Source organism: Dreissena polymorpha, chromosome 1, assembly GCF_020536995.1.
Source record: "Dreissena polymorpha isolate Duluth1 chromosome 1, UMN_Dpol_1.0, whole genome shotgun sequence".
Lineage (NCBI taxonomy): Eukaryota > Metazoa > Mollusca > Bivalvia > Myida > Dreissenidae > Dreissena > Dreissena polymorpha.
In genome coordinates, this window is record NC_068355.1 from 168,766,894 (window position 1) to 168,838,982 (window position 72,089).

A 72,089-nucleotide genomic window follows, 5' to 3' on the forward strand; every position below is an offset into this window, starting at 1 on the left:
TGTTCATCGACCTTTGGGAGATGTTAACAGAAGAACTAAGAGAACGGAACAAGCAATTCTTATGTGACTACGGGAAGTCTCACCCAAATGTAGTGGTTTCCACTGATGGATCAAGAACACTGATTAAAACACCCTCAGCCGGTAAAAAGACCCTGCCAACGAAAAAGAAAACGAGCAGAGCGGTCAAGAACGCCATCCGCAAAAAGAAAACTTGTAAAATTGATGTCAAGCTGTTGCCTTATTTGTAGACACATTATGCATGAAATGTATTTCTTTATGCTGTGCTTAAAATTCCCTTATTCTGGGATTCTTTATAGGCATTTGACTTTAAAGCTGTTGTCTTAATTGTCGTTGCGTCAGCACATGTTTAAACTTTAAAACACGGTCCAATTACGAACGTCATAATTATTATGCATCGTATTATGAAATGTTATTTATTTCCAGAATGTCTTTATGTAAAACATTTAATTTAATTTTGTCTACTCTACCAAAAATACCAATATTTAACATGTGTTTATTAATAAAATATATATTTTGATGATGTGTTCTTTTATATAACCATTGACTTAATTACAGGTACCGTCTTAAACATATTTGAAACTCGCTCAAATGCTTTCTAAAATTATCATATATTAAAATCATGATTTAATGGAAAAAGTACGATGTAAAGGTGGGAAATCTAACTGTTTTTGGTAAATTTACTGTTTTCGATATCATGTCCTCGTATTATAAAATGCTTCCATTTAAAACATTAATTACATGCTTATTGTACAAAAGAAATAATTAATATAAAGCATCATTTAAATGCGTACTGTTGTAAACATTAATTAAAATCATAGTTTAACGCCACTATCACGATGTAAAGGTGGGAAATCTAACTGTTTTCGGTACATTTTACTGTTTTCGATATCATGTCCTCGTATTATATAATGCTTTCATTTAAAACAGTAATAACACATGCTTGTCGTAAAAAAGTAATAATTAATATAAAGCATCATTTAAATGCCTACTGTTGTAAACATTAATCAAAATCATAGTTTAACGCCACTATCACGCTGTAAAGGTGGGAATTCTAACTGTTTTCGGTACATGTTACTGTTTTCGCGAAAACAGTACTGTACTGTTTTCGGTATTTAGTCATACGATGTAGGATTTTTTTTCACATCAGTAATTTGTGTCGATGACCGGTGTTAATGCCGACTGCGTATCAATTTTACAGGTCAAACACACGGCGATGTATTGAAGCACAGTCTAGAGCTGAAAGCGGTTAATAGCTGGGACGGCATGTCATGAAAAAAATCAATACCGATAATTCGCATTGTTCAATAATTAAGCAACGATTAATAACACTGATCCTTTAGGGATTTTCATGAAATAAAAACCATAATAAAGAAAATTGTATTCTCTTTAATCTGATATATAAATTATTATAATACACTTAGTGAAAACAATTAATTATGCTGTTAGAAGTTTTTCTATTATTTGACCTAGTGACCTAGTTTTTGACCCCAGATGACCCAAATACAATCCCAACCCAGATTTAATCAAGATAAACATTCTGAATAAATTTCATAAAGATTGGATGAAAACTGTGACCTCTATTGTCTACATAAGGTTTTTCTATTATTCGACCTAGTGACCTAGTTTTTGACCACAGAAACCCAAATACAATCCCATCCCAGATTTTATCAAGATACACATTCTGACCAAATTTCATAAAGAGTGGATGAAAACTGTGACCTCTACTGTCTACACAAACAAATTGTTAACGGACGCACGCACACACGCACGTACACACGCCGGACGCCGGACATCACACGGTCACATAAGCTCACCATGTCACTTCGTGACAGGTGAGCTAAAATGTTCACACCGTTACCTTAACATTTAAGAAAGTGACATGATTGTTGCACACGACATGTCTGAATGTGATGATTATTTTTGCTATAATGATGACAACATATGGGCCTAGCAAAAACATGTATTTAACTTTGATTTTCAGATTAGGTAAGTGAACATTTTAAGTGATGTATGTGACCTTGATATTGCAGCAAGCGACATGGTTGTATCGCATGACATGTTGCCTTAATATGATGATCAGATTTGCACATGTTTATGTCAAAATCCCATAATGAGTGACATTATTAGAGGTACAAGAAATACTCCCCCCCCCCAAACACACACAAACATGATTTACACTACATGCCATTCTGACATTTACATTGCCGGGGCATAAAATAGTTAATTGTCTTATTGTTAACATAATGCAGTATAGTTCTTACCTTCTTTGGACCTCATTCTTCCCAAGCCTAAGATATGGATCTCATAAAAATTTTTAGCTTTTTGTGCTATCCTTCTTGTATATTTGTTTTGGAAGTATGGTCTTGGAGCTTTTGTATTGGCGTCATCCACTGCTTTCAAAATATTAAAAACCATTTCTTCTTTACGATCCTTGGAGGCATTATTTTCAATGAACAACAGTTTGTCTTGACATCGTTTTCTTAGCACTTGAAATGCTTTTTGTCCTTTGTCTTCAGATTGTGTTGGTTCATCTTTTATGTAGTCTTTCATTTCTTCTTCATTTTCCATGTGAGTAAAAATAACAAATGCATATTCATCAACACCTTTACCAAAAAATTTTAAAAAGATTTCAACAGTTTGTACCAATTCTGCAGAAAACCGACCAGGTATTAGTACTAAGCAGATAGCATTAAAGCCAGGCGTCGTCATCTTTAAACAATGGTACATTGTATGAAACACAAATGTGTCCTTGAAGGGTGTATCAACAAATCCAGGAGTGTCCACAACTTCCAATTTTCTTCCAAATCTTGTTCTTTTCTGAAATATGTGTATTACTTTTTTATTAATGTTATACAACATGCAACAAAAAATCATATGCAACAACCGTGTTTTTGTCACAAATGGATACATAAATACATGTATTTAGTTTTCATATAGACAATCCCAGAATCGATAAATTGACCGCCGCCATATTGGCTATCACGTGACCCCGCCGCCATCTTGGTACTGAAGAATTTGACAAATAACAGCGTTCTGCATGGTTGATATGTAGAACTTATCTGTCAAATTCTTCACATAATCTTTAAGGCTGAATTTACTGTACTTTTTTAAAAAAGAATTCCTTTCAGTTATGCCTTTTGCTTAAAACACAATTATTTTTTTATTGAATTGTATTATTTGAAGATAATTATAAAGGTTATTTCCGCTTATAAAGTCGGAAGTACACTCTGTGATTTAAATGATTCCGGGGTGTTAATTAGCAAACTTTTTTAAGATTTATGACCAAGATGTACAATGTCTTTGAAAATCAGATATTTGCATTTGATTATACCATTTGATTATACCCATATAGGTAATGTAAAAGCTCTAGCCGAAATAAAACTTGTGATTTTAACTAAAATGAGTCCGGAAATAGTTATAAGCGAAACTCTGTAAGCTTTCATGTAGTGGCAAACTTTTCTTATTAAAAAGTATATGGTATAGTCTAAAACTAAACTTTGTTGTTTTTTATTCATATTTTTTTATTTAAAAATCGCTTTCAAACAAAAATCTCCCGTCGGAAAATATTTGTGCGACTTTAAATGTACTAGTCCAGCGGATATTAATTGGCAAAAATGAGTAAGATGTCAGAACATGGCAGGTGTTTTAATTGAAAAGTGAATATCAGATTATTCTGGTTTTTGCTTATAACTTTATTTATATTTTATTATTTAAATACCATTCTAATGTTAGAATCAAAGTATGTTGCCTGAACAAACTAAGTTTGTCTTCTTCTAAATATTTACTTATTTGTTTGCTTTCTTTACTTAATTTCTTAATACAATCTAAATTTACCATAAAAATGCTCATCATGACACATATGTAGCCAATTGTAACTTGAATATTCCCAATAATGTTCGATACATTCCGTCAACATAGTTCTTTCTTTCACTGTTCACTAGCACAGTGATGTTTTTCTTCGGTAATCAAGGATTGTCAATTTAATTGAATTAATTAATGGTAAAAGAAACATCATCTGTGACTGAGGAACGAAAGCATTCCATGAGTCGGAGACGATGTCCCAATGGTGGACTAAAAGTGTAATTGGTATGTCTGTGACACCATATATCTCCACTGTTATTAGATGCTGTTATTAAGATAAGATAACATGCGTCACCTTCTAATAACATGTCAACTTAGAATAAAGGCCTAATTCATGCTGAGTTTTATCAGAGTCGTAGATCTTCGTCTCTGGTTTTATGACTCTTAAACAATGCAGATGGACCTGATAACAATATTTATTTTAAAAATACGAAAAAACCCATACCTTCGTTGTTTAAAACACTCATTTACGGTTCTTCAGTCCCACTTATCCGCTAATCATAACACAGAACGTGTCAATGACATAAAATAATAAGGGACAGTTACTATCACCTGAAATAACAGACTTGTTAATTGGCATATGCCAAACAAGGCCCACCTCCTGCAAGTGACTACCATGTGTCACCCCTCTTTCCCCAGCACGATTTTTTCGCAACCGCGTATTACATGTATTACAAACATTACAAACAAATCGGACGCTTTTTTTTTTCAAAACCAGAAATGGACGAATTTAAGTGCTGACGAAATAGTCATTTTTTTAAAAAGGACAAAATTTCGTGCTGGCGAAAATAAATGGTTTCACAGTAAGTGTGTGTTTATAAAAAAAATAAAGTTATCTTCTGTATTATCTATTTTTAGCTCTGATGACCTTCATATACAATAAAGGGAAACTATTTATCCCTCCCCAAAGGCAGAGGGATATACCTGTAGTTTTGGCATTGTCCGTCAGTCCGCAGTCCGTATGTAATAAAAGTTTCAAGATAAAATAAATAATACAAGTTTTAACAGATATTGGTTATAATTTCCAATATAATTGAGTGACTGAGCTATGGGAATTGATGAAACTATCGGATGGAACGAAAAACTAAAATATTATTCATTTTACAATATTTTATGCCCTTATGTTGAGCCTTAAGGCGCATTTATAAGCATTTATTGACAGTGTTCCTCACCAAAATCAATGAAATATTACTTGTTATTCATTCGTGTAATTTTATACAATAATTTTGTGGTAGAATATTTGAGAAAAACAATAGAAATGAAAACTAGATTGTCAGCTGAAATTGTTCAATATGGTTACGGAAATTACCGATCGTCGGTTTCAGAAAAACAAGGTGTCGCGGTTTTACAGCAACATACGATGGTTGCGCTCAAAGGTATTCGTGTTTCTGACCATTACTGGTTGATAAATAAATTATTTTGATTCTCATTTGATAAATAGGTGATTTCAAGGCTGATAAACTTGAAATATGCAAGATATTCTGTCGTTTTGCATATGTCTGTCAATACATCTATCTGTACAATCGGTAATTTCCATAACAACTCGTTAAATTGCAGCAGACACATGTTTAAATCATTTTTCTTATGTTTTATGCAAATATTCGACCACTTTATTGCTCAATAATAATACAATACTGATTTAAAAGTAATATTGCATTGTTTTCAGCCAGGAACACTGTCTATGACCAGGGAAAAAAACATAACAAACGTTTTGGATTACGGTTTTTTCTTTCTAAATAGCTTGCATGCGGCATGGCATTGGATGATCTGCAATATAAATAAATCGACTTTATTTATTAGATGATTTCGGACTGTTTCAGCCAATCAGAAAAGAGCTTTTAAACGTAATTTTGACCCATTTTAAGCGAGATAATAAAGTACCACTTTGTACATTGCTAATTTGTGACATCACGAGTGGCCTCCCTTGTTGGTTCATGCTACTCATGAGCACTATACACTATTGTGAGCCTAAAAATTACTTTGATGAAAAATCATGGATGGCTCCATTGGGTTTGCAGAAGCATAGTCCATTCCTCAGTTAACCAGTCATTATTCTCGAATGAGATTTAGGCTTACATCTTCAATTACCACACGCAAAAAAGGATCTTGAGACAGTTGGTTTACTGTGTCTAATAGCTAGGAGTGTTTTAGAAAAAGTAATTAGGTGTGACCAGTCAATCCATCTCAGTTAAAAGCACAACTTTTCTTCATCTAAGTGATATGATTCACCCTTAAATGTTCTTTATGTTTAGCTCACCTGAGCACAACGTGCTCATGGTGAGTTTTTGTGATCGTCTTTTGTCCGTCGTGCGTTGTGCGTCCATCGTCAACATTTTCCTTGTGAACACTCTAGAGGCCACATTTATTGTCCGCACTTCATGAAACTTGGGCAGAACATTTGTCCCAATGATACCTTGACCGAGTTGGAAACTGGGTCATACTGGGTCAAAAACTAGGTCACTACGTCAAAAAAAAAACTTGTGAACACTGAAAGAGTCACATTTGCATTTTCTCTATATGTATATAGTGAAAACATGTTAACGCTGTAGAAGTCACATTTTGGCCCAATTTTCATGAAATTTGGTAAGAAAATTTGTTTCTTTGATATGAGAGTTGAGTTTGAAAAATGGTTCCGGTCAGTTGAATAACATGGCCGGCAGGGGGGGGGTAGTTTTCTTATATTTATATTAAAGCTTGTGAACACTCTAGAAGTCACATTTTTCGCCCAATTATCATGAAACTTGGTGAAAAGATTGGTTTTATATATATCACAAAATTAATGCCATAATTATTGCCCTTGGATTGTCCAAATTTTCATTATATTAAACAACATCCTTGTTAACACTCTAGAGGTCACAATTTTGTTTCAGATTGTATGGATCTTGGTCATAAAATTTAATTTTGTAAGCAAAGTTTGATGTTTGGTTAGGGGGGGTCAACTCAAAATATAGGCCACCATGTCTGTCAAATCTTACAAAAACAAAATCACTCGATATGCCAGAGTTTTGGTTCAATAATGATGAAACTTGACCAGGATGTTTGTCTGGACAATATCTAGGTCAAGTTTGATGTTTGGTAAAGATTGAATGAACTGACTCCTCTCAGGTAAGCGAACTAGGGCCATCTTGGCCCTCTTGTTTATTTTGTTGATTTGTCAAAGTAAGTGTTGACCTCATTCCAAGTTAAAGTCAATTCATTTCAAAATGAAAAATTTGCCCAGGTCTGATATGATCATATAATCATACTACTCCTGCTTGTGATGTTTTAAACTTTTTTTTACAGTAAATGTTATATAAACAATTATCATAAAATTGTTTTGACTGGCTTTGGGTATAAAATATTGTTTTGTGCCTGTATAAAACTTAAAACATTTAAACAACTACTTTTAAATTAAAAAAAATAATTTATTTGTAATCCTGAGGTCATCTCAGGTATGCAATTAAGGGCAATCCTGGCCATATTGTTTATAACATACCAGCCTCGCCATCTCCTTCGTAACAGGTTTTTTGCTCTTTGCCTCTTTGAATCCTTTTTTTTTTGTTGCCCCCAGAAGCGAGTTCCCAGTTGCACTTTTGCCATGGCCAGTATGACCAACAAGAAGTATTCTTAGATCTGGACAAAGTAAGATAAGGTTATGATATTATATGCTAATTTACTTGATTAAAATACGATTGTGAAATACAATTAGCTTTTCTGCATTAATTCAATATACAATTCTTTATAATAATATACACTGTAACTCCAATATTATGCGCTCTGTTGAAACGCTGTGTCCAATATAACGCGGGGTTACATGTATTTAGATCCCGTTTTTTTTCCAACCTTCCATTTCTGATTCAAATCCATGTTATGCAACTGAGTGTATTTTCAGCAAATTCAAAGATGACGGCAATTATATTAAGATCGCTTTATTCAACTGTCCGTATAACCGATTTTAATGGTTTCGGGTTCTCTCTGGGTCCGCTCGCCCTTTACTATCAGTTGCATATTGGGGTATAAACAGCAGGGTTGGCACCAATCTAGCGCCCCCAGTTTTAACTGGTGGTTTTAACCGGTTAAAACCGTCCCGGTCAATACTCCCAAAGTGGTCATTACTGGTCAATACTGGTCAATTGAACTTTACCCCCAATTTTGATTAATATTCCATGCTTAATTAAACAATATCGATAGTATAAATTAAACAGACATGTTGGCAATAATGTCTTAAGCTATTAAGACCCACTATTTTATACCTGTTCATGCAATTTGTAGGCAATCTCTCAAAATTTTGCAAATTATTCAAAGTTGGTCAATTGGATTTTTCTGGTTGATTGATTTTTTTTTCAATTCTCATTAATTATGAATGCTCAGAAAATTCTGTGCTAGATTCAACAAGAACCTGTCAATTACTTTGTATTAGTTGTTCCTCATGTCCCACAGTCTTCTCACAGTCTTCTCACCTATACAGGTAAGGGCAACCAAAAACTGATAATAGGGCCTTAAATGGCACCTTTTTGACACAACCCGTACTTGTATTCTTGCCTGGATTTCTTTAAGTACTTTTTGAACAAAATAGTGAAACAATTTTTTTTCCATTGATATCAAAATAAAAAAAACATAATAACACAGAATTATTAAAAGAAAGAAATAATTGAAAAGAAGAGTCTAGAGTAGACCCACAATTGGTAACATTATTTGTTGGCAAAATCAAGAACTTTGATTGCTTATTTATTTAAAGTCCAATTGAACTTTAAAATATGAAAACCCTCTTAATACAGAAAGGAGACAAGTTAGAAGTAAATAATAATAATAATAATAAAATCTTTATTTAAAGAAGATAGACTTGTTAAGAAATACATCAGATGGAATTACATAATATGCAAATTATATAATACATTTCTTATTTTCAACAAGGTCTTCTACCAAGATACAATTTACAACAAATACATCTTATTTCATCTTGAGCAATAAGAACAAAACATAAAGAATCATATATGCATGCACATATAATGATATATATTATAATTAAAAACAAATGACAGACATAAAACTACAATAACCATTTATGCAAGAACAGTTTTTAAACATTAAACTAATGTTATTTACTAAAACAACATGAAGCATGTTCAGTTTATTTCATAAAGTGTGGAAGAAAGATAAGCTTTTAATTTTTTCTTAAATGTAATTTAATTGTTTGTTTGACGTATAGATTGGGGTAACGAATTCCAAATTGTTTTGCTAGAAAATTAATACGATTGTTTGAAATAGTTTGTTTTGGGTATTCGCACTAGCTTTAAATCCCCCTTTTCGCAAGTTATAGTGATTATTTTGTGAAGGTGTCAAAAGGTCACGTATGTATGTTGGGGTTTGATTGTGAAATGCTTTTAATACAATAACTGACGTGAAATAGTGATTACGCTGTTCGAAAGTCAACCATTTTAGATTTTTAAATAGTGTTTTTGAATTAGTGTTGTACTTTTTATTTAAAATATGTGCACCACAACGCTTTTGTATTTTGACTATTCTATTAATTTCCGTTTTGGCCGCTGAACTCCAGGTAACGCATGCGTAGTCGGATATAGGTGAGATATAACCATTATAGAAAAGCTTACGCATTTCAAGGGTTAAATATGGTTTTATTTTTTGCAAAAGAAACATTCGTGATGACATTTTTGAACAAACGCTGTTAATGTGTAGTTTCCAAGATAGAGTATTGTCAATATAAAGGCCAAGAAGTTTTTGACAATTTACTGTTTTGATCGCCATATCTGAAATTTTAAGTTTTAGATCTGTTATGTTTTGAGCTTTCCGTTTTGACCCTAATACCATACAAGAAGTTTTTAGTGGATTAATAATCATGTTATTAGTTTGGCACCAATCATTAACAATTGAAAGATTTGTTTGTAGCTTATTTTGAAGTGTTTGAATATTTGTTCCCACAGTGTGCAATGTTGTATCATCAGCAGAATCACATGTAAGATCTAGCGAAAGATCATTAACGTAAATAAGAAATAGAAGAGGTCCTAAAATAGATCCTTGGGGAACACCAGCAATGATGCTTTTACAAGTAGAGGTAGTGTTTTCTGCTTTTATAAACTGAAATCGATTGCGGAGATATGAAGAAAATAGGTCGCATGACCTATCATTAAAATGATAAAGTTTTAATTTGTGTAAAAGAACCCTATTGTCCACAAGATCAAATGCTTTTTTTAAATCCAAGAAAATTGTACCTACCAGATTTCCATTATCAATTTGTTTAAGCCATGAATCAACTATATTAATCAATGCTGTTTGACAAGAATGATATTTGCGAAAACCCGACTGAGTTTTGTTTAATAGACCTGTAGATTCGAGATATATATGCAATTGTTTAGCTATATGCTTTTCAAATATTTTAGATATAGTAGGTAAAAGTGATATTGGTCTATAATTATTGGGATCTTCTAACGATCCACCCTTGTATAAAGGTATTACGTTTGCAATTTTAAGCATGTCGGGAAAGGTTCCATGTGGTATACAGTTATTTATAAGAGCAGTGATTGGTTGTATAATGAATTCTTTGCAAAGTTAAATAATGCTGGGCCCTATACCATCAGCCCCAGCAGATTTGTTTGAATGAAGTTGATTAATTAAAGTTCTAACTTCTGATGTAGTAATAAACTGAACAGAGAAATGCTTAGATTCTAGCTTAGCATCTAGATATGTTTTCAGTGAGTGGAAATCGTGTTCAGCAAATTTAGTGTTTTTAATAAGTTTCGAGATGTCAACAAAGTGGTCATTAAGTGCATTAGCTACATTTGTTTTACCAGATATTATCTGATCATCCTTCCTTATTACATTTGGCAAAATAGAGGATTCTGTGTGTTCATTTGATGCTAATTTAATAGTTTTCCATGGCGATTTCACACTTGTTTTGTTTTGTACCGCATTCGAAAAGTATTCTTTTTTAGCCATTTTGATTGCACTGTTACATTTATTACGCCACAACTTATATTGTGGCCAATTAGATTCACGTTTATATTTATCCCTTAAAGACCTTGCTTGTTTTACGTTTTCGTTGTACCAACCAGGTTGTTGTAATCTCTTCACTTTTTTATACTTGATAGGGGCATTCTTATTAAGGACTGAGTTTAATATGTTATAAAATACTTCAAATGCCTCATTAGCATCCTCTATTGTTTCAACCATATCAAAATTAGCATTTGCTAAGTCATTTTGAAAATTGATTTCATTAAATTTGTTAAAACATCTGTACTTAATAATTTTATGATCATCTGTTTTCACAATTTTACCTTTGACGCTTAATGTAAAAACTACTGGGTAATGGTCACTTATGCCTATTTTTTGTATGATTACCTCAGAAATGTTGTCATATTTTGAATACAAATGGTCTAATATTGATGATGAACGTTCCGTAACCCTTGTTGGAAAAGACACGTGTTGTTTTAAATTAAAATCAGTGATAAGTTTTTCCCATTTCTTATTGTTAAATATGTTTTGGCTTAAACAGTGAAAATTAAAATCCCCGGTTGAATACATATTACAATCTTCCATGTCTGCCTTATTTATCTGTAATTCAAATGAGTCAATCCAAGATTGAGGGCTATTTGGTGGGCGATAAACAAAGTTAATTAGATATGGTTTGTACTTTACAATGTTGATTTGTAGCAAAATAGATTCAATATTGTCACTTTCTAAATCATGTCTACGTACAAAAGAGATGCTATCTTTTATATAAACTATTATTCCGCCTCCAGCAGAAATAGCCCTATCACGTCTTACAATGCTGTAACCGGAAATGGATATTGTATTAATCTCCGCTTTATCATTTAAAAATGTTTCACAAAAGCCTACTATATCTAAAGAACTATTTTCGTGTAAGTTAACACGAATTTCATCCAATTTAGGCAATAAATGTTGGATATTCAAATGCATAATATGCAAACCTTTATATGTAAATGGAATATAATAATCATTATGTATGTTACATTTTAAAGTAGATTGTATGTGAGATTCCATAAGAACGTTACTATCCAGGGATGATATATCAGTGTCTAAATTATTTATTGTGCTACATACAACATTATTCAATCTTAAGCAATGTGGTTTTTGTTGATTTGTATCATCATTAGCAATAATTAAACTACACTTACATTTGTGCGAGTCACATTGGTTACATACCGACGAAAGAATGTCAAATTTATTTATGCTATATAACGATGTAGTACGTCTGTCATCAGTAACCTATTGTCTTTTGGGTTACGTCTGCAGTCACGTGTAACATGATTTTGACGTCCACAGTTCGTGCAGTGTCGACTGTTTTCATGATTGACGTGTCGACGAACGTACCGGAAGTCACGATTTTCATTATGACAATCCTGATATTCACTCCGGGTGTCCAGCTGTGCGTTCCTTAGATCATGCTGCCTGAAGAAGTTATGGTGCCCATTACGGAAGTCATGATGCCCTTTCCGGAAGTCATGATAACCGTTCCGGAAGTCACGATGCCCGTTCCTAAAGCCATGAAGCCCGTATTGGGAGTTCGGTTTAGTGCTCCGGTATTCACGATGCCCGTTTCTGAAGTCACCGTTAGAAGTACGCCTCCGCTGATTTTGATCAAGTTGACGATGTTGTTGTTGTTGCTGCTGCATTCTTTTCTTAGTTATATGAACTACTTCATTGATTGCTGCCACAAGTGAACTTGATCCATAACTACTTGGGTGAATTCCATCAGGTCTGAATAGTCGATTCGCCAATTGTCCGTTTCCGTACACAAAACAATTATAACAATCGATCAGCTTTACCGGAAGTTCGCTTGATACATCTTCTAGCATTGAGTTGAAATCGCGTACATCAACATCACGTCGAGGACTTATTTTACAAATAAATATTTCACAATTTGTTTGATATTGAATGCATTGCGAAGTCTGCAAGATTACATCTTTGATTATTGAAATTGGCTGGCCATTCGAGACATCATTCCCACCAGCAAATATTATTATTTTTGATAAGTCAGAGATATTCATTTTTCGCAGCTTTTCACAGATATCCAGCATTGTCTTCCCTGGCAAAGTGCATGTGTCCACAGATTCGCATAATCCTGGCTTATTTATGCCTCTCAAAATTGAATCTCCAATCAGTAACGTCTTCGACGTTTGTGGCGTAATGTTCGATCTCTGCTCGCCTTTATTGGTTTCATCTTCAAAATGCACAGTACTTTCTTGCATATTGGAGATCGCTTGTGGGCTAGGCTCAAGTGTCACTTGTTCGGTTTCTAGTAATGTGTCATTTTCAACGGGATCATTGGACATCCGTTTACTTGTTGCTTCTACAGAGCCATTCATATAACCTTTGGAAAGAACACTTGGTAGGGAGTTTGCCTTAAGTATATCTCCTAGCGATTGAAATTTTTTCTGTACAGATATATTTAATTGGTCGAGTGTTTGCTTCAGGTCTTGAACGTTTTCCTGTAAACAATCGCATTTGTCGTCCGTACCTCGGGAATTCGTTGTACTATTTAATTTTACACTATGGATAATGTCTTTCATCTCATTGAATCTGCTATTGGTGTTTAAGATGTGCTCACATACATCTTTGCGCATATCACTTACAGACTTTTGAATTGTTTGAATCAAACAAAAAAGTGTTTCAAAATCAAATTCAATCCCGATGCTCTCCGTTTGAGTACTTGCGTCAATTTTCATGTGTTGAACTTTTAACACCGATTCAAAATGTTCAGGTTGCTTGGTATTTACCATGAAATTGAAATCATTTATTTCAGGTCTCAAACAACATACATCTTTTTCTTCAGTTTGTTTATTTGTTAACACTAGCATGCATTCCTGAAGAATTTCTTGAAATTTTGCATTCACTTCATAGACGGTCAAGTTTTCTGATATTAATTTATTTGAAGTGAGTTGTATGATTTCTTATAAGTCACTTTCCGCAAACTGATTCACCATTTTCCCATTAACCAGACACGAACATTTTGTGTGATACAAGTTAATTGTATACACACCATTTCTTCCGGATGATAGCCTGTATTTAGTTTCCACTAAACAACCAATATTATCATACACTGGTGTTTTTTGACATTTAAAATTCAAAGTTTCAGACTGGTAAAACTCATCAGCACAGCTTTTGAAAAGTTCATACATACCAGTACTAAATTCGATTTTCAGCCCACCACCAGTCACCTTGACAATTGCGTGGTCCCTTGTGGTCGCATAGAGTTTCTTTTTCATTGCCTTTTCACTATTTAACTCGTAGTCTCTTGTTTCCATCGGTCCACTTGTTGTTTCAAGTCCGGATTTTTTTGTAGCGATCAACGCGCAATTCTGTATCCGTTCTGCCATGGTCAATTGGTATAAAAATGACCGCTGTCAAATACTCTATTATTTACATTAAATTTCACATTTATATCACTATTATTTTCTGTAAAATCTTAGATAAAGCGCATAATTTAACGGAGCTTTTTAAAACTTGTTGAATTAAATTAAAAGCAAGTTATCTCCTTTTGTGTGAGTGAAATGAAATAGCCGAATGCCAGACAAAACCCCTCCCGGATAAAAACCCTCCCGTCAGTTTTAAAGGGGCCGGACGAAAACCCTCCCATGAATAAACGGGGACGGACAAAAACCCTCCCATGAAAAAACGGGGGAGGACAAAAACCCTCCCATGAAAAAACGGGACCGGACAAAATCCCTCCCGTGAAATCCGAGCCACTAATTCAACTATCAACACTTATTTATGAATTTTTAATCCGAAATCGGTAATTTCCGAATGTCATTTCCGACATCTGTATTTTGTTGTCGGTTATCCGAGATATTTATTTTTTGTAATAGTGACTTCACTTCAGTAGGTAACATTACACTATATATTGACTAATTAAAATATTTCCGAATTAAAATGTTGTTATTTTACACCCATTTGACGTCAATTATATATGCTTGAACTAAGATTTGTATTATTACTTAGTACTACGATATTCATGATTACTTAGTATGAATAACAAGTAGGTTGTTTATATAAAATATATAAAATATCAAATTGTGCGCCGACCAGTGCATTAAGAACATCAAAGTCATGTTTCTTTTTTAGTCATCATCGCAAACATAACAGAGGCGGCCACAGGCTTCCCAAGACATTCTTTATTTCGTTTTATAACAAGTATTATGAAGTCTAGACAGTATAATGTTACATACATTGACAAATAAGCATAATCAATTGATAAACAAAAACCAACATTGTAGACACGTGTGTGCCTTTACACAAACAGATTGCTTTTTATATGCTGCCGATTCACAGTATGATATTTTGAACAAATGTTGTCAGCATTGAGTGATTTTTTCGGATTAATGAAAGCAACATTGTGTGAAGCAAATCCTTTTGTCGGCGTTTATTTGTTTTTAATTGATTCTGTGATTAAACTACTTAAAAACTAAAAGAAGTTGCAGATTCACAGTTTGCTATTTTGAGTAAATTTTGCGGATTATGAATGCAACAACTAGATGTGATACACTGAGATAAAGATATTGCCTAAGTTCTTTTGTATTTGAGGCCGTTTCCATAAATGATAAAGAAGTAATTTTTTAAAGCTTTACAGATTTTTTTACATTAAATAACTCATGAAAAGTTTATCAATTACAGAATAATTATTGATTTAATATAGAATAGCTTAAATTCTTCCTTGTCATGTTTAAATGCTTTAATTTTCAATCAACCAGTATTGACCAGTAATGACCAGTATTGACCGGTTTCATACATGCCATAAATATTCAGACCGATCCGGGACATTGTGCTAAATTTTCCGGGACATTTGCCGATATATGAAGTCATACATGTTTTTTTGGTACGCATTCATTTCGCGATATCCAATTAGTTAAATTACTTATGTATCTTACCTGGAATAAACAAATTTAACATCCATTTAAGATCAATGCACAAAAAAAACATTATTTCAACATGAAGAATAAATTATAATTAATACGTAAATTGCTTAAACAATTGACAAATTAAACATTTCTACATCCGTTTCTAGATACAAGCCACGTGTTTTGCGTGTTTGAAAAGAGCACATGTATATAAACATGAGATAGTTCAGTGTTGATTTAATTTTCAGTCACTGATTACACTTAAAACGTGGACTGCGTGTAACACGGGTGATGAATTCAGACGTTGTCATGGGTGGCGCGCGCGGTGCAAGCTATGACGTAAAACAGATACATTGTATGCGCTGAGCGTAAAGTGATGTTTGTCGCAATATGAGTGTGAATGAATCTGACACCGCGAAAATCCGGGTGAAACTGGATTTATTCATGAATGTGCATCGCGTAATCCATTAAAACTACACAGCCATCAAATTTGAGCAAGCCAATTCACAATGAATTAACCCCTTTTGTTTGACTGTGATTTCGAGACAATCGACAAGATAATAGGACCCCCCGTTAACTGATCGATTTTGACACGTAGTGTTTTTGCCTAATCGGATGGGAGGCGGAAAACGACAACGGGCGAGGCATGGTATGGTATTGCGTAAGGGGGGTTAGAGGGTTAGGGTTAGCGTTAGGGGTCGGGTTAGGGTTTAGGTTAGCCTAAACCCAACCCTTACCCTAACCCGACCCCTAACCCTTACCCTAACCCTTTTTTGGGGTTATCACCCCTGACCATGCCTCGCCTGTTGTAGTCTTCCGCCTCCCTAAGCGGACAGGCATTGCTTTGGAGATGAGGCAATATCAGTGGCAAGTACAGATTTGCATGCTAAGATATGGAACATACAGGTTTTACTGAAAACCGGGACATTTGACAAATTTCCGGGACTGCGGGACAGGGTATGCATTTCCGGGACTATCCCGGACGATCCGGGACGTATGGCATGTATGCCGGTTTTAACCGGGTATTGACCGCCGGCCCGGTCAATACTCAATTGACCAGTCAATATGCCAACCCTGATAAACAGTTGATTTTTCACACATGTAAGCAAGTGTGTACCGTAATTAACTTATATAAGAAGCACTTAGTGAAAATTACTGGCCTTTGTTACAAGCACGCTTACAATATAAAGAACGCCGTTTTTTATGTTTACTTATAATAAACTATTTGGAACTGTTAAGAATGTATATTATAAAGTTTAATGTACACAATATATAAAGTGCATCAATTATTATTTTATATACAAGCTGTATATATTTATAAATCTTTGTAAAATAATATGTGTATTATAATCATTTGGTGTACGGAAGAAACCCCCTCCGGAAGAAACTCCCTTCGCTAAAAACGGCAGGGCGGAAGAAACCCCCTTTCATAGTTTGCATACGCGGAAGAAACCCCCTCGCTAGTTTTGCATAGGCGGAAGAAACCTCCTCGCTAGTTTTGCATAGGCGGAAGAAACCCCCTTTCATAGCGGAACAAACCCCCTTCTAGACGATTTAGTTACATTCAAACGCACGGTAATTGTTAACAGAAATTCACTTTCATTTTCAGAAAGTTCCCGGGAAGCATGTTTTATTGCATGATTCAAATTTTTTTTAAAGACGAATGCTTCGGTTATCGTAGGAAAATATGTACGAAATATCTTCGTCACTATCGGCTCTGGGCGCTAGTTTTGTGTTTTTTTTATTTTTATCAATCTAGTACAAGTTAACGCATATAAAATGGTATAATCTCACTGAAAGGAGTGCAAGACAAATTCACACGAGCATCCCATCATTAACAACTTTTGAACATACGGCCGGTACACCTCTTTACTCAGCACATAACAGTTTGGAAATAGATTTTCGCACCTTCATTTAATTATATAAAAGGTCCTTTAATGTACTGGCTATTGTAGATAATGATGAGACGTTGTGTCATGATCGGCGCCTTTGCGGCTCGTGTGAAGTTATGTACCGTTTTTTTTAATTACATTTGCTCGATTAATTGGTATGCATATATATTGTACAGTTTTTTATATACATACCAATTAATCGAGCAAATGTAATTAAAAAAACTGTATATACACATCGTTGGTATCTCGAATATATCAATAATGGAGATCATCAAGAACAACAAGGGTGGGGGAAGTTGTGTTACCAGGGTACTGCTACACGAAGAAAGCAAAGTCAGCGGTTAGCCAGCGTTGGGAGTGTGACCAATGGGATTCACAGAAATGCCGTGCTATTGCTACCACTGATCTGGAGGTAAGTAATATTATACCATGCACTTATACTCAAAAATCAAAGAGTCTTTTTCTACAAAACCCATGTATTGCGATTATGTTTATATAATATTCATTTTGCATAAAATTCCAATTCGTCACATCTTAGTATCGCTATTTAAGGCCGAGATATAAGTGATATTAACATTTTTTTAAAGGCTCGGACAAATGATATTGATTTGATTTGTTACAAATAACATTTGCTTTTATTTTCAGAATGGTGATGTCTGACAACCGAATGAAGTTCCGGAGTACAGCGCCGAGATTCCAGCCTGCAGTGTGGAATGTACACGACAGTGCGATGGCCGGTCGGGAGAGGACGAACAACGTATGTGAAGGGTGGAACAACGGTTTCGGCAAGTTGGTTGGCCACAAAAACCTGTCAATCTGGACAGGTACGAAATATGTACATATTTGATTTTCATTATCGATATTTCATATATATTTACAGAAATCATAAATCGCTCATGTTTTGATAAGTTTACATTAATATGTTAAATATTTTTATATAATTTTTTCTCTCGTATAAGTCTCAAAAAATTATTTATCATGTTTATGTTCTTTTCTATTACAGCCATCAAGTGTATAGAAGGCGATGCGGCGATGGTGGAGGCTGATGTAATGCTACATGCGAGAGGTCAGCAGCCATCCAGACAGAAAAGGAAAATCAGGACGGCTCACCAGACAACGCTGTTGACTTTGTGTCAACAATACAGCACTGGTGAGAAGACCATCCGTGAGTTCCTGAAGGCCATCGTCTTTAGCATTCGGCTATAATTGTGTGGTTTTAGGGAATGATTTGATCTTTGTAAATAAATGTAAATATATGCCTGTGGATCGTTAATAAATGCGTGTCTTTTTTCAACAACAAAATGTTTATTGCTTTTTAATATATGCTTGTTTGAGATCTTTGTAAATCTTGATTAATTCTTCACAGCTTGTGAACAAACGGCCGGTACACTCCTTTAATCAGATTTTCGCACCTTCATTCAATTATCACGATAACGATGTTTGAGGTTTCATAGATTGAATATTCATTGTGTATCATTAACAACTTCATTAACAACTTGTGAACAAACGGCCGGTACATTTCTTTACTGTAAATCCCAAACACACTCCCGTAAGTTGGTGTTAACGCGTTTTTAATACGAAACACACTTCCGAATGTAAATGTTACCGCAACGTTGAAATATTTTTGCAGTGTAAATTCTATTTTGTGTTGACTCTTTTTCTCAATAAAAAGTTATGAAAAAAAAATGCAGCATAGAAAGCGTGGGTGTATTGAGCGTTGTAACAAGCACACAACTTCGGAGTGAATATTTCATCAAGTCTATAAATAGTCACTTATGCCGAAATTTATTTGATACAAGAGAAAAAAATGGCAATGTTTGTTTTAAAGAAATTATTGAGAGCTTTTATCGTTAATATTTACCAGAAAGTGCTGCAAAAATGTTATAAACGGGATTATCGGGAAATGAATATAAACTTGAAAAGTAACAAGCCTGCAGTAATAGAGTCGGGTTGAAACGGATGTATTGGGAAATCGTTCGAGTCGGGATTTTACTTCATCTGCGGGAAAGACTTAACACTTAGGAAGGGGGTTTATTCCGCCTGTCTGAAAACACAAAGGGGGTTTATTCCGCCTGTCTGAAAACTCGAAGGGGGTTTGTTCCGCCTATGCAAAACTAGCGAGGGGGTTTCTTCCGCGTATGCACAGTGTGAAAGGGGGTTTCTTCCGCTATGCCGTTTTTAGGGAAGGGGGTTTCTTCCGAAGGGGGTTTATTCCCGTAATCTAATTATTTAGCTTTCGTTAAATTTATTTTTTCAAATGTATTTAATACATACATCTACAATAAAATATGACTAATTAATTATTATTATTTTATCATTTTTACTAGCTATTAGCATTTATAATCAACTATTTGGAACGGGTTTGACTAGATACCGAAAACAGTATATACTGTTTTCGCAAAAACAGCATATAGTGTTTTCGCAAAAACAGCAAATTTACCGAAAACAGTTAGATTTCCCACCTTTACATCGTGATAGTTGCGTTAAACTACGATTTAATGAATGCTAACTTCAGTACGTATTTAAATGAAACATCGTATTAAATTTTTCTTGCACGCATTTTCATGACCAGATTAAAGTTATAAAACCTGGCAAGTTTATTAATTATTCCCCTTAGGGCAATCGCCATTACATTTGCATGATTGAGTTAAAAACCAGGTATGCCGGTATTTAACAATGGTTTCACACGTATGACAAATAATTTACACTCCAATAAACGTAGTGCAAACCTATATTATACAAACAATTGAAGGTGTTAGACAACGACAGACGAACAAACAAAGAATTCATAGGTAGCATATTTTGTTTATTTTAAAGTAACTTTCTGTAAAAATTAAATCATTTGAAATTATTTAAAAAAATGCAAATATCTATATAAAAATAAGAACTACGTTAATCAAATATTGCCGACTTTGGAAACTTATATATTAAAGCAATCAATTATGACACCCATTTAATTTGCTATGCTCTTTTCGGTATCTGTTTTCGGTAGTATTTATTTGTTTCATAGTTTGAATTAGGGTTCTTGAATTAATAGACTTCTATTAAAACTAATAAAATAGAATTGGTTATGTATTTTCGATATCTATTTGTTATTTACATATTGAATACATACTGTTTTCGTATATTCATATAATCATCATTGAATTTCAATAAAAACAATATACAATTGATTGTTCGCAGTCTTCGGACCTGGAGTGCGAACAGCGTTCATCCACCGTCAACGCACGACTTGAAGAATACTGGGCAAGGTGTTCCAATGCTGAAGTGTCCACTTCCACCTTTTTGAAGGCTGTGTCTGACTTAAATGGACCCTCAGAGTCACAAGATAGGACGTGTGTGTTACATACTGTGTTCATTGTATTATACTTTATTCTTTATTGTTGTACTGTACACTGTATTTTTATCATGTGCATATTTGTATGATCTATATGCATGTATTGATTAATGTAAAGGTGTAATATGTTCATTGTAATATTCTACATGTATATATTCTTTATTGATTTGTTTCATGTTCATCTCTGTAATAGTTATGTGCATGTGTATATATTTATATATATATATATTTATATACTCAATAAATGGTGTAGGTAACAATAAAATGTTAAAAAGATAACACATTTTGTTATATTTATTGCTTCCATGCTTTGATAATCAAATTAAGGGCGAACGGACCCAGGGCGAACAGGATTTAGGGCGAATAGGAATAAGGACGAACTGACATTAGGGCGAATGGACCTGGATTGATTTTAATCGCAGACAGGTTAAACGACACCGACAGCTAATTGGTGTTATATGTTGTGTAATGTCTATAAAGGTGTGAAAAGCACGCGTCTCAGTGTTTATTACATGTTTTTTCTATCAGAGTGGTTTGGTGTGCTAATTTCAATAATTTAAGTGCAAGCAGAATAATTATCAAATTAAAGTTATTCAAAACGATTAAAACATTCTTACTTAAATTGATATGATTGCAGTTTGTCTATATTAAAGGAGCAACTGTTAAATATACTGCGCACAGTATTAAACACGTTTTTCTGACATTTTATTATCATTCTAGTATTAAGGCATTTAATTTGTCAGTATGTGTATGAGAAATTAATTCAATAATCAGAAAGTCCTCGGGAAGCACATGTTTTACATGATTGGTATGACGCAATATAACATTTCTTTGTACATGTATCGTATTCTATTCAATCTAAATTTAAATTTGCTCGTCCAATGAGAGGTCTGCCCCATAATGCACAGTACTCTTTACACTTCTGACAAATGGCGTATGCGTATCATTGTGATGTTGTAATTTTGTTGGATTATCGGATAAATGTGCACATTAGGAAAGCAGAATGTATACTGTTATCAAAACGATTCGGTTTATATGCATGTATTGACGAATGACAACACAGCATGACAACAAACAGGGAATATTATAGACAATACTATAGCACCTGCAATAAATGAGTTCAAAACTTATAACGCTGTCCGTTCATACATGTAACGCTGTCGCGTGGTTTAGACCCCGTCAACCGCGTTATATTGGAGTTACAGTGTAGATTTTATTAGAATAAACAATTTTTACCATGAGTGCAATTCATCTGTTTCGGTAATACAACTGCTCTTGTCCGGTCTGCAAAAGATCAAAGTGCAAAACAAAACGAATACTATAAAACAATTAATACATAAGAGATCTCTGCATGAGCGTACATCTGTGTCCCTGGACCTTTGATTGCATGTATTTGCCAAGCTCGTTCAAAATGATTTCTGCCAAAACTGTGATCTGTATACCTTGCACTGTGATGAATTGGTGTAAAAGGAAACAATAGTTATTTATTTTAAAAGAAATATGGAATTGATATAAATGTTTTAACCAGGTTTTCCAAAGGAAAAAACTGGTTATTAGTTTGGTGAATGTCGGCGGGCGGACGGAAGGAGCTTGTCAGAGCCGTAACTATGTCCTTCATTGTGAGATTTTAAAATCATTTGGCACATTTGTTTACCATCATTGGACGGTGTGTCATGCGAAAGAATTACGTCGATATCTCCAATGTCAAGGTCACACTTTGAGTTCAAATGTCAAACTGGCCACAAATGATCTTGTCCGGGCCATAACTATGCTATTCAAATTGAGATTCTAAAGTTACTCAATACTTCGATATCTCCAAGGTCAAGGTCGCCATGACTAAAAATACCGGTAAATTGAATTTGACACAAGGGGGTAAACTAAAAACAATCAGTAACGATGCACATTTTGGAATGTCTTTTTTTATCCGACTTTTTTTTCAAATTGAAAACCTGGTTTTGTGACAATTTTGTCCCTTGTTTCATCTGTTATTACAATAAACAAATGTTTTGTTATCTATACACACTTGAATATTTTTTTCTTCTTTTTTTGTATCTCTTCATGTTTTGTCAACACACAACTACATGTAATTGTAAATTGTACAAGAAACTGCACTAACTTATATGCTTTGTCTATGGTTACGGTTAGATTTATACTATTCTATTATAGATAACTTTAGGCATGGGTTGGATGCATTGGATGTTCTCTGTTGACGTGTTCCTGTGTCTGATTGCAAAACAATATTGTCAAAATTCATTATATAATGTATGTGTACTTGTCTGCAATCTTAAAATAAAATGTGTTGAAAACAGTTCTTAAAACTGAACTGCCTTTTCCCTTTGACAAAGTGGCATGCAGAAGGTAAATCAGGTGCAAGAGTGAAGTTTCAATTTTATTACATAATGAATTGGAATAGATTAAAATGATATTTTTGTTTTAGACTAGGTCATCAAAAAAGGCAGACTCAGTGCAAGCTAGCTTAGTAGGTAGAGTGCTGGACTGAAATTATACGGATTGAGATTTTGATTCACAACCCTGTTATATAACGTTTGTGGGGATTGGTAATGAACTAATTTTTACAGCTATTCCACTGTTCCACCCCTACTTCTGATTGAGGTACAGCAGTTGTCGGATACTGGCATAAATGTGTGCACATATTTTGGTAAACCTTCTTTACTAGAAAGAGTGGAATATATCACTACTATGATCAGGAAAAATACAGTTGAAGATAGCACACAATCCATAATGTTCATTCTCTACATGGCAGCTAACTGTACACTATATGAGTTGTCTGCCTTGTTTAATGTTACTAAAGTGTTCATTTTTCTGAAAGTCATATTAATGGTAATATTGTCATATTTCTAATGTCACTGTCAAGTACAGAATGTTTTCTCACATGTTGTTAGTGTTGAAGTTGAAAGTGTGCATAATATATCTACTGGACAATTGATGCCAGTTCCGGACAATAATGCCCTAAAATAATACAGAGCAGGCACAAAAAGCTTTTTATATTTTGGAGCACAACATTTGAATTTTAACAATGCTTTGTGTTCACCAATAACACAATATAGGTCACCCAGTAAAATAAGAAACCTTGATACTGCTCTGGAAGCCAAATGTGTAACTTATTCTTGATTAAACCTGGCCAGAATCCTGACAATATCTAGGTAAATTTAAATCAGTGTAAAAAGTGTTAAAAATATTAGTCACCAGAGTAATGAGTAGAATTATGTAAACTATTCAAACAGGCACAGGCTACGATATTTTGACCAAGTTCAAAATGGATGGCCGCCAGATGACTGATTAGTTTTCTTTAAGGTTATATTTAAAACAAAATGAGTTCAAGTGAGCAGGCTACAGAATCCAGATGGTGCCATCTAATTGCCCTTCTTTCATCAAGGGCTACACACAACACACGAAGCGATACACAATATTATGTTAGTCATGACATAGATTCATTCATCCTGAAAGTTTACGAAATAAACTCTTAAAAAAATATTTTTGTCTCCATTGAAAATGAAAAAGAAGGAATAGTAGGAAGATATGGTAAAAAAAATAGGAAAAAGTAGGATCCTGATGAAAAAGTAGGAAAAAGTAGGAAAATTATAAAATGATCGCTTGACAGCCTGAGTATGCATGAGACAGCTCTTCTTTCTTGGTATTGGCTTATCAGCCCAATCCCCCACAAAAAAAGGCATTCTGGCAGGGCGGGTGTACATTGTCCAGGGTAATCATGGAACTTAGGCTGGAAATCCATGGTAGAACATGGAATTCCATGGAAATCCCTGGAATTTGAAACAGTTTCCAGGGGTTTCCAGGGTTTTGTTCTTGAAATGTCCATGAAATGTGGACTTTTTTTCCAGCATTTTCCAGCAATGGATGGAAAAGCATGGAAAAGGAATGGAAAACGCTGGATTTAGGCTAGATAACCATGGACAATATTTGCAAATAACATGGAAAGTGGAACATAGAATTTTTTAAGCATGGAAAATACTTTAACAGGTTTTGGCAGGTGGTTTACATTTTAAATGAATGCTCAAGCCAGATAGCTTTGCAGTATGTTCACATTACGTAAAAGACATAATGCAGTCAAAGTTGTATGTGTGTATCTTACAAATCAAACAAGGCTGTAATGATTAATTGCTAAAAAAACAGTGACCTAATAAAATGGCAATATGATTAATACTTAAATTTATTTATTAATAACAACAAATCTGCCACTTAATGTTAAGCTTTTTTCAGATATAAGATAGCTATGGCAGATTCTCTTATGTGATATTGCAATTTTAAGGGAAAAAGACACATTTTGAAACACAAATATGTAAACATACAAATGAAAAGGTGTAAATGTTGTGTAAAGTGAATTATAATGGCTGGGTTTTATGGTTATTGTCATCTTAATTTTTTTAAAGCTATTTCTGGTCATGACACTAAACAGATTGCTTTCCCTCATACTTAATGAGTACTTTTATATTTTAATTTTGAAGGTTAAACTCTTGCCCCAAGGCAGAATTTACGTTGAACAGAAGATCCTAAGGAATGTGTGCGCATCGGCTGCCAAAAATGGAGCAAAAGGGAGATGTTACCTCATGATGTATGGACTTTTAGACAAGGTACCCTGCACAAGTTGGCCTTCTTACCTTGCTGAAGAAGTTCATCTGATCCATGTATTTTCTCTTGTGCTGTACCTTAAAGCAAGAATTATTATTAAAAGATTGGACGCCCCCATGAGAGTCTCGAGTCAAAACTTTCTTACTGCATAAATTGGCTTGTTTCGCTATTTAGAAGCTGTCATTTATGATATATGAATTATTTAGTCACTAAATCTCCGTTAATGACAACAATGTATGGAATTCGAAGGATATATTCGATGTGAATGGATCACTTTCTACAACAATGGCTTGGCCCATGAGAGACTTGATAACACTCGTGTCAAAACTTTCTTACAGCTTAAATCGGCTTGTTTCGCTATTTAGTAATGCAACAATAAATGGAATTCGAAGGATATATTCAATGTGAATGAAGCACTTTCTGGATCTCGACAGCTTGACAAGGCAAAACTGGCATACTGATGATACTGGAATTTATAGTTATCAATTTAAGTCACATTTTGCTTTATAAATTTTGTTCGAGCATTTTGCGACTTATTGAATGGCTATGATACCCGATATCACCATGCCATATGAGATTTGCATATCACCAAGCTGTCCTGAAATACAACATTGATTACAAACTCTTTACTCAAATTATTGGTTTGTATGAATTCTGTCTTCTTTCTATTTAAGTAGTTGATATCATTATAGTCCAAATAATTAGAACGTAATTTACCGTTTAGTCCATGTATATCGACCTCATATTTATAGGAGTAGATATTATGTTAAAGGGGCCTTTTCACAGATTTTGACATGTTTTGAAGTTAGTCATTAAATGCTTTATATTGGTAAATGTAAACATTGGATCTTAAAAGCTCCAGTTAAAAATCCAGAATAGAATTCTTTAAAAAAAGTTATATATAGTCCGCAGCAGGGCTCGAACCAGTGACCTCCTTAGTCCGGGAGTAAAAACGCATTAGCCTGCTCGACTATTCTGCCAAGTATAAATGTTTTACGTATTTTATACCTAATATAAGCAATCTTCGTAGTTTCACACAATAAAACAACAACAACATAACTCTCCAAATTATTCAATCATTTCGCGTTGCATCGCTTTATAATATTTAAATCATTAAAAGATGCATATAATGGCTATATTAGACCATGGTAAATGTTCAGTAATAGTTTCCTAAAAATAACATAACAAAAACGAAAATTTGCGAATCCGATACATCTTTTTTCAATTTTTGTCAATTTACCAAAACGTAAAAAGATCCCTTTTAAGATAAATGAACTGTATCCCAGTAAAAGAGACATTAAGGCGACTGTGGCCAATTTAGATCCAGTTCAGCCTGCAGTTGCTTGAAAGCTGTTTTCTTAAGAGCGGTTTTCTGACAATGACAAATAGTTCAATTGAACACTGATTAGACTGCCCTTTTCCTGTGACCTGGCTAATTAAATTCAGAAGCCTGGTAACAGTTTAACGTAAGTGTTACCAATGTGTCAGACCAGGGCCTGGATTTTGAAATCTAGGACATGCATGGTCAGAAGATGTCATTTAAGATTATACATTTTTTCAAACACATACAAATGCATACAAATATAAATAGTAAAATGCACTTAGTCAGAAGGCTTTTGACTTCGGCTGGTGCCTTGGCACACCAGGTGTTTCGGTTGCAATAGTTTGATGGACTCACTACTTGGATGTGTAGTAACATTATTTACAGTATATCAAACAGTATTTTAGCATGAACCAATGATTGTTTCAAACATAAATAATTGATGTAAAATGCTTGAAGGAATAATATTTAAGGTTTAAGAAGGCATTTTCTTTTTATTTTAAAGGATATCTTTGAAAATTATATTTTTTTATGAATTGTTTGGCAACAAGGGGTAACGCATTTAAAAAAAATGTAATTAATTTTCTGACATAAAACTGGTACCATGAGTAGCATGAAACAATAATTTTTTTAAACATTTGTAATTGATGAAAAATGATTGCAAAAATAATATCTAGGGTCTAATAAAGCATTTTTTATTTTATTTTAATAGGTTACTCTGAAAATTCTATTTTTCATGATTTTTTTTGCAACAAGGGGTAATGAAATTTAAAAAATGTTACTGGATTTTTAGACCAAAACTGGTACTATGATAATACTATGATGCACTTCGCCAAAACATTTATAATTATATTGTTTATTCTTGAAAATGTAGTTCCCCTATTCACTAAACATAACACTTTTGATCAGAAAATTCATGTATAATGATGTTTACTTTTATTTACAAGAAGCATAATGCCTCGTTTGAGTTGTATTCAGCCACAAGTTCTTGTCTGCCACTTAAGGGTTATATGTTGCCTTTCTTTTACTAAATGCAAAATAATTCTACACTTTGAGACATTCATAAAATATTTTATGTCTTTACAACACCGACAGGCTAATAAATTTAAATATAAAGTACTTCCATACTAACAGGATTATTCAAGGCGGGCAACCTAGCAACCTTGATTTGTTCATATCTTCCTATCAATCTGTTATATGTGTAATGAATCATTTGTTCTGAGAACATTTCATGTTTGTTATAACTTTTTAATAATTCAATGTTCAAAGTGATATTGTTATTGATCGATAAACCAACATATTGATTAAAAGGGAATATTTTATTAATTATTTGCATTTTATCTTACATGAGAAATATTTGCCTAAATGTTTTTCAAACTATAGAGAAATATATATACAATTGATAATTGACGACGTTTTTAAAAAAAAATAATTTATGAAATGGAAGTTTAAAGATAAAAATAAATAATGCAAGTTTTATCAGATATTCGTAATAATTTTGAATATAATTGTGTGTCTGAGCAATGTGGATGAATGAGTATATCGGATATAACGAACACTTGTCTTCACTTGAATTATGCTTTATTTTTCAATATTTTATGCACTTAAGTTTAGCCATAATGCGTTTTTATAAGCATTTATAGACAGCGTCCCTCCCAAAAATCAAGGAATTACTACTTGTCATTCATTTGTGTAATGGTATACAATAATTTTGTGGTAGAATATTTGAGAAAAACATTAGAAACGAAACTTGTCAGTGATGAAATTTTCCATATGGTTATGGAAATTACTGATCGTCAGTTTCCGAAAAACGGCGAAATGTTGTTCATGATTTCATGAACACTTCAAGCCAATCAAGAACTGTTCATGAAAGGTTCTGAAAAAGTTCCTGAGCTTGGTTCATGAACTTTTGGACATGAACTGTTCTTAAGACATGTTCATGAACTGTTAATGAATTATTGTTGAACATTTCAAAGTTCATGAACAGTTCTTCATCTAACCATAAATACTTAGTGATGAACATTTCATGCACAAGTATTTCTAATGACTTTTCTGAGACAGACTTTAAGGATCCATCATGAATAATTCATGAATTCCTTTGTGCTAGATGTTTCATACATATTGTTGAAAGTAATATTGAAATGTCTAGCATACAAATCTTGTAGATTTGTGAAACCTGTGAAGTTAGTATGAATATGCATAGTACTTTCACCACTGTAAGTTAGAGTTCTTGACCTGTTCTAGAGAATTTTAAGAACATTTGTACAAGAACTGTTCAAGAACTGCCTTCAGGAACACTTCAATAACTTTTTAAGGACCTTTCCTGTTCTTGAATTATTCTTAAACTATTCTTGAACACTTTAAGAACTTTTTTGAACAACATGTTTCCTTCTGATGTTCTTAAACAGGTCTACACAATGTTTTTGAACGTATGATGGACTTTTTAAGAATCCAATATGTTCTTAAAAGGATCTGTCATTGTTCTTGGAAGACTTAAAAGACAAGTTTAAGAACGTTTTAATGACATCTTATTTAAAGAACAGTTTAAGATGATATCAATAACTCAATGTACATTGCATTGCTGTTTTTACAAAGAAAGAATATTGTGTGCACAGGAAGTTGAAACGGAAGGCACATTGTTTATGTTATATTTGAAAATGTAAGTCTTTAATAAATTACCGGCTGAACTGATCAGCCATTGGTTCCATTTCAAGTTCTTTGGCACTGTAAGTGTAACCATTTCAGGGAAACCATTGATTAGTAAATGATTCTTGAACTTAAAATGAGACTATTCATAATCTTTTCAATGCATGAATTATTCATGGACATATAGTGCAAAGTTGTGTTATGAAATTTAAAGAGTATTATCAAACCACTTGTATCTCATTTATTAGTGTTATATTTAAATTATTGTTATATGTTCCTATTAATATGTTAAGTGCTAATACAAGACTTGTTTCTTCTTACCCTGACCTGTTTGTTGAGCTTTAGTAACACTTATGATAACCTTTGCATATATTGACAAATTCTTGTTCATGAATAGTTCATGAACACTTCATGCCACCTCAGTTCATGAACTCTTGAAGAACTATGGTTCATGAACTATTCACTTACAGTTCGTGAACAGAAAATGAGCCATTGAAAAATAGAATGAAAATGTTCATGAACTGTTCGTGAACAGCAACACCCTGAAGAATTTTTCAAGAATTGTGTTGTTCATTAACTGTTCAAGAACACTTCATGCCATTGATGTTTATGAATAGTTCATGAACATTTCATGTCATAATGGTTCAATAATAGTTCATGAACACTTCATGCCACATGGGTTCAAGAATAATTCATGAACACTTCATGCCATAAGGGTTCAAGAATAGTTAATGAACACTTCACGCCATTAGGTTTCAAGAATATTTAATGAACACTTCATGCCATTAGTGTTCATGAACAGTTCATGAACTTAAATTTCAAGAACTTTTCACAGACGTGGCTCATTTTCTGTTCTCGAACTATTCGTGAACAATTCATGAACTCAGTTCATGAACAGTTCATGAACTGTTCACGAATTATTCGTGAACTGCAGAACAACATTTCGCAGGAGGGTTTCCAAAAATATGATGGTTGTGCCCAAAGATTTTGGTCTTAATGAACATTACTGGTTTATATTTTAATAATTTTGATTCTCATTTGATTAATAGGTAATTTTAAGGCTGATGAACTTGAAATATGCAAGCTATTCTTTCGTTTTGCATATGTCTGTCGATACATCTGTACAATCGGTAATTTCCGTAACCACTCGTTAAATTGTAGCAGACACAAGTTTAAATAAATAAAATATTCTACCTCTTTCTTGCTAAAAACTAATGCATGAATGATTTAAAAGTGATATTGCATCGTTTTCAGCCAGGAACACTGTCTATGACCGCGAAAAAAAACCAAAAAACTTTTTGATTTACGATATTTACTTTATAAATAGCTTGCATGCGGCATGGTATTGCATGTTCCGCAAGATAAATATCTCGACTTTATTTATTTGATGATTTCGGACTATTTTATCCAATCAGATAATAGCTTTTAAACGTAATCTAGACCCATGTTTTGCGAGATAATTTAGTACCACTTTTTATACACTGCCAAATTGTGACATAACAAGTTGCCTCCCTTGTTGGTTCATGCTACTGTATTATTATGCCCCCCTTCGAAGAAGAGTGGGTATATTGTTTTGCACATGTCGGTCCATATGTCTGTATGTCCGTCCACCAGATGGTTTCCGGATGATAACTCAAGAATGCTTATGCCTAGGATCATAAAACTTCATAGGTATATTGATCATGACTCGCAGATGACCCATATTGATTTTGAGGTCACTAGGTCAAAGAGCAAGGTCACGGTAACCCGAAATAGTAAAATGGTTTCCTGATGATAACTCAAGAATGCTTATGCCTAGGATCATGAAACTTCATGTGTACATTGATCATGACTCGCAGATGACCACTATTGATTTTTAGGTCAAAGGTCAAGGTCACGGTGACCTGAAATAGTAAAACGGTTTCCGGATGATAACTCAAGAACGGTTATGCCTTGGATCATGAAACTTCATAGGTTCATTGATCATGACTCACAGATGAACCTTATTGATTTTCAGGTTACTAGGTCAGAGGTCAAGGTCACTGTGACCCGAAATAATAAAATGGTTTTCGGATGATAACTCAAGAACGCTTATGCCTAGGATCATGAAACTTCATAGATACATTGATCATGACTTGCAGATGACCCCTTTAGAGGTCACTCGGTCAAAGGTCGAGGTCACGGTGACCCGAAATAGTTAAATGGTTTCCGGATGATAACTCAAGAACGCGTATGCCTAGGATCATGAAACTTCATAGATACATTGATCATGACTCGCAGATGATCCATATTGAATTTCAGGTGAATAGGTCAAAGGTCAAGGTCACGGTGACCCAAAATAGTAAAATGGTTTCCGGATCATAACTCAACAAAGTTCATAGTTAGGATCATGAAACTTCACAGGTAGATTGATCATGACTCGCAGATAACCCCTAATGATTTTCAGGTCACAAGGTCAAAAGTCAAGGTCACAGTGACTCAACTTTGAAAAATGGTTTCCGGATGATAACTCAAGAATGCTTACGCCTATGATCATGAAACTTCATAAGTACATTGTTCATGACTCGCAGACGAACCCTATTGACTTTCAGGTCACTAGATCAAAGGTCAAGGTCAAGGTGACGATAACACAAGAAAGCTTACGCCTAGGATCATGAAACTTAATAGGTACATTGATCATGACTCGCAGATGACCCCTATTGATTTTCAGGCCACTAGGTCAAAGGTCGAGGTCTCAGTGCCAAAAAACCTATCCACACAATGGCTGCCACTGCAACTGACAGCCTATATGGGGGGCATGCATGTTTTACAAACAGCCCATGTTTAAAAAATGTTTTCATGTAGTACACTTATATTGATATTTACAAAATTGATGCATATGAATGATAGAATTTACTGAAATCATTTTAATGATACTGAAATTATGACAGTGAATTAATACTGATAATTATTTAATATGTTTTGCTTGATACAATCATGTACATCTATATATCAAATGAGATCATACTGTAACTTCAGCGATGAATTTCAGTGAATTAAATTAAATCCAAAATATAAGTAACTCCTATATCTCTTCCGCAGCGCGCACACCTAAACATCCTGCTGTGTACCTATCCAGATCCAGATAAAACGATATGATACATAATTATGTATCATATTGTTCAGAGGGGATGATTTTACCTCTGTTGTATCAATGTATTGTTTTACTTCTTTAATCAGTGTATTTAAAGATATATAAACATAGCTCCAGGTACTTTGCTTCAGGCAATGAATATTTCATATCCTGATCTCTTTTTCTAATGGATATTTTAACTAGTTCCTACATTAAATACAGTCAAATATATGTTAAGTAGTATCTGTACACATTGGCATATTAAATTTGTACATCAAATATTATTAATTGTTTTAAAAAGATATAGTTCAAATGTTCATACTAGATTAATTTAGAACCTTAGTCATGTCACGGAGATCTAGAGTCCGTGGTCATGTGGTAATTAAACATTTTTTTTAAATATAACCACTTTTATATGGAGTCCTGACCAGATCTCAAATGCATGTCCCTTTTCTCTTACACCCTGGTCATCTCCTATCAAAATGGCAAATTATATGCAGAACCGTTCTTTATAAACAATGGTTGAAAGAAAAAATTGACATCCTTTTCACATGGAAATTTCATTTTGACAGTCATGGAAAAAGAGCGCACAACACAGATCAAAAATACTTTTTATTTGTGGATAATCCCATATCTTGAAACTCTATGTGCATAAATATCTCAAGTCTTCATGAAATCAGGACAATCAAAATGTTTTTTGAGGCCAAATTGACCTGGCTATAGTAATCAGATTATTATAAGCTCAATTAGTCTATTTATGTCATATGCTTTGTGTATTGTAAACATACACACAATATTGCAGGTACATGATAGCAATAAATACTAACAAAGCCATCCATACTATAGGTTAATGGCAAAGCCTGTGAGAAAATTTGAACGCATTGAGTGAAATCCCACAGCGTGCTCATGGTGAGCTTTTGTGATCGCTTTATAGCCGTCGTGAGACGTCAACATTTGCCTTGTTAACTCCGTGGATGCCACGTTTATATTTCAATCTTCATAAAATTAGGCCAGAATATAAGTCTCAATGATATCTTGGATCAGTTTGAAAATGGTTTCACTTGGTTGAAAAACATAGCTGCCAGGGGGGTGGGACATTTTTCCTTATATTGCTATAGTAAAACATTGTTAACACTCGAGAGGTCACATTAATTTTCCGATCTTTATGAATTTTGGTCAGAATATTTGTCCCAGCAATATCTTGTTATCTCAGGTGAACGACTTTGGGCCTTTCAGGCCCTCTTGTTTGTTCATCCTACCATTTGAAGAAAAGATATCATTGTACAGATGTCTTTTACTTTTTGAATGTGTTATGCTGCATTTCTTATGTGGCTTGTTCGGGGTATATTGTTTAGCACATGTCGGTCAGTCCGTCTGTCGGTCCTTCCACCAGATGGTTTCCGGATGATAATTCAAGAACGCTTAGGCCTAGGATCATGAAACTTCATAGGTACATTGATCATGACTGGCAGATGAATCCTAATGATTTTCTGGTGACTAGATAAAAGGGTAAGGTCACAGTGACTAGAATGCTTAGGCCTAGGATCATGAAACTACATTGGTACATTGATCATGACTGGCATATGACCCCTATTGATGTTCAGGTCATTAGGTCAAAGGTCAATGTCATAGTGAGTCAAAACAGTTTAATGATTTCCGGATGATAATTCAAGAATGCTTACGTCTAGGATCATGAAACTTCATAGGTACATTGATCATGACTTGCAGATTAATCCTATTGATGTTTAGGTCACTAGGTCAAAGGTCAAGGCCAAAGTGACTCAAAACAGTAAAATAGTATCCGGATGATAACTCAAAAATGCTTACGCCTAGGACCATTAAACTTCATTGGTACATTGATCATGACTGGTATATAACCCTTATTGATTTTCAGGTCACTTGGTCAAAGGTCAAGGTCACTGTGACTCATAACAGTAAAAAGGTTTCCTGATGATAACTCAAGAATAGTAAGGCCTAGGATCATGAAACTTCATAGATAAATTGGTCATGACTGGAAGATGATCCCTATTGAATTTCAGGTCACTAGGTTAAAGGTCAAGGTCACAGTGACAAAAAATGTATTTACACAATGGCTACCACAACAACTGACAGCCCATATGGGGGGCATGCATGTTTTACAAACAGCCCTTTTTTGTATTATGTTGGTAAATGTTCATCTCGGTCAATTCTAGGTTAAGTTTGAAAGTAGGTCATATGTGGTCCAAACTAGGTCAACAAACCAAATCACAAAAAGGTAAGTGAACACTCCAGAGGTCACATTTTCTTCCAGATCTTCATGAAAATTGGACAGAATGTTATCTCGATGAAATAAAGTTTCAGTTTGATAGTTGGTAATTTGTCAAAAACTATGTCATTAGGTTAAAATAGAGAAAACTTCCTTTACCTTTCTACAGGTCACATTATATTCCTGATTTTTATGAAAATTTCTGACTATGTCCATCTTAATCAAATAAAAAAGTTGGTCATGTTCAGGCTTAAGCTAGGTTACAACTTAGTCAAATCATACACAAGTTTTTGACACTATAGAAGGAGTTTCGGGAGAGCGATACAGGGCTATCTTGTTTTAGAACAGCCTTTAGTAAGAAAGAGAAGGTATTTTATTTGTTTCAAAAGTAACATTTTATTGTTATTGGAAGTAACTGAGCAATTATATGATGTCATAGTTTTGGTTATTTTGCTCACTTGTTATGATGTGACAAGGTGAGCATTTGTTATCACTCTTTGTCTGTTGTATTTTATCCAAAGTTTATTGTGAACACATAAGATATCATTTTACAATGTTTAAATTTGGGTGTCACCTCTTTGCCAGATTCTTATGAAACTAGTCACCTCTATGTCATTTTGGGTTTCATATTCTATCAAAAATTAGGGCACTAGGTGAAATATAAGAAAAGGTCTGTTAATACTTTAGTGGGCACATATTCTCTCTCTGATCCACTTGTTAATTGGTTAGAACATTATTTTAAATGACTTCAAAGTCAAGCTTGAAAGTAGCATATTCAACATTTAGGTCACAAGATCTTGTCTCAGTGATTAACAGGTCACGTTCCAAAGTGGGTCATGTGCTTCCAAGCATTTGATCAATAACTAAAATCATTAAAATCTATGTTAACACATTTTTTACCTGATCTTCATGGCAGTTGATCAGAATGTTCAAATAAATAAAAGTAGGAACTCTGTAACAAGGCTCAACTAGATCGGATATACACAAATAGTTTGTTCATACTCACAATGCCTTTTTTTTCTAGATCTTCATGAAAAATTAGTTAACACCACTAGGAAACAATCAGTTTCAGGTGAGACACATTGTGCTGTTAAAGCTATCTATGTATAGTATAGATTGTTACAAAACCTTGTTTATCAATACAAATAAATTTAAAAAATGGCTTTCTAAAAGTTGTAGTATTGGATGATATGTATTCCTCAACTTATAATCTACGACAATCTTTTGAGAAGAAAAACAAAATTTGACTATTATTTTACCCCAACATACTGTGATTGGGGGCTAGCACAGGAATGCTCAATTATGTTCCTCGAAAAATAATGGGTTAGCATATTGTTGCTGTTTTATCCAGTTGTCTGGACCATTACTCCCAAAAGAATTGTAAGTTCAAATATGAGATATTTAGGTAAATAAATCTCATTGAAGTGAGTGCAGTGTCCAAGAACAATAACGATTGCACCACAAACATTAACTATTGACCTGCGGATAAATGACAAGCAATAAAAAATGCACAATTGCAGTGATGTAGATTAACTTAAATGGATGCTTCTATATTTCATGCTTTCCGGTGATTTATACAGAAATATCAGTGAAATAAACTGGTATTTCACTTTTAAACAGTGAAAACTAACAGTGAAAAAATCGATATTTTTCGCTGTTTTTCTGGGAAAATCGATATTCCACCGAATCCAACAAATATCCTCTATATATCCATTTTCAAAAGCATCGCCAAACCAGTACTTTCAGTACTTTGATTTAACTCATGTTGCACAGTGTCAAACTTGTCAAGATCATTTGGACAAATGGTGTAATCAAATTTCATGAAAATTGGAAATAAATGTAACCTCTAGAGTGTACATTATGTAATTTACTGTTATTCACAGTTTATTCTCTGTTTATTATTTTATGTTTGAAATACCGTCCAACCATTGCACCGTAGAATCCCCCCTCCCCCCACCCGAATCCCACCCTCCCCCCTAATTTTTTTTTTTAAGATCATCTCACAAATGACCACCAAACCCTCACACTATACCCCCCCCACCCCACCCTCCCAAATTTCTGTTTTTTTTTTAAACGGTTAAAAAACACAAATTTTTATTTTTATTAATTTATGTTTGAACTACCTTCCAACCATCAGACCCAAACATCCCCATCCCCCCCCCCCGATTTTTTTTTCGCATTTTTGGAAAATAATGTAATAAATGTCCTCACCCCCACACTATAACCCCCTCTTCACTCCACCCCTCCCTCCTTTGTGATTGAAACTGAAAGTCCCTTCACCTTTAAAACGAAAATAGATGAGCGGTCTGCACCCGCAAGGCGGTGCTCTTGTTAATGAAAGTGATAGTGAGCCATTGTCATATCCAATGTTAACATCATCAATATAAAGCATTTAATGGCAAACTTCAATACATGTCAAAATATGTGAATAGGCCCCTTTAAAACATAATTTTAATCGCACAATGCATAATCTATTATCTTATTGTAGAAAATGGTAATATCTGTTTTGGCAGGTGGTTAACATTTAAAATGAATGCTCAAGCCAGTTAGCTTTGCAGTATTTTCACATTACATAAAAGACATACTGCAGTCAAAGTTGTACGGGTGTATCTTACAAAACAAACATGGCTGTAATGATTAATTGCTTAAAAATACAGTGACCTAAAAAAATGGCAATACGACTAATACTTAAATTTATTTATTAATAACAAAAAATCGGCCACTTAATGTTAAGCTTTTTTCAGATATAAGATATATATGGCAGATTCTCTTATGTTATATTGCAATTTTAAGGGAAAAACTCATTTTGAAACACAAATACATAAACATACAAATGAAAAAGTGTAAATGTTGTGTACAGTGAATTATAATGGATGGGTTTTATGGTTATTGTCATCTTTTTTGTTTTAGCTATTTATGGTCATGATACAGATTGCTTTCCCTCATATTTAATGAGTACTTTTATATTTTAATTTTGAAGGTTAAACTCTTGCCCCAAGGCAGAATTTACGTTGAACAGAAGATCCTAAGGAATGTGTGCGCATCGGCTGCCAAAAATGGAGCAAAAGGGAGATGTTACCTCATGATGTATGGACTTTTAGACAAGGTACCCTGCACAAGTTTGCCTTCTTACCTTGCTGAAGAAGTTCATCTGATCCATTTATTTCCTCTTGCACTGTACCTTAAAGCAAGAATTATTATTAAAATATAAATTCATCATATGTCATCATTATAAAAGCTTACTATACTCAAATTACTACATTTAATATAAAGAAGTGAAACTTTTTAAGTTCACTATTTAAACCCAACTGTTCACACATAGACTATTGAACATTGTAATTGATTTTCTTTTAAATATCGACTTATGACTGTGATTTTTTTAGAAAGACACAGATCAATTTACTTTAACTGTTTGGCAACAAATAAAGTCTGACAATGTTTATATATTTAACCTTCAATAATGAAATATTAATAACTTTATAATGTTAAACTCATTTCAGCAAAAGTTGCTCGTGTTGAAGTTTTGTTATCGTCGACAGCTCTTTGTCAGTTATTGTTCTTCAGGAATCGTACCAGGTCATCATTTACCTTGTTGACACTCTAGAGGACACATTCTTTTTTCAAATCTTGATGAAATTTGGTAAGACCATTTGTTACTATCTGTACTTGGTTGAAACTGGGCCATGTGATGTTGAAACAAGGTCACTCTATAAGTACTTTATAAAACATAAAAAATAATTTCTCGGCATATTTTATGTTGAAACTTTGCTGAGATATCATTCGAAAAAAAGTGTTTAGCTATAGGAAGATTAGACTTGAAATGTAGCTTCTAGAGTTTAAAGAAGCTTTTTCTTCAATTATACTCAGTGTCCTTTTTTTAACTCATGTTACACAATGTCAAACTTGTCAAGATCATTTGGACAAATGGTGTAATCAAGTTTCATGAAAATTGGAAATAAATGTAACCTCTAGAGTGTTCATTATGTAATTTACTGTTACCGGTATTCACAGTTTATTCTCACTTGTGTTTTTTTTTTGGTTTAAAACCATTGTCACTAAAATCAAAAAGATCAAAGAGTTATGGCTCATGTTATGGATGTTGTTTTTCTGAAAGGTTTTAGGTTTACTTTATCTACACAAGTTTAAATTAGGACAAAGGCACTTTGCAATCGTCTTTGGAGATACAACTCTGACCCTGTAAAATGTTAAACGAAGGCTAGAATTTGTGAAATCAAGCTTGTGATTGCAGATGTGTCACTCCATTTATAAATCGCATTGTTAAACACAAAACACGAGTGCTTCAGATATCAATTTCAATTATTATCTTTGAAAAGACAAAAAATGCTAGCGAAAGATTACAAAAAAGACAATTTTATGTAATTGAACAAAGTTTAATAAAAAAAACTAAATATTGCTCAACTTGCATCGCGTGCATCTTTTGTCTGTCGTAAATCAATTATTGAATAAACTTTATTGCATAAACTTTATATAGAGTTTATACAATTTATTATGGTACATCTTGCAATGTTTTCACGTACATATCGAATAATATAATTTAACTATATGGTCCCTGTTTATGTGTACTGAGCAATTTTAGTCTGTTTATGTGTCCCACTTTTTTAAATAAGACATTAATTGTCACGCACTCGTTTAATCTGAATAAATGTAACACATATGTTTGATAGTTTTCGGTAAATGCTTTTCCTTATATCACAACTCGATACTATTTCTCTAGTTCTTGTTCTCACCATGCAAATAAATTAAGAAGCATTTAATGATAGGTTTTCATTGTTTTTTCTATAATTCATATTTTTAATATCTTCAAAGCAATACTATGTTATTATCATAAGGCAGTAATTAATAGCCAATTCTGTCTTCCCCTGACGATTTATACTGACCGAGTAACTGGGCCTAAATATGTTTTTATGTGTCGGATAAAAGTAAATAAATACTTTCCAGCAGCGTTTATCCTTCATGCTATACTGCACAACAAAGAAAGAAATCTAGTTTTGTTTAAATAATAATTTAGCACTTTTTGAAATCAGTGCAGAATATTCTCAATTTTGCTTAGGTATTATTACGCATGCGTAAATTCCCGGCTATTCATTCGGGAATACTGTTGGGAAATTTCTTTTAAATTGTATTGGCTGTTGATTAAGGTCAACTCAGGTGTAAAGCTGTACAAACATCTCTATTTTGTCTGTAATACATCAATTCCTGTAAAGATGTCAAGTGTAGTTCAATAGAATAAGGGCGCATGCAACTCGAAAAACTGTTCATTTATTTTTAATTTGCTTTTTTACATGAACGCTGTTCAAACCCTAAAATGATCTCACGAACAAGCATGTACTGGCCAAAGTAATGCAGAAAGTGAATGGTTATTTACCCATGAAAGGTCGTGTGTAGGTAATATATATGGTTAACTGTGTAAATAAAACAGGGAATTTTCAGCCAATAAGCAATATGTGTTATTAATTAATGACATTCACGCATAGGGGATTGGCAGAGTATTGGTAAATCTAATTTATAAATTGACCTAGGGCCACACCATGAAATTCGTATTATTGTAAATACAAGATTGTATCAATGTAAAGAAGAACATTTTAAAGGCCATATTATTGGCTAATCTTCTTGAAAATATATTGGTCGTAACAATTTATATGCAATTGTATCTAAATAATATATCTGGCAAAGTTCTTTAATCAGTTATGTTGGGTAAAAACTAGACCAGTATTTCAAAAAATACCTGTGTAAAACATTTGATGTTATATTGTTTGCATAATCATCATTAAACTTTTGTTTCAATTATAACAGTCAACAACTGAAATAATTGCCAACCTTTACCAGTATTTGTTGTCAGAAAAAATGCTGTAGTTCCTTAATTATTAAAATACACGTCATCATGTGATTTTTTTTAATTAAAAGCATTTATTGAAATACTATAATGTCAACACTTTATAAAAATCTGCAATAATTTGGTACTGACCGAAAATTAAATTTTCGTAAATATCATGAACCTATTCAATGTACAAAAACGGTAAACCTTCCAATTTTCCCCAACAGACAGTTTTTTAATTCACCAATTAAAACAATGTGTTTTAACACTGTTTGTGATCTAGTTTAAAGTGCGTTACGATTTTGCATTTAAGATAAGGCAGAGTAAATCCTTTACAAACACTTTGCGTATCATTTTTAGCTCATCTATTTTTTGAAAAAAAAATCAGCTATTGTCATCACCTTGGCGTCGGCGTTTGCGTCGGCGTCGGCGTTGGCGTCCGGTTAAGTTTTGCGTTTAGGTCCACTTTTCTCAGAAAGTATCAATGCTATTGCATTCAAACTACTAACTATCATAAGCGGACTGTGCAGGCAAAGTAATGTAACTCTGACTGGCATTTTGACAGAATTATGTGCCCTTTTTATACTAAGAGAATTGAAAATTTGGTTAAGTTTTGTGTTTAGGTCCACTTTATTCATACAGTATCAAAGCTATTGCTTTCATACTTGCAACACTTATTAACTATCATAAGGGGACTGTGCAGGCAAAGTTATGTAACTTTGACTGGCATTTGGACGGAATTATGGGTCCTTTATACTTAGAAAATTTGGTTAAGTTTTGTGTTTAGGTCCACTTTACCCCTAAAGTATCATAGATATTGCTTTCATACTTGGAACACTAGCAAATTATCATAAGGGTACAGTGAAAGGACAAGTTGCATAACTCTGGTTGTCATTTTTACGGAATTATGGCCCTTTTTTGACTTAGTAACTTTGAATATATGGTTAAATTTTGTGTTTCGATCCACATTACTTCTTAACTATTAAGGCTATTGCTTTCAAACTTCAAATACTGTCATGCTATCATGAGGTTCCTGTACCTGGCAAGTTGAATTTTACCTTGACCTTTGAATGACCTTGACTCTCAAGGTCAAATTATTAAATATTGCTAAAAATTGCCATAACTTCTTTATTAATGATTAGATTTGATTGATACTTTGACAAAACTACTCTTACCTGACATACCACAATAGACTCCACCCAAACCATCGCCCGTGCCCTCCCCCCCGCCCGAATCACCCCCCCCCCCCGAATCCCCCCCTATTTTTTTTTAAGATCATCTTACAAATGACCACCACACCCTCACACTATACCCCCCACCCCACCCCCCCAATTTTTTTTTGGAAATTGTTAAAAATCACAAAGATTTATTTTTATTATTTTATGTTTGAAATACCGTCCAACCATTGCACCGTAGAATCCCCCCTCCCCCCACCCGAATCCCACCCTCCCCCCTAATTTTTTTTTTTTAAGATCATCTCACAAATGACCACCAAACCCTCACACTATACCCCCCCCCCACCCCACCCTCCCAAATTTCTGTTTTTTTTTGAAACGGTTAAAAACACAAATTTTTATTTTTATTAATTTATGTTTGAACTACCTTCCAACCATCAGACCCAAACATCCCCATCCCCCCCCCCGATTTTTTTTTCGCATTTTTGGAAAATAATGTAATAAATGTCCTCACCCCCACACTATAACCCCCTCTTCACTCCACCCCTCCCTCCTTTGTGATTAAAACTGAGAGTCCCTTCACCTTTAAAAAGAAAATAGATGAGCGGTCTGCACCCGCAAGGCGGTGCTCTTGTTAATGAAAGTGATAGTGAGCCATTTTCATATCCAATGTTAACATCATCAATATAAAGCATTTAATGGCAAACTTCAATACATGTCAAAATATGTGAATAGGCCCCTTTAAAACATAATTTTAATCGCACAATGCATAATCTATTATCTTATTGTAGAAAATGGTCATATCTGTTTTGGCAGGTGGTTAACATTTAAAATGAATGCTCAAGCCAGTTAGCTTTGCAGTATTTTCACATTACATAAAAGACATACTGCAGTCAAAGTTGTACGGGTGTATCTTACAAAACAAACATGGCTGTAATGATTAATTGCTTAAAAATACAGTGACCTAAAAAAAATGGCAATACGACTAATACTTAAATTTATTTATTAATAACAAAAAATCGGCCACTTAATGTTAAGCTTTTTTCAGATATAAGATATATATGGCAGATTCTCTTATGTTATATTGCAATTTTAAGGGAAAAACACATTTTGAAACACAAATACATAAACATACAAATGAAAAAGTGTAAATGTTGTGTACAGTGAATTATAATGGATGGGTTTTATGGTTATTGTCATCTTTTTTTTTTAGCTATTTATGGTCATGATACTAAACAGATTGCTTTCCCTCATATTTAATGAGTACTTTTATATTTTAATTTTGAAGGTTAAACTCTTGCCCCAAGGCAGAATTTACGTTGAACAGAAGATCCTAAGGAATGTGTGCGCATCGGCTGCCAAAAATGGAGCAAAAGGGAGATGTTACCTCATGATGTATGGACTTTTAGACAAGGTACCCTGCACAAGTTTGCCTTCTTACCTTGCTGAAGAAGTTCATCTGATCCATTTATTTCCTCTTGCACTGTACCTTAAAGCAAGAATTATTATTAAAAGATAAATTCATCATATGTCATCATTATAAAAGCTTACTATACACTTAAATTACTACATTTAATATAAAGAAGTGAAACTTTTTAAGTTCACTATTTAAACCCAACTGTTCACACTTAGACTATTGAACATTGTAATTGATTTTCTTTTAAATATCGACTTATGACTGTGATTTTTTTAGAAAGACACAGATCAATTTACTTAAACTGTTTGGCAACAAATAAAGTCTGACAATGTTTATATATTTAATCTTCAATAATGAAATATTAATAACTTTATAATGTTAAACTCATTTCAGCAAAAGTTGCTCGTGTTGAAGTTTTGTTATCGTCGACAGCTCTTTGTCAGTTATTGTTCTTCAGGAATCGTACCAGGTCATCATTTACCTTGTTGACACTCTAGAGGACACGTTCTTTTTTCAAATCTTGATGAAATTTGGTAAGACCATTTGTTACTATCTGTACTTGGTTGAAACTGGGCCATGTGATGTTGAAACAAGGTCACTCTATAAGTACTTTATAAAACATAAAAAATAATTTCTCGGCATATTTTATGTTGAAACTTTGCTGAGATATCATTCGAAAAAAAGTGTTTAGCTATAGGAAGATTAGACTTGAAATGTAGCTTCTAGAGTTTAAAGAAGCTTTTTCTTCAATTATACTCAGTGCCCTTTTTTTAACTCATGTTACACAATGTCAAACTTGTCAAGATCATTTGGACAAATGGTGTAATCAAGTTTCATGAAAATTGGAAATAAATGTAACCTCTAGAGTGTTCATTATGTAATTTACTGTTACCGGTATTCACAGTTTATTCTCACTTGTGTTTTTTGTTGGTTTAAAACCATTGTCACTAAAATCAAAAAGATCAAAGAGTTATGGCTCATGTTATGGATGTTGTTTTTTCTGAAAGGTTTTAGGTGTACTTTATCTACACAAGTTTAAATTAGGACTAAGGCACTTTGCAATCGTCTTTGGAGATACAACTCTGACCCTGTAAAATGTCAAACGAAGGCTAGAATTTGTGAATTCAAGCTTGTGATTGCAGATGTGTCACTCCATTTATAAATCACATTGTTAAACACAAAACACGAGTGCTTCAGATATCAATTTCAATTATTATCTTTGAAAAGACAAAAAATGCTAGCGAAAGATTACAAAAAAGACAATTTTATGTAATTGAACAAAGTTTAATAAAAAAAACTAAATATTGCTCAACTTGCATCGCGTGCATCTTTTGTCTGTCGTAAATCAATTATTGAATTAACTTTATTGCATAAACTTTATATAGAGTTTATACAATTTATTATGGTACATCTTGCAATGTTTTCACGTACATATCGAATAATATAATTTAACTATATGGTCCCTGTTTATGTGTACTGAGCAATTTTAGTCTGTTTATGTGTCCCACTTTTTTAAATAAGACATTAATTGTCACGCACTCGTTTAATCTAAATAAATGTAACACATATGTTTGATAGTTTTCGGTAAATGCTTTTCCTTATATCACAACTCGATACTATTTCTCTAGTTCTTGTTCGCACCATGCAAATAAATTAAGAAGCATTTAGTGATAGGTTTTCATTGTTTTTTCTATAATTCATATTTTTAATATCTTCAAAGCAATACTATGTTATTATCATAAGGCAGTAATTAATAGCCAATTCTGTCTTCCCCTGACGATTTATACTGACCGAGTAACTGGGCCTAAATATGTTTTTATGTGTCGGATAAAAGTAAATAAATACTTTCCAGCAGCGTTTATCCTTCATGCTATACTGCACAACAAAGAAAGAAATCTAGTTTTGTTTAAATAATAATTTAGCACATTTTGAAATCAGTGCAGAATATTCTCAATTTTGCTTAGGTTTTATTACGCATGCGTAAATTCCCGGCTTTTCATTCGGGAATACTGTTGGGAAATTTCTTTTAAATTTTATTGGCTGTTGATTAAGGTCAACTCAGGTGTAAAGCTGTACAAACATCTCTATTTTGTCTGTACTACATCAATTCCTGTAAAGATGTCAAGTGTAGTTCAATAGAATAAGGGCGCATGCAACTCGAAAAACTGTTCATTTAATTTAATTTGCTTTTTTACATGAACGCTGTTCAAACCCTAAAATGATCTAACGAACAAGCATGTACAGGCCAAAGTAATGCAGAAAGTGAATGGTTATTTACCCATGAAAGGTCGTGTGTAGGTAATATATATGGTTAACTGTGTAAATAAAACAGGGAATTTTCAGCCAATAAGCAATATGTGTTATTAATTAATGACATTCACGCATAGGGGATTGGCAGAGTATTGGTAAATCTAATTTATAAATTGACCTAGGGCCACACCATGAAATTCGTATTATTGTAAATACAAGATTGTATCAATGTAAAGAAGAACATTTTAAAGGCCATATTATTGGCTAATCTTCTTGAAAATATATTGGTCGTAACAATTTATAGGCAATTGTATCTAAATAATATATCTGGCAAAGTTCTTTTATCAGTTATGTTGGGTAAAAACTAGACCAGTATATCAAAAAATACCTGTGTAAAACATTTGATGTTATATTGTTCGCATAATCATCATTAAACTTTTGTTTCAATTATAACAGTCAACAACTGAAATAATTGCCAACCTTTACCAGTATTTGTTGTCAGAAAAAATGCTGTAGTTCCTTAATTATTAAAATACACGTCATCATGTGATTTTTTTTAATTAAAAGCATTTATTGAAATACTATAATGTCAACACTTTATAAAAATCTGCAATAATTTGGTACTGACCGAAAATTAAATTTTCGTCAATATCATGAACCTATTCAATGTACAAAAACGGTAAACCTTCCAATTTTCCCCAACAGACAGTTTTTTAATTCACCAATTAAAAACAATGTGTTTTAACACTGTTTGTGATCTAGTTTAAAGTGCGTTACGATTTTGCATTTAAGATAAGGCAGAGTAAATCCTTTACAAACACTTTGCGTGTCATTTTTAGCTCATCTATTTTTTTTTTTTTAAATATCAGCTATTGTCATCACCTTGGCGTCGGCGTTTGCGTCGGCGTCGGCGTTGGCGTCCGGTTAAGTTTTGCGTTTAGGTCCACTTTTCTCAGAAAGTATCAATGCTATTGCATTCCAACTACTAACTATCATAAGCGGACTGTGCAGGCAAAGTAATGTAACTCTGACTGGCATTTTGACAGAATTATGTGCCCTTTTTATACTAAGAGAATTGAAAATTTGGTTAAGTTTTGTGTTTAGGTCCACTTTATTCATACAGTATCAAAGCTATTGCTTTCATACTTGCAACACTTATTAACTATCATAAGGGGACTGTGCAGGCAAAGTTATGTAACTTTGACTGGCATTTGGACGGAATTATGGGTCCTTTATACTTAGAAAATTTGGTTAAGTTTTGTGTTTAGGTCCACTTTACCCCTAAAGTATCATAGATATTGCTTTCATACTTGGAACACTAGCAAATTATCATAAGGGTACAGTAAAAGGACAAGTTGCATAACTCTGGTTGTCATTTTTACGGAATTATGGCCCTTTTTTGACTTAGTAACTTTGAATATATGGTTAAATTTTGTGTTTCGATCCACATTACTTCTTAACTATTAAGGCTATAGCTTTCAAACTTCAAATACTGTCATGCTATCATGAGGTTCCTGTACCTGGCAAGTTGAATTTTACCTTGACCTTTGAATGACCTTGACTCTCAAGGTCAAATTATTAAATATTGCTAAAAATTGCCATAACTTCTTTATTAATGATTAGATTTGATTGATACTTTGACAAAACTACTCTTACCTGACATACCACAATAGACTCCACCCAAACCATCGCCCGTGCCCTCCCCCCCCCCCCGAATCACCCCCCCCCGAATCCCCCCCTTTTTTTAAGATCATCTTACAAATGACCACCACACCCTCACACTATACCCCCCCACCCCACCCCCCCCAAATTTTTTTTTTGGAAATTGTTAAAAAACACAAAGATTTATTTTTATTATTTTATGTTTGAAATACCGTCCAACCATTGCACCGTAGAATCCCCCCTCCCCCCACCCGAATCCCACCCTCCCCCCTAATTATTTTTTTTTAAGATCATCTCACAAATGACCACCAAACCCTCACACTATACCCCCCCCCATCCAACCCTCCCAAATTACTGTTTTTTTTTGAAACGGTTAAAAAACACAAATTTTTATTTTTATTAACTTATGTTTGAACTACCTTCCAACCATCAGACCCAAACATCCCCATCCCCCCCCCCCCCGATTTTTTTTTTCCGCATTTTTTGAAAATAATGTAATAAATGTCCTCACCCCGCCACTATAACCCCCTCTTCACTCCACCCCTCCCTCCTTTGTGATTGAAACTGAGAGTCCCTTCACCTTTAAAAAAAAAATAGATGAGCGGTCTGCACCCGCAAGGCGGTGCTCTTGTTAATGAAAGTGATAGTGAGCCATTTTCATATCCAATGTTAACATCATCAATATAAAGCATTTAATGGCAAACTTCAATACATGTCAAAATATGTGAATAGGCCCCTTTAAAACATAACTTTAATCGCACAATGCATAATCTATTATCTTATTGTAGAAAATGGTAATATCTGTTTTGGCAGGTGGTTAACATTTAAAAGGAATGCTCAAGCCAGTTAGCTTTGCAGTATTTTCACATTACATAAAAGACATACTGCAGTCAAAGTTGTACGGGTGTATCTTACAAAACAAGCATGGCTGTAATGATTAATTGCTTAAAAATACAGTGACCTAAAAAAATGGCAATACGACTTATACTTAAATTTATTTATTAATAACAAAAAATCGGCCACTTAATGTTAAGCTTTTTTCAGATATAAGATATATATGGCAGATTCTCTTATGTTATATTGCAATTTTAAGGGAAAAACACATTTTGAAACACAAATACATAAACATACAAATGAAAAAGTGTAAATGTTGTGTACAGTGAATTATAATGGATGGGTTTTATGGTTATTGTCATCTTATTTTTTTTAGCTATTTATGGTCATGATACTAAACAGATTGCTTTCCCTCATATTTAATGAGTACTTTTATATTTTAATTTTGAAGGTTAAACTCTTGCCCCAATGCAGAATTTACGTTGAACAGAAGATCCTAAGGAATGTGTGCGCATCGGCTGCCAAAAATGGAGCAAAAGGGAGATGTTACCTCATGATGTATGGACTTTTAGACAAGGTACCCTGCACAAGTTTGCCTTCTTACCTTGCTGAAGAAGTTCATCTGATCCATTTATTTCCTCTTGTACTGTACCTTAAAGCAAGAATTATTATTAAAAGATAAATTCATCATATGTCATCATTATAAAAGCTTACTATACTCAAATTACTACATTTAATATAAAGAAGTGAAACTTTTCAAGTTCACTATTTAAACCCAACTGTTCACACTTAGACTATTGAACATTGTAATTGATTTTCTTTTAAATATCGACTTATGACTGTGATTTTTTTAGAAAGACACAGATCAATTAACTTAAACTGTTTGGCAACAAATAAAGTCTGATCATGTTTATATATTTTACCTTCAAAAATTAAAAATTAATAACTTTATAATGTTAAACTCATTTGAGCAAAAGTTGCTTGTGTTGAATTTTTCTTATCGCCGACAGCTCTTTGTGAGTTATTGTTCTTCAGGAATCGTACCAGGTCATCATTCACCTTGTTGACATTCTAGGGGACACATTCTTTTTTCAAATCTTGATGAAATTTGGTAAGACCATTTGTTACAAAACTATCTGTACTTGGTTGAAACTGGGCCATGTGATGTTGAAACAAGGTCACTCTATAAGTACTTTATAAAACATAAACAATAATTTCTCGGCATATTTTATGTTGAAACTTAGCTGAGATATCATTCGAAAAAAAGTGTTTAGCTATAGGAAGATTAGACTTGAAATGAAGCTTCTAGAGTTTAAAGAAGCTTTTTCTTCAATTATACTCAGTGCCCTTTTTTAACTCATGTTACACAATGTCAAACTTGTCAAGATCATTTGGACAAATGGTGTAATCAAGTTTCATGAAAATAGGAAATGAATGTAACCTCTAGAGTGTTCATTATGTAACTTACTATTATTCACAGTTTATTCTCACTTGTGGTTTTTGTTGGTTTAAAATCATTGTCACTAAAATCAAAAAGATCAAAGAGTTATGGCTCATGTTATGGATGTTGTTTTTTCAAAAAGGTTTTAGGTGTACTTTATCTACACAAGTTTAAATTAGGACAAACGCACTGTGCAATCGTCTTTGGAGATACAACTCTGACCCTGTAAAAAGTCAAACGAAGGCTAGAATTTGTGAAATCAAGATTGCAGATGTGTCACTCCATTTATAAATCACATTGTTAAGCACAAAACACGAGCGCTTCAGATATCAATTTCAATCATTATCTTTGAAAAGACAAAAATGCTAGCAAAAGATTACAAAAAAGACAATGATATATAATTGGACAAAGTTTATTAAAAGAAAACTAAATATTGCTCAACTTGCATCGCGTGTATCTTTTGTCTGTCGTAAATCAATTATTGAATTAACTTTATTGCATAAACTTTATATAGAGTTTATACGATTTACTATGGTACATCTCGCAATGTTTTCACGTACATATCGAATAATATTATTTAACTACATGTATATGGTCCCTGTTTATGTGTACTAAGCAATTCTAGTCTGTTTATGTGTCCCTTTTTTAAATAAGACATTATTTGTCACGCACTTGTTGAATCTGAATGAATGTCACACATGTGTTTGATAATTTTCGGTAAATGCTTTTCCTTGTATCACAACTCGATACTATTTCTCTAGTTCTTGTTCTCACCATGCAAATAAATTAAGACGCATTTAATGATAGGTTTTCTTCTTTTTTTTCTATAATTCATATTTTTAATATCTTCAAAGCAATACTGTGTTATTATTATAAGGCAGTAATTTATAGCCAATTCTGTCTTCCCATGACGATTTACTGACCGAGTAACTGGGCCTAAATATGTTTTTATGTGTCGGATAAAAGTAAATAAAAACTTTCCAGCAGCGTTTATCCTTCATGCTATACTGCACAACAAAGAAATAAATCTAGTTTTGTTTACATAATAATTAAAAACTTTTTGAAATCAGTTCAGAATATTCTCAATTTTGCTTAGTTAGGTATTTTTACGCATGCCTAAATACCCGGCTATTCATTCGGGAATACTATTGGTAAATTTCTTTTAAATTTTATTGGCTGTTGATTTAGGTCAACTCAGGTGTAAAGCTGTACATACATCTCTATTTTGTCTGTAATACATCAATTCCTGTAAAGATGTCCAGTGTAGTTCAATAGAATAAGGGCGCATGCAACTCCAAAAACTGTTCATTTAATTTTAATTTGCTTTTTTACATGAACGCTGTTCAAGCCCTAAAATAATCTAACGAACAAGCATGTACTGGCCAAAGTAATGCAGAAAGTGAATGGTTATTTACCCATGAAAGGTCGTGTGTAGGTAATATAAATGGTTAACTGTGTAAATTAAACAGGGAATTTTAAGCCAATAAGCAATTGGTGTAATTAATTAATGACATTCACGCAAAGGGGATTTGCAGAGTATTGGTAAATCTAATTTATAAATTGACCTAGGGCCACACCATGAAATTCGTATTATTGCAAATACAAGATTGTATCAATGTAAAGAAGATAAGGTTAGTTTGTTTCACATACAAATAGTTTTATCTCGGCATAAAAAGCTTTTGTGTTTTAATTGTTCGATTCTGGGACATGTCCGTTTTTAACATTTTACATCATGAACATTTTAAAGGCCATATTATTGGCTAATCTTCTTGAAAATATATTGGTCGTAACAATTTATATGCAATTGTATCTGGCAAAGTTCTTTAATCAGTCATGTGGCGCAAAAACTTGGCCATTATTTCAACAAATACCTGTGTAAAACATTTGATGTTATATTGTTTGCATAATCATCATGAAACTTTTGTTTCAATTATAACAGTCAAAAACTGAAATTATTGCTAACCTTTACCAGTATTTGTTGTCAGAAAAAATGCTGTAGTTGCTTAATTATTAAAATGCACGTCATCATGTTTTTTTTATATTAAAAGCATTTATTGAAATACTATAATGTCAACACTTTATAAAAATCTGCAATAATTTGGTACTGACCGAAAATTAAATTTTCTTTAATATCATGAACCTATTCAATGTACAAAAACGGTTAACCTTCCAATTTTTCCCAACGGACAGTTTTTAATTCACCAATTAAAAACAATGTATTTTAACACTGTTTGTGATCTAGTTTAAAGTGTGTTACGATTTTGCATTAAAAATAAGGCAGAGTAAATCCTTTGCAAACACTTTGCGTGTCATTTTTAATGAAAGTGATAGTGAGCCATTCTTTGCACTTTGAAAGCCAAGTGTTGAAATTCTGTGCAGGTATTTTTTGCAAATATCTGGAAAATCATTGCTAAAAAACAAATGCCTTGTTCTATGTGTACAAACCAACACATATCAAAGTGTGTTTGATAACTTATTCTGATTTTAAATATGTAATACAATTTTTCTTATACTTACCTGTACAGTTTCCGGAGCTGGTGCTTTTGCCACACTTTGGGCAGAAATTGGCGTCATCATCAGTTTTTACCCCACAATGATTACAAAACATTCTGAAAGAAGTACATTCAAATTACTTAGTATCATAATACATATATTAAAAAAACATTTTCAACGCTTATTCGACTGTGAAATAAAGATACAAAAATTCCTTTATAAATTTTTTAATTAAAAACAAAGGTTTAAGTATTGCGGTGTCCTTTTTTGGAATGGAGTGCACGTAAATAAAACCATATAATAGTGTTCGAAGATACACGTTTTACTAAGTGTGATCACATCATATGTGTCTCCACGTGGCTTTAAAAAAATCTTGTCGTGACTCATTTGATACTTGATTAAGACGCAGTTTTCTTTCCACACATTCAAATAACACGGTTACATCCGCGTCATGCGAAAATTGGTCTTATGGCATATGCTGCCAGCGTTATTCAAGTAGTACCCTCTTAAGAATGCATATTTTGCGAATGCCCAGGCTTGACTGGAGCTACCTGGGCAGCATATTGCATTAGCCCATTTTCGCATGACGCGGGTCTTTAAAAATTTCATTGCATGTTGTAAATTGAATTCAATAGTATGTCATAAACAACAATTTAGTATGCATAAAATATTATTAAATGTATTGTCCTAGGTGGTAATGAAAAGGTCAAAGTCCAGACAGACTCATATGACATGAAAAAAAAAGAACAAACACAATATAGGTTGTTAAAAATGGCATTTAATATAAAATGCCGTAAAGATGATAAATATGAAAGATTCGTTAGTGAATGAAATAACATGTGGTAAAAACGTCACGCCACAAAGGGGATTTTATGTAGATTTCAGAACAGGACATCATCAACAAAATTATCATATTGCCGTGGTATGTTTCTTCTATTTATTTTTATGCGGATAAATTCTTAAAACTTGCAAGATTTCTTTTTCCTTTTAAATTCAAATTCAACTTGCAATCATGCTTAGCCTGTATCACAACACATGCTATATTATAAGCACTCAAATTGCTTTGCTTTTCAATGTATCAAATCACTTAAAGACCAACCTCCAAAGTATGTAAATTTGTATAAGATTTTATGACCATTTTTACGAAAGCATGTAATGTATATGTCGTCATTTTACTATGTTTTTAAATCTAAAGATTCATATTGCAATAAAAATGGTACAGCAAATTACCTGGGGCATATGTTAGCACAATTTTCTTTGATATCATTAATTTCACTGATTAAATGCTCACATTCCTTTGCTAACACCAATGCATTCTTTGTAAAAAATATATTTTTAAAAACTTCCTCTAAAATTCTGTATTTTTCTCTTAAATCACCTGAGTCTTTTGTAAAATAGTGTGGTTATACCTTTTGAGACCATATCAAACTATTTTTTATCTTTAGAAAAATAAGTGAATAGGGTGAAAATGGTTTTGTAATTGAATCTTATATTACTTTTTGTCATAAAGTTGGCAAAGTGACTCAGTTTAATGAAAACATTGTTTTGTCAGTTGCGGATCATTGTCACGTACATCTATGGAAAGCAAAGTGTAACATAATGAGGGTTTGAATTAAATACTTCTAACTTTTAATTACTAAATTTCTATAAAGATTTAACATTGAATTATTCAATTTAATTTAAATATAAAATGAAAACAGCTTACATGTTTGCGAGTGTCCTTGTCTTACTTTAAAGTAGTATTTTCCTTAAGTCAGAGGTGTTTATGCTCTGTCTAAATCTTATCTTGGCTATGGCATTCAACATTTACTTCTTTATACAGCATAGTGAGTGTGCTATTTTCTGCCAATCAGGTTTCATCAAACAAGATAAAGACGAGGTAAAGTAGTCATCAACTGCTCAGCTCAACTGAGCACAACATGCCGATGATGATATTTTATTTGTGAATGTTGTCCCTATCCTTAGGTAGATGGATAGATGGATGGATGGATGAATGGATAGAAGAATTGATGGATGAATGTATGGAATTTAGGTGTTTGGATGGATGGATGGATGGATGGATGGATCAATCGATCGATCGATCGATGGTCCTTAAGGGGATTTTTTAAAGTAAGTTTCACAAAACATGGTATAATAATGAATGCAAACCATTTTCTACAATAAGATAATAGTTTATGCATTGTGCGATTAAAATTATGTTTTAAAGGGGCCTATTCACAGATTTTGACATGTTTTGAAGTTTGCCATTAAATGCTTTATATTGATGATGTTAACATTGGATATAAAAAGCTCCAGTAAAAAATCAAGAATAAAATTAAAAAAAGAAAAAAGGTAACCCTCAGCAGGGTCGAACCACTGACCCCTGGAGTCCTGGAGTAAAAAGTCTCCTTCTTAGACCACTCGGCTATCCTTCCAAATACAATGTTAGGTGTATCTTATACTTGATTAAATCAATCCTCGTAGTTTCACAAAAAATAACGACAACAACAGAACTCTCCAAATTATTAATTCGTTTCGCGTTACACCGCTTTATAATTTTTGGGTTTTTAAATCGTCAAAAGATGCATATAATGACTATTTTAGAGCATGGTAAATGTACAGTATAACCGTTTCCTCACAAATATCATAACTAAAACGAAAATTTGCGAATCTGACACAAATTTGTTAATTTACCCAAACGTGAAAATGCCCCTTTAGTATGGGCCTGTTTATGTGGACTTTTGTATGGTAACATATTGACTTCATTATTATGAGTATTCTAAATATCAATAGGCTGGACAGGGTCATTTACACAGAATGATAGTGCAGTTTGTTGATGCGTTGTGTACTGTCTTTTCTGCGTACGGTTATTGTTACATGAGTTTGAAACCCTTAACTGCTTGGTGGATTTTCACGAAATCTCATAATAATGATCCTGAGAAAACCGTTTTTCAAAGTTGTTAAACTCCTTCCAGTCCGCTACATATGTTTGTCATCATAGATAAAAATGGATTTTAAAAGTGAACATCTTTATCATTTAAACCGCAAGGTTCAGAGGTTTAATATTTGGTATGTAACATATGCCCAACGGGTCACATAATTTATATAGACTTACAGTGAATCACTTAAGAGATCTTCCTTTCTGGAACCGCAAGTATACAGGGCTTCATATTGGTTTGTAAGATTGCCTATTGGTCCTCAACAACGATTGTATAAATCATGCCATTGGGCCCATATTTTATATCCATGTACACTACGTTATATAATAAATAACTTTTTTAAATCTTCTCTGAAATCATGAGGCTCAGAGATTACATGTTTTTGAGCGTAATATCATATATGGGATAGATAGTTTATCCAAATCAAGCCGTGTGGTTCAAACTGGCGACGCCCCATGGGTAACCTGATTTACCATATAGACTTACATAGTTCATTACATGAAAAATAATAAATATATGTCATCTTTGGTTTCAAAATTTTACAAATATATAAATGGGTTCTTCTTAAAAACTAGAGTTCTAATGAGATATTTGCTGTTATTTTGTGAGTAGGTAGCTTACATTCAGATGTTGGGTAATAAGTTATTTAAATGTAAATAAACAAACGGAAAAATCTAATTTCTTGGCAAGGTAATTTGTATGCCCCCCTTCGAAGAAGAGGGGGTATATTGCTTTGCTCATGTCGGTCTGTCGGTCTGTCTGTCGGTCCGTCCACCAGGTGGTTGTCAGACGATAACTCTAGAACGCTTGGGCCTAGGATCATGAAACTTCATAGGTACATTGATCATGACTCGCAGATGACCCCTATTGATTTTGTGGTCACTAGGTCAAAGGTCAAGGTGACCGGAAATAGTAAAATGGTTTTTGAAGGATAACTCAAGAACACATACGCCTAGGATCATGAAACTTCATGGGTAGATTGATCATGACCTGCAGATGACCCCTATTGATTTTGAGGTCACTAGGTCAAAGGTCACGGTGACCCGAAATAGTAAAATGGTTTCCGGATGATAACTCAAGAGCGCATACGCCTAGGATCATGAAACTTCATGGGTAGATTGATCATGATTCGCAGATGACCCCTATTGATTTTGAGGTCACTAGGTCAAAGGTGAAGGTCACGGTAAGAAATAGTAAAATGGTTTTCGGATGATATCTCAAGAACGCATATGCCTAGGATCATGAAACTTCATCGGTAGATTGATCATGACTTGCAGATGACCCCTATTGATTTTGAGGTCACCAGGTCAAAGGTCAAGGTCACGATGACCCGAAATAGTAAAATGATTTTCGGATAATAACTCAAGAACGCTTTTGCCTAGGATCATGACACTTCATAGGTACATTGATTGTGACCCGCAGATGACCCCTATTGATTTTCAGGTCACTAGGTCAAAGGTCAAGGTCACAGTAACAAAGAACATATTCACACAATGGCTGTCACTACAACGGAGGGCCCATATGGGGGGCATGCATGTTTTACAAACAGCCCTTGTTCTGGTTTTAATTTATACATATTCAGCTTTACAGATACTATATTACTACCATTCAATTTGAAGTGTGACGTTTTGGTAATTATATCAGCTTAGGATTTGTATGGTGATTTCCGCGGAGTTCTTTTTGAAATACCCGTTAACTCTGCCATGTTCTTCTTGAATGATTGGAGCTTTTATGAGTACATTCGTTTACCGACCCTGGGTTTCATATAGCTGAGTGTTTGATTATTGCAAGTGTCCCGTATAATAATATTGTGAAAGTAAGTCATTGAGAATATGTGAAAGATTGATAACAATGCTCACAGGGATCGAAATCAAAATAATACACATCTAGGAATTCAACCCAATGAAAACTGTTACATATGTATCCTTAATATGAGAGGTATAAGAAGTAAAAAACGGTTTTTATACATATTTTGTGTTGAAAAGTCCCACTAGCGATACTAAGTGTGTGTATTATTATGTCTGTATTTAAAGATTTGTCACTAAGTTATGCATGTAACTTTCCCAGAGTCAACGTACTTTGGCCCACTGTGACTCTTTTGTGATCACACCTCTTCAATTTCTTTAAATTTCAAGTATTTACAATAGGTTTATTGGTACCTCAGTACGTATACTTTTCCATTTGTTTGTGAACAACTACGTAAATGGTATTGACAATATTACAAAATCACAAACATATTATATTGATGTATAGTATTTTTACGGAAGTTCAAGAATCATACCTCCTTTCAGTCTATTAAGACACAACTAAACGTTGCAACACATGTTTTTTTAAATGTATTTGAAATACAAGAATCTACTATCATAGGTATGTTGTCTGTATATCAAGCTGATATTATCAGCAGCTAATTGCTACCTAGAATTATCCAGTGATGATTGAATCACTTGGTCACCTATCACTCACAAGATGCGATTGACACATTTGAGGACACTTCATCCAAGGTCAGTAAATTTAAATAATATATTGTTTACATCTATTGATTAAAATATGTTTAGCTTTGAAAAATATGGTTTTGTTTTCGCAAATAGCACCATACGAGACCTTGTATGAAAAGTAACGTAACAATCCTTACTGCGAGTTCATGAAAATTGAGTCGTAACGTTATTACGAAGTTTAACACTAGGTTTCATATTTTGGGGTCAGCTTGTCATTTGTTTACTGCAAATCAATGAAGCGATTGAATATCCATGCACAACATTAAATGCTGACTTGGCTAATAGCTTGCAACCTTTATCTGAATATCGCATGTTATAGAAAAGGACACCTTGATTTTATCAACCCGCGTTTAATAATTAAATATCTTAAACACAGATACTATTTGAATTATCTTATGTTTAGGTCACCTCGTCACATAAATGATCGCATGTTGTAAAATCACCTGATATGCATATACAGGTTAAATGCTCGGACGTCAACAACACGTGTTTGGGGTTTTATCCGTTTTTATCTTGATAAAGTCTATTGACGAGTGTTTACATCATTTATTTATCTCAAACTTAGATAGTTGCAATATTGATTGCCATTTTTTCAGCCAAGTTACATATTCAATATAAAGCAATCTTCGGACTTTGAGTTTTCATACTCTGCATTGATTGTAGGGCGTATGTAAACAGTACCAATTTCAATAAAGTGCCAGTAAATGTCTTAATAAGATCATATGTTAAATCAAACCATAGTAAAACACCCAACGATCCTTAAACAATATGTGTGAATAAAGAAAGTTCATATACATTATAAGGAGAGAAGTTCTGAATAGCCCTGCTAGTATTACAAACTCAATTTAAAGTCAGTAAACAAGATTGATCACAAATAACTTGGAGTCAATAAATATAAGTATTCAAGTAATGATGTTGCATCTCTAGATTTACAATAAACTTAATTATTAATAATCTTGAAGTTCAAACTAGTCTTTATGACAAAGGTGATGATTGTGGTTTATATTGTGTTATTTTTATTTTTTGGAAGGTACTGTCCAACAATTGATACAAATAAATCCATAATAAGCGCACCCCTAGGTGTAAAATAGTTTTCATTTTAAATGCTATATATACTTATTTATTGTACATGCTTTAACACAGCTGTTTATGTGTGCCATACATGTGTGTGTATTGTCTTTATATTTTAACTTAATTGTGATATATACGTACATATGTGGTTCACAATTATTGTGCAAATTGCGACAATTTTGATACAAATGTACAATATTTAACATCTTAATGTCAAAGAAGAAAAAATTGAATCTTTTAAACATTCTTAACAACAAAGCAACCTGAATAATGTTTGTTTTCATTAGTCTTTGATTGCAAATACCTTGATTTTCAATAAAAATTGTATGCACAATTATGCAGCCGCTTTTGAAAAAATGGCCACCGTGTTATTATTATTTTTGGTGGCTAACGGGTTTTTTGGAAAGAGCACATATCAAGGTACATTCATGGAATATTTGGTGCTTGCTTACAAGTTTGCATGATTTTGCTGATAAATGAACCTAAATCCCTTAGCTATTAAAAAACAATCTTAATAGTAAAATATTTTTAAATATATAAGTTATATACAATGCAACATTATATATACAATGCAACATTATCTTTTGTAAAAAAAATAATCAAAGTTTTTTGTTTCAGTAAATAAGAAGAAAGAAAGAGTACTCACCTTATAATAATTCTACTGGTACACTAATTTTAATTGAAATTTAATCTCGAATCCGACATTGATATCTATATTCTGATTGTGCGCTTTGCCTCTGAGGGCACTGAAACTTATTAATGATAAAGATTTGTTAAGGCAATTGTGACCAGCTTGAAAATATAGATATCAAAATACTGATAGAGTAGTAAGACTGTCTTGTTAATGTTAAATGGTACATATTATATGTAATGTTTGGCATGAAATATTTGTTTGTTTCCACGAATGGCAGTATCTCGCTTGAAAGGTTGTTTTATTAAACTAAAACATAACACTGATATTGTTTAAGATATAGATATAGATTTTTTGAAGTGTGTTGTTTCTTATTCAATTATTTTAATTTAAACATAACATCTGAACTTTGTCTCATTAATAGGATAATGGGTCAACTTTAATTTTATCTTTCACCCAATTTTTTTCAAATAGCTGATGATGTCTTAGAGGTTTCTCTTTATTGAGTGCAAGGCAGTTGTGGCTCATTTGTATAATAGTTTCAACCATTTCCCATTCAGAAACTAAGTGAAAATGGCTATGTGCAAACAGCATAAAATCAGAACGGCCTGCGAGTAACTTGCAGTCTGTTCAGGTTTTATGATTTTTGCTGCTCATCAGTATCTAAAGGTTGAAAATGAAGCCTTTAACACTTGAATCTAGAAAGACAGGTCTTTTATTAAATTTTACTTTCTAAGGGACTACAAATGTGTCAAAATACATATCTAAGTGGTAGAGTGTTAATACATATATTGAAAGCATGTAAATGTATTCATGTGATACATGTAAAAAAGCCATATCTTAAGAATGATTTGAATATGTGTCAAAGCTGGATATTGGACTTGTTCAAAACAGGACCATATGAAATAAAAAACTTGGATACAATACAGGCCATTGACTTTATTGTTTAAGAACATGAATTTATCTGCTCATTTCAGGCATACTGTGCCTTTTAGCACCCAATTACCAAATAAACATTTAAAACATCCTTCACCAATCAGCTGAAAAATTATCTTATCATTATTTGATGTACACATTATGAACATTCACCATTCACATCTGACCACAGTAGTCATGTATCTAAGTATAATGTGTAAGGTAGTTATCACTTTTAGTTCATAAATTAGGATTAATCATACACTATTTAATAGTTAACTACTCTTCAGTTATTCTAGAATATCATCTTAAGTGTCTAATACCTTTCATCCTTGATATGTGATTTCCAATACTGATCCTCTACAGTGTCTAATATCTTTTATACTTGCCATGTTATTTCATATAATTTTCCTCCTTAGTGTCTTATAACTTCATCCTTCATATGTTATGTTCTCTACTGATCCTTTTCAGTGTTGGATACCTTTCATCCTTGATATATTATGTCATTTTTTATCCTCTTAAGTGTCTGATACATTCTATCTTTAATATCAGATGTCATTTATTGGTCCTCTTCTATGTTTGATACCTTTTATCCTTGATGTGTGATGTCGTATACAGACAAACTTTCATACTTAATATGTGATGTCTTCTTCTGTTCCTAACAAGTGTCTGATACTTTCATACTTGATATGTGATATCCACTACCGGTCCACTCAAGGGTCTAATAAGGGTCTAATAAATTTCATACTTGATATGTGATGTATTCTTCTGGTCATATAAACTGTGTGATACCTTTCATACTTGATATGTGATGTCTTATTCTGGTCATATAAATTGCCTGATACCTTTCATGCTTGATATGTGATGTCCTCTACTAGTCCTCTCAAGTGTCTAATACCGTTCATACTTGATATGTGATGTCTTATACTGGTCCTCTACATTGCCTAATACCTTTCATACTTGATATGTGATGTCCTCTACTGGTCCTCCAAAGTGTCTAATACCTTTCATGCTTGATATGTGATGTCCTCCACTGGTCCTCTAAAGTGTATGATACCTGTCTTACTAGAAATGTGATGCCCTCTACTGGACCTCTATAGTGTCTAATATCTTCCATACTTGATATGTGATGTCCTCTTTTGGTCCTCTACCGTGTCTAATACCTTTCATAATTGATATGTGATGTCCTCTACTGGTCCTTTTACAGTGTCTAATAACTTTCATACTTGATATGTAATGTCCTCTACTGGTCCTCTACAGTGTATTATGCCTTGCATACTTGATATGTGTTGCTCACTGCTGGTCCTCTAAAGTGTCTTAACCTTTCATACTTGATCTGTGGTGTCCTCTACTCGTCCTCTCAAGTGTCTTAAACCTGTCATACTTGATATACGATGTCCTCTTCTGGTCCTTCTAAGTTTCTGATACCTTTCATACTTGATATTTGATGTCCTCTTCTGTTCCTCACAAGTGTCTGATACCTTTCACACTTGATATGTGATGTCCTCTACTTGTCCTTTCAAGTGACTGATACCTTTCATACTGGATATGTGATGTCCTCCACTGGTCTCCTCAAGTGTTTAATACCTTGCATTCATACTATGTGATGTCCTCTACTTGTCCTTTCAAGTGTCTGATATATTTCATACATGATATGTGATGTCCTGTGCTGGTTCTCACTAGTGTCTGATACCTTTCATACTTGATTTCTGATGTCCTCTTCTCGTCCTCTACAGTGTATATACCTTTCATAATTGATATGTTATTCCCTCTTATAGACCTTATCAATGTCTCATACCTTTCATAATCGATATGTGATGTTCTCTACTGGTTCTCCACAGTGTATAATACATTGAATACTTTATAATGAGGTGATTTCCTCTACTAAAACTTAACAGTGTCTGTTTCTTGTAATACTTGATATGTGATGTCCTCTGCTGGTGTCCTCTCAAGTATTGAATATCCACTCTTCATACATGATATGAGATGTCCTCTAAAGTGTCCGGTGCCTTTCATACTTGATATGTGATGCTCTCTACTGGACCTCTTCAGTGTATTTTACCTTTCATACTTGATATGTGATGTTCTCTTCTGGACATGTACAATGTCTGATTCCTTTAATACTTTATATTTGATGTTCTGTACTATACCTCTACAGTATCTGATACCTTTCATACTTGATAGGGGGTGTCTGTTGCTGGTCCTCTACATTGTCTGAGAACTGTCATACTTGCTATGTGATGTCCTCTGCAATGTCTGATATCTTTTATACTTGATTTTTGCTGTCCTCTACTTGACCTCTGCAGTGTCTAATACCTTTCATACTTGATATATGATGTTCTCTACTGGACCTCTACAGTGTCTGATACCTTGCATACTTGATATGGGCTGTCTGATACCATTCATACTTGTCAGTGTCTGATTCCTTTAATACTTTATATGTGATGTCCTTAACTAGACCTCTAAAGTGTCTTATATCTTTCATACTTGATATGTGATGTTTATTACTTGTTCTCTGAAGTGTCTTACACCTTTCATACTTGATTAGTGAAATTCTTAGTTGTCATTACAACTGTCTGATTCCTTTTATCTTTGATATGTTATGTCCTTTAAAAGTCCTCTAAAATGTAACCATCCCTGATATGTTATGTCCTCTACTGGTCCTCACAAATGTCTTATTCCTTTTTATGCTTGGTATGTCATGTTCCCTTTCTGTCCTCTTAAGTGTCTGACACTTTTCATATATGATATTTTATGTCCTTAACTGGTTCTCTTTAATGTCTGATACTGTTCATTCTTGATTTGTGATGTCCTCTTATCTACAGTGTCTGATAGTTTTCATACTTGATATGTACTGTCTTTTACTGGTTCTCTACACTGTCTGAAACCTTACATTCCTTATATGTGTTATCCCATACTGGTCCTCTTAAAAAATGTGTCAATATTGTCCCTTGGGTCAAAACGTGTCATGCAGAAAGTGGTCACATGGTGCATTGAGTCTTGCACAGCAAAACATACGTTTAAAATATTCACCTGAAACTGCAAATCCCAGAATTTTAATAGTTTGGATTGAGATTGTATGATTGACCATTAAAAAGTTTATTTCAGTTATTTGTGCAAGCTTCACTAGTTTGATAGATGATGTTCTGTAGTTGGTCTGTATAATGTTTGTGCAAAGTATTCCACTTGCACAATCAGGGGATCGTTTGGCTTATTTTAAGAAAATGTTATGGAGCATAAACAATTAATGCAAATGTAAGGCCCATAGTGTTTAACCATGGTATATTGGTAACCAATGCCATGAGGTTGAAAATTTCAGATGGGTTTAAACTTTAAAAGCATCATGGCTCTCATGTATGTAATAGAAATTCAATATACGCATAGTGTGCACAGGCTCTGAGTTCAATGTATGACAATAAGGGAACCATTATACATGATTATTTGTTGTTCTTTGCTGCTGAATACATCACAGTATGTGTGTTTTCAACATCTTTACTTATAAAAAATTGGGCTATTCTTTCTCTCTTTCCTTCTTAAAAAACAAAACAAACAATAACATACAATAACAACTTCATATTAATAATAACAAGCAGATTCGTTGAATTGATATCCCCCGCCTATATGCTTCTGGACACAAAAGTATTATATTTGACACTTCAAAAAGCATTTTTTTCAAGATACAAAGGGCCATAACTCTGTTATTCACAAATGGTGCACAATGCCATTTGGCGTGCATCATCCTCTTATCCATATATATACTCATACCAAGTTTCAATGAAATCCGCCAAAGCACTTCCAAGATATGGCTCCGGACGAAAAAGGGACGGACGGACAGCCAGACAACGCCAAAACAATATCCCTCCGCCTTTGGCCTCTGGCGGGGGATATATACTCATACCAAGTTTCAATTAAATCCGCCAAAGCACTTTCAAGATATGGCTCATGACACAAAAGTGCCTATAAGAAAAAGGATTGTTTCAAGATACAAAGGGCCATAACTCTGGTTTTAACAGATGGTGTACAATGCCATTTGGCATGAATCATCCTCTAATGCATATATATATACTCTGAGAAGTTTCAATGAAATACGCCAAAGCACTTCCAAGATATGGCTCCGGACACAAAAGTGACGGCCGGACGGACAGCCTGACGGACAGCTGGACAACGCAAAAACAATATCCCTCCGCCTCTGGCGGGGGATATATACTCATACCAAGTTTCAATGAAATCCGCCAAAGCACTTCCAAGATATGACTCCTAACACAAAAGTGCTTATAGTAAAAAGCAATTGTTCAAGATACAAAGGGCCATAACTCTGTTTTTAACAGATGGTATACAATGCCATTTGGCGTGCATCATCCTCTTATGCATTTATATAATCATACCAAGTTTCAATGAAATCCGCCAAAGCACTTCCAAGATATGGCTCCGGACACAAAGTTCCTATAGTAAAAAGCATTTTTTCAGGATATAAAGGGCCATAACTCTGTTTTTAACAGATGGTGTACAATGCCATTTGGCGTGCATCATCCTCTTATGCATATATATACTCGTGCCAAGTTTCAATGAAATCCGCCAAAGCACTTCCAAGATATGGCTCCGGACACAAAAGTGCCTATAGTAAAAATCATTTTTTCAAGATACAAAGGGCCATAACTCTGTTTTTAACAGATGGTGTACAATGCCATTTGGCGTGCATCATCCTCTTATGCATATATATATATATACTCATACCAAGTTCCAATGAAATCCGCCAAAGCACATCCAAGATATGGCTCCGGACACAAAAGTGCCGGACGGACGGACAGCCGGACGGACGGACGGACAACGCCAAAACAATATCCCTCCGCCTCTGGAGGGGGATAATAATTAATAAGAAGTACAGTAACATAACATAAACATAGTAATTTATAACTATAAAACAAGTCCAAGTTCTTTTGGATTTATTCATCTTTTTTTTCTTTCATTTATATATTTCCTACATAGAAAATATTACTGTTTACTTTTTGTAAAGTGCAATATCATGGTCGTCCGCCGTGGGAAAATTATATTTTTAAACGGATTGACCTACTTGTAATTCTTAATAAGAAATTTCGGCCAATCAGCGCCATCGTTTTAAAAGTCTATTAACGAATAAAAACGCAGCTTTTTAACAGTGTTAGGCTCAGCCAGTGTAAAGCTAATTTTTAAACTACTAGATTTTTATTAAAGCACCGCACCAACACTGCAAAGTTTTATATTTGTATCAATGGTACAGCCCAGTACAATCGGGCTGTTCATTTTATGGCCGTTTTCGACCTTTTTAAATGCAGAGTTTTAATGTTAAGCAGTGTGCTCGGGCAATGGTTTTTTTTAACTGAAGTCCCGTGGGTAAACAATCCCAATAGCAGCAGCAGCTGTCCGCTCTCTAATTGAAGTAGTTTTCATCCAATCTTCACCAAATTCGGTCAGAAGTTGTGTCTAAATGATATCTAGGTCGATTTCAAAAATTGTTCATTCCGGGTCAAAAACTAGGTCACTACGTCACCGAGTGCATTTCAACATTAAGCATGGTTTCCAAAACCTTCAAACAGCTGTATCTTGTGACAGTTTAGCACTATTATTAAGTATGTCGCTCTGAAACTGAAAGGGGTTCATATAAAGCATGGAAAATTGTATTGTGGGCCTCTGCAAATACATTCAAGTTTAACCCCTGACATAAATAAGCCAAGCCATTCTTTAGGGATACATTTTAAGCTCTACTATTATATATGAAATATATACAGTCAATCTTGTATTAAGAGACCACTCAAGGGAGTAACCAAAAGTGGTCTCTTAATAAAATGGTCTTTAAATAAAAAAGGCCATTCTGGAAGAATGCTTACCCTCAATTTTAATCTATATGAAGGATAATCTCTTTTGCCCACAATGATTTTAACTTTTATAATAAAATGAATATAAACACAATACATTAACAATATTTTACTTATAATGTGTTTTATTTTTTCACTTATTATAAATTATCATTTATTAGAAATGAAGTGTGTGTACATATTTATTTGCAAAAACAACATAGACAAGGAAATATTTTTCCTGAGAACAAAGAATTTGGCTAAAAATGTGTTACAGTCTAAATATACATGTACATGTGTACATCTAAAACTAGAAATGCATGTCAGAAGCCAAAAGCTATGATATTTTATCACATGTATTTCTCTTTCAGTTTCTATATTGCTTTCTTTGCGAAGAAGTCTTCAATTTTTGTTTGCTTGCTGTGCACTTCGCACTACCAGCGACTAAAAGCTCCTGTAATTCCATTATGTTTGTTAGCATTTTGTCTTGCCCCATGGTTAGTGCGAATCTTTTCAATTTTTCTACCATATCGCATGCTTCATCCATAGTTACAGTTTCATCTGCAAATGCCCCAATATCCAACACATCATCTTCATCATTTTCATCAACGTTTTCAGATGACTTCAATGACTTCATAATGTTTGCTGCATTCTCTTCCCAGTCTACTTCAGAAGTTTCAGTTTCACACACTGGGGCACACTTATCAATCTCAAAATTACCACTGTAACTAACCCCAAACAACTCATTTGAGATTTTCAACACTGCAAAAGGCACATCATCTGTGTCGATGTCAACACTGTCCTCATAAATGTTATCATCAGTTTTTTCACTAGCACTGACAACTGGACAATCACTGGGAAACATGGTCATGGCGAACCCACATATGGCGAAACACTTTTGGATCGTTGACACTTCGATGTTTTTCCATGACCCATTGATCCAATAGATCGCGTCTAGAGTGGATATCTGCTGCAATACCTGAGATCCAACCTTGTCATTTTTTTCCGTCTGAGTCAGAATGTACTGAAGCTGTCGTTTTCTGTACTTCAGTTTCAGGGTTTGGATGATTCCCTGATCCATTGGCTGGGACAATGACGTTGTGTTTGCCGGAAAGAACACAATTTTCACGTTCTGTAGGTTGATTTTGGGATGGGATGGGGCGTTGTCAAAAAATAGGAGCACTTTTCTACTCTGTCGGCGCATCATTTGGTCAACGGACTTTAACCACTCTTTCATTAATTCTGTGTTCATCCATGCCTTTTTGTTGTTTCTGTACATAACAGGAAGTTTCTCTGTCTTGATTTTCCCAAAACACCGAGGCTTTGCAGATTTACCAATGACGAGAGGTGGCAGCTTCTCCCCTGTCATAGACGCACACAGGGCTACTGTGATCCGCTCTTTGGACCGTTTGCCGCCAGCTAATTCAGTCTCAAGTCGCAAAAATATAAATTTTATAATGGAAATGGTATATTAATTTAACTCGGTGTACAATGTTTAATACGTCTCCGATCAAAACACAGATAGGAAACCAATAGATATTGTACATTTTGCTCTTTGGACCGTTTACCGCTAGCTTATTTAGTCTAAATGCAGAAATAAAAAGACATGAAAAATGCAATTTAATTTAAATGGGTCCGATCGAAAGCCAGTTACGGAAATTATAAGATTTGTAAGGTTACTTTACCTTTGAAATGATACGTGTCGTATCTTGAAAGAATAATCAGGTTTCATCCATGTTGAAAATGTTCATCCGCTCATAGCCTTCACAGAGAGTCGGAAGTTTTTCCTTCCAGTCATTAACTGTGTCCTAATTCACATCTCCCTTTTCACCCTACATAGTCCCTAACACGTTGTTGTTTTTGCTGAGAAACGAAGCTAACCAGCCTGTGGAAGCCTTGAACGTCTCAATTCCTAAGTCGGACGCAAATCTAAGGGCCTGAGCACAAATGAGAGGGCCTGACACAGGCATTCTCCTCGTTATTGCATCCTTAAACCACGTTAACACAAGATCATTAATGTCCTCGTTCCCTGTGGTGTACCTCGCGCGTTTTTTTTCAACTGACACATTATTTTCCACGTCTTCAAGCACCTCGGCTTTACGCTTAAGAATGTTCTGAATTAAAGTTTTATCGACTCCAAACTCATCTGCGATTTTACATGCACTTTTACTCTTTGACAATTCCAAAACCCGAATTTTCTCATTCAACGTTAACACTTTTCGTTTTGATGTTTTAATTTCTGAATGTACGCTTAAGGAAATCTGACTCGATTATGATACATAATGAGCTGAAAAAATTAAAACACGTCAATTGAAAACAAACAAACAGACCTGATTGGAAAATTTATTAAGTAAATAACAATGTGATTGGCTAAGAAATATCTACTAATTAGCATAATTACAAATTGGTAATGTACGGATTTCGACAGATGTTGCCGATTAATAGTTTATTTTCCGCACTTCTCAGGAAATGTTTGTCGCGTACAGTGCATTGTTTCTGCACCTGTCATCTATACTCGATAAAAATCGGCGAACAAGTTTGTCCCGTAACGTTCCACATAGTAAACTATTTAAGCTGTAGATTGTGCTCAATACGTTCCTCTATTATTCAACTCAATGAATTGATACGCAGTCTACAACAATACCGGTCAGAACCGGTCAACGAGACAAAGCATAATCATAATGGTTGTTGTGAAAACAAATCAAAGATTTAACAGGACATCTTATCGGCTTAGATAAACAATTAACACGGATTTGTCCCTGCAAGATCAATAGATTAACCTCTTTTACCCTCTAGTGGTCGCTTAATTCAAGATTCGGACATTAAAATACACAAAAATCAGTGGTCGCTGGTCGCGTAAGACAAAGGTCGCTTAATACAATATCATTATAAAGCGAAAAAGCTCCGTGGGATTTCAAAATGGACGCATAAGACAATGGTGGCTTAATTCAAGTAGTCGCATCCACAAGATTGACTGTATAGTGGAGCTATCCTACTCAGCCCGGCGTCGGCGTGAGCATTGGAATGTTAAAGTTTGCCTTCCACCTCAAATATTATATTTGGCATACTTCTTTACCAACATGACCCCAATCTATAAACAAAAGTGGACAACTGTATCAAGCATTTTGTAAGAATTATTGCCCTTTTTCCACTTAGAATATGCATATTATTGATAAATCTATGTTAAAGTTTGCGTACCATATTGCTTTAATTTTTTGCATATATCTTTACCAATATGACCCCAATCTATAAACAAGAGCGGACAACTGTATCAAGCATTTTGTAAGAATTATGGCCCTTTTTCCACTTAGAATATGCATATAATTGATAAATCTATGTTAAAGTTTGCGTACCATATTGCTTTTAGTTTTTGCATATTTCTTTACCAACATGACCCCAATCTATAAACAAGAGCAGACAACTGTAACAAGCATTTTGTAAGAATTATGGCCATTTTTCCGATCAGAATTTGCATATTATTGATAGCTCTAAGTTGAAGTATGCGTACCACCTCAAATATGTTCTATGTTCCTTGACATATTGCTTTCATATTTTGCATACTTCTTAACCAACATGACCCCAATCTATAAACAAGAGCAGACAACTGTATCAAGCATTTTGTAAGAATAATGTTCCTTTTTATACTGAGAAAATTGAAAATTTGGTTAAGTTTTGTGTTTAGGTCTACTTTATTCCTAAAGTATCAAAGCTATTGAAACACTTACTAACTATAATAAGGGGACTGTGCACGCAAAGTTATGTAACACTGACTGGCATTTTGACAGAATTATGGCCCCTTTTATATTTAGAAAATTGAAAATATGGTTAAGTTTTGTGTTTAGAAGCAGTTTACTTCTGAAGTATCAAGGCTATTGCTTTCAAACTTAAAATACTTTCTTACTATCATTAGGGTACTGTACCTGGCAAGTTGAATTTGACCTTGACCTTTGAATGACCTTGAATCTTAAGGTCAAATTAATAAATTTTGCTTAAATTGCCATAATTTCTATATTTAGGATCAGATTTGATTCATACTTTGACAAAACAACACTTACGTGACATACCACAATGGACTCTACCCAAACTATCCCCCATGCCCCACCCCTGAATCCCCCCCCAAAAAAAAAAATAAATTGTTTTTTTCCATTTTTTTCTCATTTTTGAAAGATCATCTAATAAATGAACACCACCCCACACATTATTACCCCTCTCCACCCCCCCCCCCCAAAGATTTTTTATGAAACATTGTAAAAACACACACATATTTATGTTTATTATCTTATTTTTGAAAGACTGTCCAACCATCCCGCCCAAGCTATTGCTATCAAACTTGAAATATAATCTTATTAGTTTGTTTTATATCTTAAGAAATGTTCAATTGAGTGGAAAATATACCTGAATTCAGACTCGTCTATAATGTACCGCATCTTCTTTAAAACATAAGGGATCAATTTGTTTCTATTATGGTCCTCTTCCAGATAGAATTTAACCTTATTACCTTGACCTTATTGAATATGAACAATTACCCCATGATGGCTTACGTTATACTGTCAAGCACTTGAATAGTTGAGGACACTGTCTTCTGACAGCTCTTGTTCAGTTAGGTTACAACTAAGGTGTCAGGTGAACATCCAAAACCTGTGGGCTCTCTTGCTTGTGTCATTGATTAAGTATTTAAGTATTGTAATTGTACACATTGTGTTTATAGTGAAATCAAAATGAGATCACTAATATACCAAATTACGGTACAAAGACTAAATCTTGTTTGTGCTTGACCAATGTCCAATCTATCTAGTATTACTATTATGTAGACTTCTGTATAACCCCATGTCTCTTGTATATGTCCAGCACATTGTCATTACTCCCAGCGCCATTATAAGCTGTGTCCCTGCTCCACTAAACACCATGACACTGTTGGACCATGGTTGTCAAGGTAGGGAGAATTCATCTTAATTTACGATGTATAAGCCTCAACCAAAACTTATATCATTAGACAAATCACAGTGTTTTAAATTCATGCACTGAAAAAATACTACTTTATTCAGTACACCATTGTGTTTCCCTATGATGACTTAACCTGGGTCCTGCTTTACTGGTATGCTGGTTACTTGGGGAAAAGAAAGATGTATATTTATTAAGAGGTCACCTGGTCAGAGTGGAGGACATATAGGTTTTGCCCTGTCCGTTCGTTTGTTGCTTTGTTTGTTTGTTTGTTTGCGCCAACTTTAACATTTGCCATAACTTTTGCAATATTGAAGATAGCAACTTCATTTTCGGCATGCATGTGTATCTGTTGGAGCTGCACGTTTTGAGTGGTGAAAGGTCAAGGTCATCCTTCAAGGTCAAAGGTAAAATATATGGGTCGAAATCGCTCATTTAATGTACACTTTTGCAATATTGAAGATAGCAACTTGATATTTGGCATGCATGTGTATCTCATAGAGCTGCGCATTTTGAGTCGTGAAAGGTCAAGGTCATCCTACAAGGTCAAGGTCAAATATATGGGGACATAGTGTTTCACAAACACGTCACTTGTTTAATTTGTTTTTCCTGCAGTTCATAGACAAGTTCAACTTATGATAATAAAAATAAGTATGCTGGATAGTCAAACAAAGAATATGTCAAGGTCACAGAGGTTAAAATATTACAAACAAGAAATATCTTTTTAAAAGATATACGGCGTTGATAGTGCAATGAATGAGATAAAGGATAGCGAATGTCTTTTTCTGTGCAGTTCTTAGCTGCATCACACGCAGTACGGGATGCTGCTTATTTTACATTATTACATATTGTTGGTCATAAACCTATAGATACAAAAGAAAACCAAAAGAAGAATGGAATTTAAATTAAAACATATGAGTCATACGGCCATACGCGAAGTATCCGTAATTATAGGCGCGTTCTTCGAACAGACCTGTTTTAGTGGTTTGTCGGGCATTGCTATTTGATTCGAATATTAACAGTATCAAGAATCACCGTGCTCATGCTAAATAAATACATTAGTCAATATGGTGGAATAATTATTGTTAAAGTAATCAAAAATAATATGTATCATTGTATTGTTGAAAACACATTAAGAATCTATTATTGACATACCATAATTATATTGCTGAATGTCTTCATTTAACATATTTCTGGCCTAAAGAAAATTTCAGGTCACCTAGTTCACGGAAAGCGTCTATATTATATAACGATTATTTTACTTGCCGCGAACTCCGGTGATGACCTGAATATAAACTCTGACAT

General features: G+C 33.8%; 1 protein-coding gene and 1 long non-coding RNA gene across 2 annotated transcripts in view; both read right to left on the reverse strand.

Moving 5' to 3' along the window:
• Positions 1 to 22,179: 22,179 nt before the first annotated feature.
• Positions 22,180 to 59,250, reverse strand: LOC127860349 (uncharacterized). The gene is made up of 5 exons (XR_008039721.1): positions 59,113 to 59,250; positions 52,007 to 52,098; positions 48,653 to 48,700; positions 25,601 to 25,648; positions 22,180 to 22,247 (listed from the first exon to the last, which is right to left on the reverse strand). It is a non-coding gene; the product is annotated as an uncharacterized LOC127860349 (long non-coding RNA).
• Positions 59,251 to 66,210: 6,960 nt separating this feature from the next.
• LOC127864395 (tigger transposable element-derived protein 4-like) overlaps positions 66,211 to 72,089 on the reverse strand; it is an 8,847-nt gene continuing 2,968 nt past the window's right edge. The window contains exon 2 of the mRNA XM_052404055.1: positions 66,211 to 67,239. Within this exon, the coding sequence (XP_052260015.1) occupies positions 66,211 to 67,239 (1,029 nt within the window). The remainder of the gene's footprint in view (positions 67,240 to 72,089) is intronic.